Source organism: Camelus bactrianus, chromosome X (genome assembly GCF_048773025.1).
Source record: "Camelus bactrianus isolate YW-2024 breed Bactrian camel chromosome X, ASM4877302v1, whole genome shotgun sequence".
Classification (NCBI taxonomy): Eukaryota; Metazoa; Chordata; class Mammalia; order Artiodactyla; family Camelidae; genus Camelus; species Camelus bactrianus.
Genome location: NC_133575.1, coordinates 19,337,694 through 19,409,782, shown reverse-complemented (window position 1 = coordinate 19,409,782; position 72,089 = coordinate 19,337,694). Strand labels below are relative to the sequence as shown.

At 39.4% G+C, this 72,089-nt stretch overlaps 1 pseudogene; it reads left to right on the top strand.

Moving 5' to 3' along the window:
• Positions 1 to 39,005: 39,005 nt before the first annotated feature.
• LOC141576424 (large ribosomal subunit protein eL31-like) lies at positions 39,006 to 52,554 on the top strand (annotated as a pseudogene).
• The last annotated feature ends 19,535 nt before the right edge of the window (positions 52,555 to 72,089 follow it).

Genomic DNA, 72,089 nt, shown 5'->3' with positions numbered 1-72,089 from the left:
AAGTGGGGATAAGGGACGGTAGGAATCTAAGTCAGCCTTGCAGTTGACCTGGATTGACTGTCGTCTGCATTTGGTCATAACTAATTTCCAAAGAAGTTTGCAGATCATCTCCTTCTGGGAGGCCAACTTGCAGGGCTTAAGTGTTGGATAAATTAACTCTTACCTGAAGGAAGGTTATTTATGTAAAAACCAATCTAGAAATAAGATTTGGAATTTATCTCAAGCAAAACAAATGAACAGTATATTTGGGCAGAGTCAAAACAGAAAGCAACTCTAGCAGATTTAATCAGCAATGCTAGTTCTTCAGCCTTCCCTATATCCACACCCTTTGTTGCGTGACTTTGCAGTTCCTCACTTTAAGAAGTGGAGAATATTTCTCTGCCACCTGCTGCTTGGTTCAGCCATTTGATTGTTTTGACATTAGGATGTTTGCATATGATGCAAACTGACACTTGTAAAAGTGCTTGGGAAGTAGGTTTGCTCTCATACCTGATCTAATAATTAAATTGAAATAAGGCAGCTGAACAGGAGAAAAACAAATTTAATTTTGTACATATGGTTGCCCCATAAAGACATGAGACTCCTTAGCACTCAGGCAACTGAGTCAGGCAATTCACAATTTCCATAAAATTCATGGCACAATTCCACCAAGCTGATGGCAGTTATATACCATCCTGAGCTAAGAAGGGGGTAGGGATCTGGGGCTTCAGAAGAGGAAAATAATTCACAGGAAGATGAGAAGAGCAAATGTTTGGTAAACACATGTTTGCCAGGCCATGCAGACAAATCTTTATGATGTAAAAAGTTATCTCTGGTAATAGCTCTCTTCCTGGTACAAGTCTGCTATCTCAATTCTTTTAGGTATTTAAGGCAGAAGTAAAAAGCTCTTTCTGAGTCTGCTGGGCACCAATTATCTTCAGCTTGAAATAATCCACATGCCAAAGTGGCACATTCTGGTGCAGCCTGCCCTGGACCCCCTCGAGGACATGGCCAGCTAGTCCACTGGTCCTAGGAAGAAGGCTGGAGACATGTGGATCAGAGCCCCCCAGCCAAGCTTAGTCTGGATTGGCCAGAGACCAGCAGAACCACTCACCTGATCCTACCTCAGATCAGCCAACTTCCAATCTGAACCACAGACTCAAAAGAAATAAGTGATTTTTATTTTAAGCACTAAATTCTGGAGTGACAGCAATAACTCAGGGGGACAATGTTCAAAACTATCTTGAGGAAGTGTTTTCACTTTGAGTATACTAAAAAGAAAAGTGTAAGAGATGACATTGAAGGGCTAAAGGGGAATTCTTTAGCAATGACTTCAGTGCATATAAAGAAAGGTATCACAAAAACAATTAGAACATCTGAAATACTGGAAATACATAAGTATTGCTAATTAGGGGGAGTGAAACAAGTGTCCTTAGACAAAGCTCAAGAACTTTTCTATAGTCATATGTACCTTTATATTAGTAATATGCCCAAGAGAGCATTCTTCATTTTGTTCTTACTAAATCTTTTTAAGTTAACAAGGCTCTTCACTTTATGTTATAAAATAATATTTCTTTACCTTCCATAAAGGTGTGTAATCATGCTAATAGGATTAAGATGATTTATAAACTAAAGGGAGTGGAAAAAGACCAAATATGCCCATATTTCCATATCTCCACAATTTCCATAAAATTCATAACACAATTCCATCAAGCTAATGGCACTTAATATGTATTAGTTGGTAAACATTTTCATAAGGTGGAAGAAACAAAATCTAATAAAAGAACTCCACTCTGAGGCAAAATTGGTTTATTATTCAGGACACCAACAGTCTCAGAAATTAATTCAACATTTTTTAGGTCAGTACAGACATTCAGAGGTACTTTGTTTATCAATGAAACTATTTGTTCTGGACAAAACCTTTATCTTACTACTTCTGTTAACACCATGGAATTAGAAGAATCCAGGTAGGTATCTAGCATCAGATCAAAACAGGTCAGATGCACCTGTATCAGAAACGAGAACTACAAAAGAGAGAGGGTTGACTGCTTTCACCAAAAAGCATGCCATCATTCAGGTTGCATCATTCAAGCAGATGAGTATTCAAGGAGTAGAATGGGTGGAGCAGGACCAGGAAGGAGGTGGGTTTGATTCTAAGTCATGTAGCAATCGAAAAGAAGAAAAGGTAATTTCTAGAGTCATTAGGAAAAGCTCATGGGGGAAATGGTACATATATTGGGCTACAGACTGACGCACTGCCAGGCCAGCCAGAGGAAGACAGTGATTCAAAAACCAACAACAACAGAAACAAAAATAAATGTCATTAAATGAAGACTGATGAAAATTCTTATACCATTAGAATGATACCTTTAGACTATGAACAAATATTAACTTCAATCCAATCATGCATCTGAAAATAAATGCCCTTTGCATGATTTAGTTTCTTATTTTAGAACCCCAAGGACTTCCTCCTATTATGAAATACTTACTGTCCCATGAATCAGAAGTGAGGAGTAAGACTATTTTAAGGAAGATAGACAAATGACAAAACAAGAACTACATGGCTAATGAAACCGAGCAGGACCCTTATGGGGCCCTCCTGGGTACAAATTCTTTCCACGAGCCCCATTTCTTGTTTGTAGGAAATGGGCTTCATTCGGCCTCCCAGATCTTCCCTGAGTTTCAAAGGGCAGATTCAAACAGTTGATAATCAGAGAAGGGGAGGGGTGCAGAAACAAGGGAGGGACAGTCAAGAAACAATAGTGCAGCACTAAAGCAGAGTCCTAGTTCCTCCTCAAGGGATAAACATCCAGGTATCTCTGAGCTCTTCTGCAGGAACTAAGGCCCCACCCAGGTGGAGGATGGAAACTTCAGGCTGAGCACAAGATTCCTGGAACACTGCCCTGTTACCTCACCAGCAACCAATCAGAAGAAAGTCACACATTCTGCTGCCCTCACCTCAAATTCTGCCTATAAAAACTCCTCCCCAAAAACCATTGGAGAGTTTGGGTCTTTTGAGCATGAGCTGCTTGTTCTCCTTGCTAGGCCCTGCGATAAACCTTTCTCTGCTCCAAACTCCGACTTTTCAGTTTGCTTGGCCTCACTGTGCATCGGGCACACAAACTTGCATTCAACAGTCCCCTATGGTCACCTAACTTCTGTCCTCCCTATCCCTATTCTCCTAGTACCTATCTCTGCCATACCTCTGGTTCCAGAAAAGCAGGACTGCACATATTTCTTGCCTTTAAGAAGCAGAATCATACAGATGAACAGAGAATACCAACTAGCAAGAACCATGAATAGAATATGCAAAGATGTTGACCCCCAATACCAACATTAGACTTCATTAGGCACCAAATAACCTGAAATTCCCTTTCTACATTTGAAAACAAGAATAAAGCAAAATCTAAACTTTTATAATTAGAGCTGTGAACCAGTAGCTTTTCTTTTCTTACTTTCTTATTAATATCGAGTAAGACCCTGCAGGGCACCCCTCCTCCAACCGCTGCCTCTTGTTTACAGAAATGCTGAAGTCTCCCAGGCCTCCCTGAGTCATAGAAGAGCAGGCCCAAGCAGTTGATGATTAGGACAAGTCTGCACACAGTAGGGGATGGTGACAACTCTGACCACCTATCTCAATGACTAACTGCGATTGCTTCCGTTTCCTTTTAAAATTTTCATGGCTGAGAAGAATCTTTGGAGATGGTTTTTAAGGACACTGAATCCACCAGATTGCAGTCATTCTGATTAAAAGCAACTTTCCTTTTTGTTACCATGGCTGCTGCCCCTAGAATCACACCCTTGTCCCTCCCTTGAATATAAACCAATTACTCTTATCTAAGTCTCAGGAGGCAGCCCCAAAGAGAAGAAACAAGAACTGGTTAGAACCAACTAGGCCCAAGATGGCAGAGGATTTACCATCCAGTGGATCTTGAGCCTCATTATATGCTCCTTGTAATGTGCTAAATGACACACCCACCAGCGCCATTATAGCTGACTGCCATGACAATAACAGGAAAAGTCTGAACAAGGATGGAAAAAAAAAAGGCAATTTGCTCCAGCATACCCTGAACAAGGATATGATGGCCAAAGCCTCTAATAAACATCCACATGGCCAGACCCGGAGCTGGAGCTGTCTCTACTGGCCATCTCGGCTGACAGCTCTCTTTTCAAGCACTTTCTTTCCTTTTCCTCTTTTGAGAAATCAAGCAGCTTTTCACTTTGTCCCTCTGCCTCTGCTGTGAATTCTTTCACAGCCAGCGGCAAGGACCCACACTTTGGCGGGCTTCCTAACTTGGGGGTCTCACCATCTGCTAACAGTTTCATATATAAAACATCTAAATCATCAATATTAAGGCCCCCCTCCCCTGAGCATTTCTGCATTTTAAGCATATTATTAATTACAGAAAGGCTATGGTTGTGATATAAATAAGCAATAGGCCACAAAGCACATTTCCCAACATCGTCTTGTGGCTGCTGGGGTGGGGAAAGGCGGGAAAGGCGGGAAAGGCCAGCAATGTGGGCTGGACAATCTAGGCGGGGGGATGGAAATACAGAAGAAAATCTGGGGTCTAATTAACCAAAATGTCTCCTCCCTGTGTGACAATCCCACTCCTGACAGACAGCAGAGCTCCACTTTACAAACTTCTGCAAGCAAAGCTTTCAAGCTAATATTGCTTCAAGGCCCATCATTCTGCCAGAGGTGGCAATACCTTAATTTGTCACTGTCAAACAGGCAAATTTCTTTAATGTCTGCTTATTGTTGTTGTGTTCTGCCATCTTGGGACATACCAGCTTGCTAACATAGCAAGCACACTGGAGATCAACTTCAGGGACATCAAACAGGGCCCATCGCTCTGAACCACCCGCTGTGCTAACCATCCTAGCGAGAGTGATGTGGCTCAGATGAGGGTATTTGCTGGGCCACAGGCTGTCCAAATGTTTCTGCGGGCCTGGCCGTGATGCCTCCAGGAGAGGATGCTGATGAGCAGATATCTATTTCTCTGACACTGAACATTGAATTTGAAACACTCATTCATAATATATGAAATGCTCCATCCTTCTTCCTATTAGAGGCCCCAAATCCATCTCTCAGCACACAGGGAGAACTGAAGTATGGGCACAGAGGATTTCTATCCAGAAGCATCCGAAGAGATTTCTCTCAAGGTCGGGTCAAAGGACCCCTGTAGAAAATCCCACTTGAGGTTTCCAGGTCCTTCACCTGCATCTAATTCAAGGGACTCTGGATTAGTTCAGAGTCAAGGAGAGCAAAAAGCATTAGGCTCCAAGCGTTCCCTGCCATGCGTATTTTCCCCCGTGTGATTCACTAGTTCCTGTTTCAATGTGAGAGTTTTTCACCAATGAACAGAACCAGGGCAAGATTTTTGTGTCGTGTCCTGAAAGGCTATGGGGAAAATAATACTTAACTCTGACACATGATGTAGGAGTGTGCAGTTAAAGGTTGACAGAAGCCAATATTTACAATGTTATTTAGAAATGATAGGACAGTTAGTTACAAAACCCTCCAAAACCTTTACAATAACTCTCTTCCAAGGGTCCTTGCTGTGGGATCAGCTTCCAGTCGGAAACTGCCTAACAACAAAGACATTCGGTGCTAGGAGAATGGCAGCAAAATGAGCAAGACATTTGAAACATCCCCTGCAACCACCCAAAGAGGGAGGAAGGCTCTATGCTGTGGCTCACCGGGGGGAAAACTGCCCCTCAAGGATCGGCATCAGACAAAGTGTCAGGGCAGAATTCCATAGGAGCATTTCATCACTAGTGCGAGGATTACAGTCAGTCATGGGGTTTTACAGGCCCCAGTGTTTAAGGGCACTCCAGTTTAGGTTGTGCCTAATATTTTCTTCTTCTTACCACAGATTTCCTCATTTACACTGTGATCTGCTTTCTCTTCCCACCTTTTTATTGAAATCACCTTATGAGAGTGGACTTTTTGCTTCGTTCTCATCCTGATCGACTGCTAGAGTACTTTCTCCTCTCCTCTGTTGAATCTTCCTCTCTTGGTTTCCTAGAGGTTGCCCTTTTGGGGTTTTCCTGCTCCCCCTCTCCCATCTCCCCTTGGCTTTCCTGCCCCACCTAGTCCCTGTTTATACTTAACGTTAACACTAACCTTGAAACCCTGCTTCTCAGACCTACCATTCTCCTTGTCACAGAGACACCTTTGAATACAACTTCTCCTTTCTCCCCAGTAACCAGTCATCACCAAGACTTTCCAAATCTCCTTTAATTCAGCCCACATTTTCTGCACACCCGTCTGTGAAAAGCACAGTAGGAGTTACTGGGGATTCCAAAGGAATAGGCCCCATCCTTGGGGTGGGGACAGATGCCAACGACCATGTAATGTAAGAAAGAGACATGAAACACCGTTTTCCATAAGGCTTGTCTAGTCTTCGCTGCAACTGCTCCTGGTGCCAGCCAGGCTGATGTGTCCACTACTGTGACAGCCTCTTTACAAGAGGCCATGAGATCACATTTTTTCACACCCTGACTGCCTGCACGCTTCTTTTGGGCTTTTCTTCCCAAAAGTCTAAAATGTTTTCCCACCCAAATGTTAACCGCTTCCAGCCAAAATCCCTCTACCTGATTTTCGGGCTTCTACATAAGCTGTTATCAGCCTGCCAGTAATACAGAACTTCTTGCTTGATAACAAATTAAATCTCAACTATTCAGTGGGTCCTTCCCTGACAAGTAACAGCCCTCAGTGATCTCTTCTTCTTCTGGAACCCTCAAGTGCCAAAAAGTAAATATAACAAGTTATCTCTTAGTCCATTTAGGCTGCTATGACAAAATTCCACAGACTGGATAGCTTCTAAGCAACAGAAACATTTCTCCAAGTTCTGGAGACCATGTTGGTACCCTGATTGAGAAAGGGCTCTCTTCCTGGTCTCAGACTGGTGTGCCCTCACATGGTGGAAGGGGGCAAGGAAGCTCTCTGGGGCCTCTTTTATAAGGGCATTAATCCCATTCACAAGGGCAGAGCCTTCCATAGGCCCCACCTCCTAACACCATCCATCACCTTAGGGGTAAGGTTTCAACACATGCATTTTGGGGAACACATACAGGCTATATCAAGTAATTTAGTATTTGTTTAATGATCTTATGTTTCTTAATTGTCACATAGGTACTCATTTTTTTTCTTAATTAAAAGATACATGAGGACAGGGTTCTTGTCCTATTTATCCATCATATCCCATGAAGCACTTTGTTAGTATTTATTGGAAGAGAGAAGATAGAGAAGAAATGAAAGAAATATTAATTAAAATCTTCCTATGTGTCAGACACCTTGGGATGCATATATTTTAAAGTACAACCACACTGGAAAGTGGTCTGTTGTTACCTAGTAAACTTAGAGACGTGTCTTCTACAAAACGTGACCACAAAGTCTGCCCCTTTGGTAATGTGCCTTTGCTGCTCTTGCCATCAACGGGTAGAGTCTATCTCCCCACACTCTTTTTTCCAGGATGGCCTCATGACATGTTTTAACTAGTAGGATGAGGTAGATGTGGTGATGTGGGAATACTGAGTATAGCCCTAAAGAAGCCTGGCAATTTCCACTTCTAGTCACCTTGCTGCCATGACACCACTAAGTGAAGAAACCAGGGTAGCCCTTGAAGAGTAGAGCCTACATGCAGAAAGATCTGGACGACAGCTAGCACTGATTGCCAGACATATGAATGAAGCAATCTTGAACCATCTCACTCCAGTCGAGCTGCCAGACGACTAAGCCCAAAACAGACCAGTGAAAGAACTGCCTAGCTGAACCCAGCCTAAACTGCTGAATTCATGAGCAAATAAAGTGGTGGTTGTCCTAAGTCGCTATGTTTATGGTGGCTTGTTACACAGAAACAAATACCTGATTCACCGATTCTTATCTTTTGACTCAGAAATTCCACTTGTAGTTTTGAAGTCTAGAGAAACTCCCAGGAGAAACACAAATGTCCCCAGGAGATATATACAAAAGCTTTCATAGAAGCATTGTTGATAATAGTCCCAAACAGGAAAAAGTTCATAAGTAGAAAAGATCACTCAATTGTGCTATATTCGTAATTTAGAATACAGCTTCAGAATTAGTCTTGATCTGTACATATATTTTAGACACTCTCCTGTATGTATGAAATATTTCATAATTTGATTAGAATGAAAATTGTCATCTCTTTTATTTGGTGAAATAGGTGAGCAATTTAATTTTCAGGAGCAACCAATATAGCAGACACACAGATGCCTAATGTCACGAATGCCTTGGGATGGCTCATAAATTAACTTTAGCAAAGATAGATGAGGCTGATTTAACAGGAAGGGAAAAGGTTCTGATTTAATAGAATTTGTCATCTACCTTGACATCAGGGCAAGGAAGGCATCCCCCAGGTTTTTGATCTCCTGTACAATTCTTTACATCATTAATATATCTGGTGGGAGGGATAAGAGTCAGTTTGGCTTACAGAGCAAATGCTCCAAGGCAAAGCCAGAAGATTCAATCTTGCCCCCTCCCTGCAGGTGAGAACCGAAGGCAAAAATGAGACTCTGTGCTCCTTTGCCACCCCGAAGAATTGAAAGGAATTTGTCTACTGAGAACTAAACTATGCAATCAACACATAACGGATTAAAGTACATATCTTCAGAGTTATCATGGCAGATGAGATCGTTTTTCCCAATTCTACACTCTTCCCTCACTTTTCTTAGGGAGTTTACATCCATGCTCTTTGTAGTTCACCTCTCCCTTTGAACAGTTATACATCCCCACTCCGCTGATGCTGGGCTTACCCTGTGACCTTAGTCGACAGAGTGAGGGGGAAGTGACAGTTCCAAGCTGAGGTCTTAAACATCACATGTTTTGCTTGTCTTCTTGCGCTCCTATGACCTGTCATTAGAAGAGCATACTCTAGGCAGCCATGGCCCCAGAGGACCTGAGCCTGAACAGAAGCCTGGCGTCCATCCTGGCCCAGCCAAGTTCAGCCTCATCAGCTGAATCACGGCTGACCTACAGACCTAAGAGCTTGAAAATGAATGTTTGATGTCATCATCACTGAGATTTTCAAGTTGTCTGTTTCACAGTAAAAACTCACAGTCATCTTAAAGAACACATCTCTCCCAGGCCAAGGTCTATCAGAATAGGGGCGGTCAGCCACAGACACAGAAACGAGAAAGCCCGCGAGGCAAACGGACCTCTCCAATAACAACCCCGAAGCGTGTGAACCACACCCATGCACAGAACCTCTCTGATCTGCATATGAAGGCATATATTTAACAAGAAGTTGTCACAAACATTAAACATTCCTCTTACACAATAAACTTTTTGTTCTGATTCCACGCTCACCAAAGAACCCTGCGATGGTGATTTGGCTTCCTGTGTAGCTTGCTTTATAGGGACAGACTTTGATGGTCATTGAAATAATTACACAACATGACACACGTAAATAAGGATGTTCAGAGCCTTGAACAGCACAGAACTCAGTAAGGTTTCACATCTTTAATGTAACCTTTGCCCCTTAGAAAGAAGGGGAACATGGACGGACGTTCTAATGAGAATTGCCGGAAATATAAACAGATCCGAAATCAAACCTGCAGTTGCCCAACTGCCTGGTGAGAGTTTCCCTCCTTACTTAATGAAATGATTTCATTAAGCACGGGGCTCCACTCTCAAAGAGTGTTAACCTCAACAACCTGCATATGGCCAAAGCCTTTTTCTGCCATTCAAGTTTAACTTTTGGCAAAATTAGTAAGTTGTAAAAAGTCATAAAGATATAGTACAAATTTTCGAGTTCCAAAATACATAATAGTGTAGGTCACAGTTTTGTGATCTTCTGGTGCCCACGTGAAGATATATAAACTGATTAATAAAGCCTCAAATTGGAGTTTAAAGCCCTAGTTTTACCTTATAAATGGTGATTTTCATTTGTAGTATATTTGGTTAATCCTCATTATTATTCAAATCTACGAGAGGGCAAATACTTCCATCTTATGTGTGCAGAACCTACAACCCAGGGGAGCTAAATGAGTTCATCTATCAGAATTGTCATGATGTCACAGATAAAATCCAGAACTCAGATACTCTTTAATATGACTAAGTAACTCCTTGAGCTCTTCTGAAATTCAGTTGCTTGGGGTATTACTGTGCAGAAATACTGGCGAGCAACAGTTATTAAAGCGAAAGTTCCTATTACATGTGGAATTTGTCTACTGAGAACTTTATATATCATATATACTGAGTTACTTTATATATCACTAAAGCTTACTGTAATCCACAGTGTCACATCAATGAACTCCAGGGAGTGCACAGCAACAAACACACCAAACACATTAACCAGGGGGGAGCTCAGTTAAAGCAAAGATACAGCATGAGACGGGGCCAAAGCAAGAACGCTGAGTGGGAAGGAGAGGCAGGGCGTTGCTCTGCACAGGCGTTAGGAAGAAACAGATGTTTAAGTTGCTTACAGTGACCATGTCACTCTAGTCCCATGAAGCCCTGAGAAGGCATCCAGTCTTTCCTCTTGCGTCCCATTCAGAACCTAATCAGAACATTCCAGACAAACTAAGAACAGCAGATGTTTTCTCAAAAGTGAGACGCCTGTAGGGTTTGCTGTGCACAACACACAAATAAGGCTGCTAATTCTTCCAACATACCGTCATCAAATGCTCAGGAAAAGTAAAGGACTACAACAGAACTTTTATTCAGCACCCACTAAATATCATGGCAGCTTTTTGCTTCCATTTCAAAGAGAAGAAAATGGAGGTTTAAAGAAGTTACATTTCCCAAGAGCATATTACTAATTACTGGCCCAAGGAGTTTTGAACTCAAAACTCTGCAGGTTTTTTTTTTTCTTTTCATTATAATGTGCTCATAATCACGAAGTACCTTGGTTTTTGGGGGTTTTCTGGTTTTTGGTTTTTTAGTGTATGATTGAATCTTTTTTATTGAAGTATAGTCAGTTTACAATGTTGTGTTAGTTTCTGATGTACAGCAGTGATTCAGTTATACACATATATATTCCTTTTCATATTCTTTTTCATTATAGGTTATTACAAGATATTGAATATAGTTTCCTATGCTACACAGTAGTAGGACCTTGTTGTTTATCTCAGAAGTGTTTATTAACAGATGAAATTTCATTTCAGAATTGCAAATCTGCCTTTCTCTTATATTACTTGCATTACATCAATTTTAGTAGTAACTAAATAAACTTAAGGGGTGGGAGAGTCATTTTGTGGTTGTCATTAGCACATATGTTACGTTCAATTACTCTTCCATTTCTTTCCAAATAAACGCATTAATTTTTTTTAACATAATTTTAACATCTCTGGTGATTATTTTCTGTCTGGAAAAGTTCCTTGTTCTTCGAATGTCACTTTTGATCACCTGTAAAATTCTGGGCCATTCTCTAAGGGTCTTGGTAACAATCAGTAGATTTTTGCAACTATCAACTCTCTGAAAGCTTGTGGTACACCTGAATGGCTTTGGTTGTAATCACAAAAGCCAGGCACTATTTGTCATTATTCTGCTATGCAGAATTTTGCGGGTTCTTTCTTTACTTCATCAGCAAGTTACTTAACACCTCAAAGGACAGAAAGCAAGGCAGAGGTTTGAGAATCTTTTCCCTCAGTCTTCCAAGGAACCTTTAACCTTTTGGCAGCAAAAGTGCTGAGGTTCACAAAACTTCGTTAAGAGAAGCCAGCACAAAAGGGGAATTTCCTCTGCAGTTTTTAAAGACAACAGTACAGCATGGAGCCCATCTCCATTAGTTACACATGTCTCACATCTGTGTACGTCACCCCCATGATGAAATATCTGCCAATATCTGCAGGGGAAAGAGTCGTCAAGACCCAGCACAGTGCAGTCATCGCCTTTACTAAAAGCACATGTGCGACTGCACTCTGTTTTTCATACTCTAACAGCTAAGCGTTTGGTCACATTTGCCTCTTGACAAATTGAAAAAACAGCTAATCCAATTCTCTCTGGACTTACAGAGCACTAGCCGTATGTTGAAAGTCGTGCTCTGAGTCAGTATTACCGAAAGCAATTTTAAAGAGAGACCGCTGGGAAGGGAGACATAGGCTCAAGGGTGGCACAGGATGATGCAGAGGAGAGAGGGACAGGCAGACAGAGCAGAAAGGGAGAGAGGGAAAAGTTGAGGGGGAAAAAGGAGAAAGACATTGAGAGTGATTAATTTGACAGATGGCAGGCAGGCAGGAAGGATGAAATTTCTATTACTTTCCTACAATCACATCTTTAATGTCTTTTGGCCTTTGGAGAGAAGACTGCCAATTATGCAGCTCTGAAGGAAGCCTTCTAGGCCTACAATCAGTTCTTCAACAAAAACCCTTTCCACCTAATCAGAATAAGAGAGACCAAAATGAATGGAGAGAACATCTCTCCTTTCATCCATATGTATTGCTACCCTTATCCTGCCAGTCACATACTTTATGACTTCTTTCTTATTTCAAAACCCCTCAATGTTCTTCTCAACATGTTACCCAGAAAAGGTTAGATATAAGAAAAGAAGAAACAGAAGTCCACAGTATCATTTAGCTAAACTTTCGTTAAGGGTGTTCCAGTGTGTGTAAAAAAACTGATGACGTAAAGCAAAGACAAGCAAGCAAGCCAGCAAAACCTTAACAACATACAGAAGACTATAACTCAAAAAATAAAAAGAAATTCTTGGGGTAATTTTCTTGCTTACAAATGGCACCTCTCTTCTCATTTCTAAAATATTTGAAGGCTGTTCTATCATTTTAAGAGCAAATACTGTGATTTTATAGTCCATAAAGATTTAATATCATCCTTTTGAGCACTTTATTAGGTTGGGAGTGTTTTTATATTCTATGATGGATTTCCCCAATATGTTAATTTATTTTAAGCTAAGACAGACCCATACTTCTTCCAGAGTTAGAAGCTAGAAGACAGGTGTTAAATGGAAGACACAAAGATGAATTTATTTGCTTGCCTTGCAAGAGAGCCAGGTCCCTCAGGGATGCATTCAGCAGGTCTCCGAGAATTGAAAGAGTTAAATATTTAGGAAAGAGGGGCTGTAGGGGAGGAAAAATAATTTCCCCTTTATCCTTCTAGGTTCTCAGCTGAAACCCCACTGTTTTCCTCTTACTAATCTGTCTTATTACAAACAGAAGTTTAATAACATGGATACCTCCTGTACACATGGGAGAGACCCAAGAAAACTGAGTAACTCCTTGAAATGGCCCAAGCCACCACCTTCAATATCATCTCCAGCTAAGACAAAAGAAGACGTTGGGGTTGGGAAAACCAGTTATGGGAGGTTACCAGGCAAAGTAGAGCAAACAAGGGTAGGATTGTAAAGCAGATTTACATCCACATCTACACTGTTAAGTTTCTAGAGACTTAGTCATGCTTGTCCTCCTGGTACAGGAGGGAGACACCCTTACAAGTGGAGATTTCCTTTATAAACTTAAATGTCTCTTACAAAAGGGTAGCTTCTACTTGGTTTTCCAGGGCTTCTCCTTTGTCTGCTGTTTCTTAAAAATAATCAGCTTAAAATCATCCTTATGCCAAATAGGTATATTTTGGGGTGGCAAATTCTGCTCCCCTTCAGGAGAATGTACTCCAAATAAGGCAATATTCTGGATTGAGTCCTCTGGTTGTCCTACAAGGTGTATTGTGATAGACTGCTTGAATTGTTACTTTCAAATTTCACATCACTGATGCAAGGGAGTCTAGTTTCAAATGTGTCTGGGCTGGAGACGTAAAATTCAGTGGGGCCTGGACCATTCTGTGCATGCTTGAAGTCTATCAAAGATGTTCTTTAACACTTTAACAAAGAATAACAATTCAATTTGCCAAATATATGTTTTTACTGATACTTTTTTTTTTTTTTGGATGTGGAGTTCTCAAAGCTTATTTTAACACCTCTGGAGCCAAGAAAAACATTTTGGATACTTACCATACAAAATGTGTCAAGGCATAGTTCATTTAATTCTTACCACAACCCAATAAGGTGCTATTAACCCATCAAGATACACAGTATTTTCCTAAAGTAGACTTGTTAGGTTAGCACAGATGTCTCCTTACAAAGGTAACCAACTAACATCAGCAACAGAAAACAAAAACCTGCGGACAGGAGGCCCATTTAAGCAGTGGCATTGCAAACTCAATCAAGTTTCCATTCTGTCTGATTCACTTTAACAGAAATCTGTATGAGAAGGGCAGGCCTGAGTTGCACTTGCTATAGTCATTTGCTAACATTGAACACAGAGGAGGTTTTCTCAGTCTAGAGAGGGTCATTTGTACTCTAAATCTAAATTTCTACCTTAGTTATTTATGACCCACGACTTACCTCTTCTCTTAAGACAGTGAATCCTTTGAGGTATTTTCAATTACCCTCTCACAGTACTTTTCAAGAGAGTTGGTCAATAGATATTTGTGAAATGACTAAATAGAGTCCCAAACTATTTAACCATTTCAGCATGTATTACAATCTGATTGTGTGATTTGCATTGGTCTTGCCTGTGTATACGAGTAGGGCCAGCTCGGTTCTGCCCTTACCATACTACTATTCTGGTGGGGAGACATACATGCCGATAAACAGGCAGAAGTAAAGAAGATCCTTGTACAATGGAGGTGTTCACCAAGCCCAAGAGGAGACCGGAAGATGCTGCCCCTTAGTTTGCTGGAGAGTGAGGGTGAGCTGATCAGATTGAAGAGGAAAAGAGCTGACATAGGGTCTACACAGCCAAGACAGAGAAGCTCAGACCATCACAGCAGGAATGAACCCAGAAGGACAATTCCAAGAGTAAGAGAACAGGATGGATCAGAAGGTACAGAATTTTATCATGAAAAGACCACTCATCTCTGAGTCTAAAGACCTAATTCTAGTTCCAACTCTGCTACTGAATTACTAGTTTATCTGGGGAAAATTTCTTAAAACTTCTAAAACTGTATAGTATGGCTGGTAAATACGCCTCGCAGTGAGGAGTCATTGTCCAAGTTAGGATTTAGTGTCCTGTGTTGAAAAAACAAAAAAACAAGACAACAGGTCAAAAATAGTCGCTTATGCTTGTGAAATGGAGTCTCCTTAAAACTGAGTTCCCCTGCCAAGTTTGTGATTAACCTCTCTATCCAAAATTTCATTTCCTTCCTTGTCCCCTCTGATTTCAATCCTGTGTTAACTGTCAGATGACAAAACTGCTATTGTCGATAACATCATTTCTAAACTCAGCCTGTTCCTCCAGGACCAAAGGAGCTCAGACACCTCCTTGAACCACAGACCACCAAAAACCATAGACATCCTCACTCGTGAAAGTACGACTAAGAAATGCCATGAGATGCGATGCTTAATCTCACCTTCTTTGTTCCTCCCCTTTAAGAACCCCGGACTGTCAGGGTTTGGCTGGCTGCACCACTGGTACACGAGCCCTTTTGCTTGGTCACACTAAGTCCCACATCACCAAACCAAGAGTTCATTATGGCTTCAGTTCTCCCCAAAACAGAACCTTCAACCAGTCAATCAGGAATCACCTAATCAGCACTACTTAGGCCATCTGCCTGATAGGCCCCTACCAGCCCCTAAAGGAAAGTAACTTTGCCATAACCAACCTGCTTTTTCGCCTGGTCTAGTTTTCTTGTTCCTGCCCCCTTCTGCCTATAAAAGTCTTTCATTTTGTACAACTAACTCCGCAGAGTGCCTTTCTAGCTGCTAGGATTGGATGCTGCCTGACCCTTATCAATTTTTACTCAAATAAACTCTTGAAAACTTTCATATGCCTCAGTTTATCTTTTAACACCTGAATTATTCTCTGCTCCAAACAGTATCCTATGTCTTCTGAAAACGAACAAACAAAAAAAACAAATGCTCCTTTCTGTACTCTTAATGGTGTGGTTCAAATAGATGTTCCCAACTCTTTAAGAAGGGCCCTTAGCCACTCCTGATGTTATCACCCACGGATCTAGAACACGGACACCAGTTTGGACTTTGTGAGTTTGAGTCCTGGTCTTGCCACTTTCTAACTGCGTGACCTTGGTTAATTTACTTAACCCCTGTTAAGTCTCAGTCTTACATTTAAAGTATACACAGTGAATAAGAGCTAATCTATCTCACTACATGGAAAGCATACAGCAGAGTACTAGAACACAGCAAGCATTTATTAAAAGTCAGCTGTAATTGTTATTTCCTCCTCCTCCTCCTCACCACCATCACCATTTGAGCCAAAGAGCTTGGGGCAGCCAGGCTTCTGGCTGTATGGAGGAAGCCAGTACAAAAGCAGACAGGAAATGGAGAAAGCCCATGATTTCATCATCCCTGAAGCCCAGCCTGACCCCTCAACTGCCCATGCTTAGGTTATATGATCAGAAAAATTCTCCTTTTTGTTGACCTGGTTTGAGTCAGATTTTTGTTACTAGTGATCAGAAGTCCTAACAGAATGAATGCGGAAAGCTTGGAAAGGTTAAAGTTCCATGCAAATCAAGATGTAATTACTTTAAAAATTTTTTAACCCCAAACTTCCATTGCAGTCTTATCGTCCATTACCCTTTTAATGCACACTATGCTCCAGTCATCCATGTCTCTTGTTGCACTTAATCTATTGGTTCCCTTTGTCTGAAATGGTCCACTCTTTTCTGCCTGTTTAAAATTATATCCTTCATTCCACCCATAGATTATATGTCACCACCTCTATGAAATGACACTTCCATTGATCATCTACATCAGAAGTAATCTGTTCCTCCTCTGAACTTCTAAGTTTCTTCGTTGGACCCTGTCAAAATTCATCCTATTTTGCATTTTAGCCATTAGTAGCCAAATCATTTTACATTTGTCTTCTAAGAACACTTTAATTTCTTTGCCTCAGTGTCACAGGAAACCATTGCAAATAACGATAAGAATTAAAAATGAGTGTACTCACAGATACGGGGTAAAAGCTGCGTTGGTATTGTGACCTCCTTATTTTCACTTTTTAAAATATCTTGTGGACACATAAAGTTCAAGCTGCAGCAAAAAAAAAAAAAAGAAAGAAAGAAAAATAAAAAATTCATGTTAAAATTTCTGTATGTTAAAAAATTTACTTTTTGAAAATTATTCCTCAATATAAAGGGAAAAAGTTCTTTAAGTATGTTTAAAGTGTACAATAGAGTTAAAGTAACAACCTCTCTCCACAGAATTCACCTTAGGTTAGTGGTTCTTCAGTTTTCACGTGGCTCATAATCACCTGGAAGGCTTAGTAAAACACATTGCTGGGCTCCACCATCAGATTTTCTGACTCAGTAGATCTAGCGTAGATCTAACTGTGGAGGAGACCAAGAATTTACTTTTCTAACAAGTTCTCAAAAGATGCCAATGCTGCTGGGCCAGGGACCACATTTTCAGACTGTCTTACATAATTTTAATTCAAAGGAAAAATTTAGCCTAAGGAAGACCAAGCTAAGAAATCTGTCTGATTTACATTGTGGCTCTATTTCTTGTTAAAAGAGAAAAAGCACAGATTAAAAAAGGTAAGTTTTAAATGCCCTCTGTCCCACAATTTATTTTGCCCCTGCCTCCAAAATATATGTCTTTGTTTTCCCCACAATTTCACTGGGATGCTTAAAAATCAGTATTTACTGGTTAAACAGGTATACTCATTTATTGCTGATAGTAGCATAAATAGCTTTTGAAGAGCAATAAAGCAACACATAAAGATGCTCAGATGTTTTAAAAGAATAATTCCACTCTTAGGAATATTAAATAGAAGGGAAAAAGTATGTACACAAAGATGTTAAAGTTTTATCTGTAGCAGCCATAAATTAGAAACTATATGAATGCCCAAATTTAGGGGAACAATTTCATAAATTACAGTACTGGAAAACAATATACTATTATACAACCATTAACATAAAGATTACAAATATAATGTAGAAACGTGAAAAATAATTCTGATTTAATATCAAGTAGAGAATAACACTGAAACTATGTAAAGATGAATTCATATATGGAAGTTAAGCTGCAAAAATTAAAACAGATGTTTTATGGTGGTTGGTGGGCTTTCTTTTTATTTTGTACACCAGTGATAAAGATGTTATCTCTGAGTAGCAACTCTCCTCTAGACTGCTCTGGTATGCTGGGACTGAGACTCTGGGAATCCCATTTGCACTCAGCCAGCTGCTTCCTATTAGACTTTACCACTAGGAGGTGGTAGAGGAAGACCATAAGACTGGAAGATGACAAAGGACTAGGCTTGTTTCTTGTTCTTTTGAGTCATCTGAACGATGGTTCTGAACCCCAGCAACAGCTTTTAGTTCTAGTCTGTAGTTTCCGCACGTGCTCAGAACCAGCCTCATTGCACCCTCTCACAGATGCCACCATCAGATGGCCCACACCCCACCTTCATAGGTCTGCACCCAGTTCCTGAAACTCCTCTAAGGTCTATATTTTAATAATCCCTGTCTCCTTCCTTTGATCCCACCGTCCTAAGAGTATACACATTTACCTGCTGTTACTACCACTAGTATACCTCTACATCCTCACTTTGCCTTTTTGGTTCTCTAATACTTGATTAACAATTCTTTATATTAACCTGCATCAGTTCAAAAAACTGGTGGTCCTTTTGACTGGACCTTGATGGATAAACCTTTCTTCACTATTGTATCATACTGTCTTTCAAATTTAAAAAAACATATCAACTCTAAGAGTAGGCTGATACGTGAAAAATAATTGAAAGAAATAAATACTTAGCTAAATGCCTTTATTTCCTGGAGAAAATTAATTAAAACTCTGATACTTACATAGTCTTGCTTTATGCCAGATAAATAGTATCAAATAAATAAATGTTGATCTTCCATAGGTTGATTTTAGTATTTACATTCACTCTTAAATTAATGCATAGACCTGATCTGGAACTCCATGAAATAGCACCTAAACACATTTATCTGCAGTTCTGATTCAGTAAGTATTTACAGAGCACCTTCTATGCGCCAAGCTCTGTGCTAAATAATGGGATACAAAGCTCTTACCCACAAGAAAACTAACAGTTAAAAGACCACATGTTAAATGCAGTGATAGAAATAGGCTTGGGTTGCCATGGGAACAAAAGGCATCTTTCGTATGTTCTGACCACTTTCTCTGCTCCCTATTGCTTCAACAATAGTGGGAAGATTTTAGCCAGAGGAGAAGGGGCCAAAAAAAAAAAAAAAGCATTCTAGGAAAGGGATCCCAAAGGTAAAGGGCATGGAGGTGTGAAAAAGTATAGTATACTTGATCTGTGAATAGTTTATGGCAGAAACAAGATTGGCAGCAAAGATACGGGCCTGGTTCAGCTGGTCAAAGAATTTGGAGTCAGTGATGGATTTTTAAACAATATCTTGATATTTTAAGGACATTTCCTGCCTAGCATGGGTTTTGACAATTGGCACACTGAGAGGATTCTATGGCCTGCTGTCAGCATAAGTGGGATATGTCCCTGGTTGGTTCTTAAACTGCCTTTCATCTACCCACTCCTTGATCCATTTTTGCTTGCTCTATATTGATTGCTGCTTGATGGCTGCAAATCCTGTTTACTCTGGCCTTTATACTTTGACATCTCTATTGATTACATTTTCTCTGCCTCAAAACCTTCCCACTTCTTCCCTCCCGTGGCTTGCCTCCTACTCCGTAGTTCTGTGCTTGTTCTAGGCATGACTGCTCCCATTTGATCTATTCAACTTGGTCCTGTTAGACTCTCTTGGTAGTCGACCTCAACAAGCAGCCCTGATGAGTGAAACTCAGAATCCTAGGCTCTCCCTTGATTCCAGAGACCCTGCCCTTCAGGAAACTTGTGGCACAGGGTTAGGTATGAATTTGATAGAGGATTTGAGACTACACAGACCTGAGTTTACATCTCAGGCCCAACACTTACTAGTTTGATAAAGACAGTGTTCACCAAATACTCTATTTGCAATCCCTTATTTCTAGCCTCCCTTCCAATTAGGTTGATGTCACATGACTAGTTCTGACCAGTGAGAAGCAGTTAAGTGTGCCTTGTCTATTACTTCCACCTTTACTTTCTTGGAAACCTGTTTCAGATGATGTAGGTACAAGGTGCAGAGCCTACGTCATCTTGAGCCTCTTAATAGCTATATTAAGTAGAGCCCCCGACTAACCCACATCAGATATGTAACATGAGTGAGAATAAATAAACACAATAAGCACAATAGAACTTTGTTGTGTTTAACTGTTTTGATTTCAGAGTTAATTCTTCCCACACAATCCTACCTTAATAAATCCATTAATTACATGGTTTTGGACAAGCTATGTAACTTCTTTAGTGTTCAGTTTTCTCATCAGAAAAATAGGGATGATACCTTGCTATGGGATGAATATATCCACCTCAAATTCTTATGTTGAAACCTAATCCCCATTGTGAAGGTATTTGTAGGTGGGGCCTTTGGGAGGTAATTATAAGGATCAGTGCCCTTATGAAAAAGGCCCCAGAGAAGGCCCTCACCCCTTCTGCCATGTGAGGACATGGTGAAAAGAAGGCCGTCTGTGAAGCAGGAAGTGGGTCCTCACCAGACTCCAAATCTACTGGCACTTTTATCTTGGGCCTCCAGAACTGTGAGAAATAAATTTCTGTTGTATATAAGTCACCCAGACTATGGTATTCAGTTAGAGCAGCCCAAATGGACTAAGCCTCACGGGGCTGGATAAAGATTAATGAGATAATAGGTCAATGACCAACTATTCCATTACATGTGTTTCTGTAGCATGAGTTAGTTCATATGTGATTGGTAAAATGGGGAATGATATATAGTATAGAAGTCAGATTGGTCCATGCCCCATTTTTCCCAGCATAGTGACAGTTTGTCTACTGAGTAACCAGACCTCAATACCAAGTACACTACACAAGAGATGAAGGCTAGAGACAGAACTAAGTCTTGATAAGAGCCTTCCTCAACCATCCTTGGACTTGCCTAGACATCCATCTTCCTGGCGTACGCCAAATTTTTTTCTTCATTCCTCTGAAATCCTTTCCTACTTCTTTGCACTTGATATCCAAATGCTTTTGCTTGCTTAGGTTTCTGGTTGCCCCTGATCTCCACCTGGCCTTCCAAGTTCTGACACAGGACTTACTTTAGGATACTTCCCTGGTACCCACAATTTTATGACCTGGAACTAGGGCCAGGCATCTTGATTATAATCCTAACATAATATTAGATAAGAAATACAGGAGGAACAAGGCAGGGCACAGGTAGGGTGGAGAGTTATTGGATGCAATTCTTAGTGAAGACAGTTGGCTACGTAATTAAGAAGCTCAGAGGGGAAAAAAGGGACTAGAGGTATGACTTGGATGTGGGAGATATTCCTTATGGGAAGGAGTTGAATCCAAGGGTGAAAAAGCAGCTATCCTATGAGATGATAGATGCACAAGAGACAGAGATTTAGGGAACACCAATATTTAAGGGGCAGTGCAGAAAGTATGAGGTCATTTGGACATGATGGAGTCTAGAAATATCAACATTTAGGAAACATTTACAGTTCTAAGTTCTATATCCATATTAAAACAAAGCACACAACCTACTTTCTTAGATTTTATAATATATAGATTTGGGCCAGCATAAATCAACCTGTAAATGAAAAATATATAATGTATTATGAGTTAAACAAAAGTTCCAGAAGGTTCTTTAGGCAGGCTAATTCACAGCCAATTGATTAAAGATTCAAATTAAGAGGCTAAGTAATAGAATGTGTACTTCCCTGGTCTTACCATCAACAGGCATCCTGCTAAGGCACAGACCCACAAATCCCAAAAGATGAGCCCTCAGATCTTCCTAGTACCTTGGGCTTCTAGGACAACAAACACCTCCCGGCATACACTGCCTTTAGACATCTTAAGGACAAAGCAGGCATAAAACCTTGGCACCGCTGTCTTTTATACTTGAAAATTCTGGGAGGAAAAAAGGGATATGCCAGAGAACTTGAATTCAAATATCCCAGTATTCAAAAATGAGTGTCATCTCTACTGGGAGGTACAGGCTAGCTAGTTTGAGATTAATCCATGAAAAGGTACTAGAAGCGATCACTAAAGATGAATTATGAACATTTAGATCATGAATTAGCAACATGACTTCATTAACAAAGCATAGCAAGCAAATCTCATTTGGTTTCTGGTAGGAAACCAAAGTAATAACTCAGAGGATTGACACAGACATCATGTACGGAGCGTTCAGAACATTATCTCATGTTAGGGTGATACCAATTGTCTTGGTTTGCTCAGGACTGAGGGTGTCTGAAAAGACATAGGAATTCCTGTTTTAAAATCAAGAAAGTTCCAGGCAAACCAAGACAAGTTGGTCACCCTACAACAATGCTCTTGTGGATAAAGTACTCAACTATGGCCTAGAGGATTCTCTTATGAGGGCAAAACCAATACTTAAATAATTAAAACTTCTAAGTATTGATTATTTGTTCTCATTCAGTGGGGAAGTTATCTCTAGTGGTATGCCACAGAGCTCTTTCCTTCACTATATGCTGCTGAACAGCATTATCTATGACATGAATGAAGTCACAGTAGGAATTTTTATCAAAATAATAGACACAAACATAGGGCATTCTGTATTCATCTACGTATATAGCAAATGTTTACTAAGCATCTATTATGCTCTGAGCACTTTTTTAGGTTTTAGATACAGCAGAGAACAAGGCAAAGATCCTACCCTTGTGGTAGACAAATAAAAATATAATAGGAGAGTGATGTCAGCATCATGGTGATTTGGCATATTCCCTTCGTCTCTCCCCTTCAATCTATAACCAGTAAAACATCTATAATTCAACAAAGGTGCCTCTCCCAGAACACCAGGACGCCAGAGAATTCCACACATCTGTACACCTAAAGGCAAGTGGACTACAGTATGACGAGCAGGCAGGACTGGGGGCACAGTGGAGGAGGTGCCACCACCCTGGATCCCCAGCCATGGCAGCTGAGCTTATAGCCCCAGAGAACCTAGTAGCAACAGGGAAAGGAGCGTACAGGACACCAGCCTCCCAGCACTCATAGCCACAGGCAGACAGCAGCAGCAGCAAGGCCTGTGACCCTCCCTATCCATCTACAGGGCTGCCTGAGACTCTACCCACTGCCTCCACTCAGCAGCGGTGCCTGCAAACCCAACAATCCTGATCATGGCAGAGATACCCGTGATCCGGCCCTCTCCCTCCCTCCTACCTACCCTCACTGCAGCAGAGCCTACAGCCCACGAGACCCCAGACACAGAGGAGTCCACCATCCCAGTGCCCCAGGGGGCAACACCAGCAACATTAGGAGCAGCAAGGCACCAAGGACCCCAGAGGCACAAGCAGTGTCAAGGAGGGCACCAGGTAACACCACTGACATGGGTGGTGGAGGGTAGGAAGTGATGACTCTCAAATATAACCAGAATCAACTCAGGTAAGACAAACCAAAACTTGTGCCAGGGTGCCACCTACTTGAAAACAAACAAAGAAAAAAGCCTCTAATTACTAACCTGTTGAATCAATAAAATCAAGTTTAAAAAAAGAAAAAAAAAAAACAGCTTTACCTAAGAAAGGTGTTCACTACCTCAAATGTACCAGCAGAGAAAAAAACTCATCAAGTACCATGAAGAACCATGGTAACACGGTATCACTAAAAGAAAAAGACAATTCTCCAGAAACCAGACTTAAAGTCATGGAATACTGCAATCTAACTGGTAGAGAATTCAAAATCGTTGTCATGAGAAAAGAATTCAAAGTAGTTGTCACGAAGAAACTCAAGGCACTTTAAGAAAACTCAGAAAGGCATTCAACAAGAGGAAGAAAATGAATGAACAGAAGGAATACTTTGTCAAAGAGATTGAAACTCTAAAAAAGAATCAAACAAGAATTCTGAAGCTGAAGAGCTCCATAAGTAAGATGAAGAATGCATTAAAAGCGCTGGAAATAGAGCAGACTATATGGAAGAGAATTAGTGAGCATGAAGAAAGAAATCTAGAAACGATACATGTAGAAGAGGAGAAAGAATCAAGGACCAAAAGGAGGAGGAGGCAGAGGCAAAGAAGGAGGCAATGGGGAAGGAGAAGAAATCCTATGTAAGACCTGAAGCCAAAAAACTTCTAGAAGAAAACATTGGCGGTTTGCTATTTGACATTGGGCTTAGTAGTATCTTTCTGGATATGTCTCCTCAGACAAGGGAAACAAAAGAAAATTAACGGGCACATCAAACTAGTAAGATTCTACCACAGCAAAGGAAACTATCATCAAAATGAAAAGACAACCTACCAAATGGGAAAATATATGCATATCATATTGCAATAAGGGGTTAGTATCTAAAATACATAAAGAACTAATAAAACTTAATAAACCAAACCCAATTTTAAAACTAAGTAGAGGAGCTAAATAGACATTTTTCCAAAGAAGACATACAGATGACCAACAGGCACATGAAGAGATGTTCAATATTACTAAGTATTAGGGAAATGCAAATCAAAACCATAATGAGATATCACCTCACACCTATCAGAATGGCTATTATCAAAAAAGTAAGAAGTAAGTGTTGGAGAGGGTGTGGAGAAAAGGGAACCCTAATACACTTTTGGTGGGAATGTAAATGGGTGCAGCCACTACAGGAAACAGTATGGAGGTTCCTCAAAAAATTAAGAACAGAACTGCCGTATGATCCAGCTATTCTACTTCCGGGTACTGATCCAAAGAACATGAAAACATTAACTTGAAAAGATACATGCACCCCAATGTTCATCCCAGCACTATTTACAATAGCTGAGATATGGAAACAATCTTAAGTGTCCATAGACAGATGAATGGATAAAGAAGATGTGGTGTATTTTAATACAATGGAATACTACCCAGCCATAAAAATGATGAAATCTTGCCATTTGTGACAACATGGATGGACCTTGAGGGTATTATGCTAAGCGAAATAAATCAGATGGAGAAAGATAAATACCATACGATTTCACTCATGTGTGGAATATAAAAAAACAAACAAAATGCCCCAAATAAATGAACAAATCAAACCAAATAACAACACACAGATACAGAGAACAGAGGAGTGGTTATCACAGGTAAAGGGGTTCGATTGTACAGTAATGGATAGAAAAACTAAACTTTTGGTAGTGAACACGCTGTAGTGTACACAGAAGTCAAAATATAATATTGTGCACATGAAACTTATATAATGTTATAAGCCAATAAAAAATAAATATATATATACATACATACACATATATTCATATGTATGGATACATATATATGTAGTCAGGAAGTGAGAAGATCTAGGAAAAAAATTCATCTGCTTAAGAGACTAGAGACTGGGAAAAAAAAAAAAAAAGACTAGAGACTGGCTGGGAAGGTAGGTGATTAAGGAAGGATTCTTCCTGGAGGTGACATGTGAACAGAGAGATGACTGAAGTGCAAAAACCATGGAAAGAACTGAAAACTAAGAAAAGTTCAGACCCTGAAACAGGAATGAGACTTGCCCCAGGTTTCAACATACTCTACCTCAAAATAAACAATATTTTAAGAGCTTTATTTAGTAGTTTAAAACTTTCTTTCTACATCAAAGAGGACATAACCAAGATTGCATGCTGTCTCCACAATCTAAAACGACGGTATCATTTTAATAGGAACGGAAGAGACGCCTGAGACAAGATAATGGTGAGTCTCGGTTGTGAGTGTCGAGAACGGTCTGGTCAGATCCCCTTACCTGGTAAGGGGAGGTGGAAGCAGACTGTGGTTCGTCCTGGAACCCAGAGTTGAGGGGGGACAGGACCCGCTGTGGGATTAAGGGCGCGCAAGCCTAAGCCCCAGGTGGGGAGTGAGAGGCTAATGGCAAAGGGTGATTATATTGCTGAAAGTGGGAGGGTGGAAATCAGAGAACACCTGAAACATCAAGTTCCTGAAAGCTGTCAAAAGCAACAGAAAACGGGGGCTTAAACAGAGAACAGGCAAAGAAGACCCCCTCAAGCAACACTTTGCAGAGTTCTTTGGTCTTTAATACTGCCAAGTGTGAGGCGAGGAGGGGGCTGTTAAAGGTTCTGAGCTATTGCTTACAATCAAAGAAACCAACCTACCAAAGAATTTCAAAAGAGCTATGTATTGAAAGGTACTCTTTTAGAAAGTTGCTTGGATGTGAAGCCTCCCGGTAACCATGCAGAGGAGGGTTTATCTCCTTCCTCAGACCCTTAGCCCAGGCCTTGTCCTAGAGGCCTTCCAGAAAAGGCGTTTCAAATCTGATTAGTCAGATTCCAGCCCAATAATTAGCCCACTATTGTCAGATGTTTCTATCAGTTATCTAGTGCTGCAAAACAAACTGCCTCAAATCAGGGTGGCCTAAATGCCACTCCCGATGCTCCGGCTCAGTGATTCGGTCTGGACTCATTTGGGCATTGCTTCTGCGGCCCTTGCTCCTCAGAGGGACGGGATGGTCCATTACGGCTTCACTCACCTGTCTGGCGGCTCCTGTTGTTTGCAAGCCTGGCTTCTCTCTCCTCATTGTGTCCTATCATCCACAAGGAGGCTGGCCTGACTTCTTCACACGACCATCTCAGGGCTCCAAGGGAGCGGAAGAAACTACAAAGCCTCCTGCCGCCTCAGCTCCAGAGCGCATACAACGCGCGCCGGCCGCCCTGGGTTGGTCAGAGCAAGTCAGGCCGGCCCAGACAGAAGAGCGGGCGAAATCCAGTCCACTTCGTGCTGCAGGGAGCAGCCAAGTCATGTCCAACAGGAAGGGACTATTATGAGCAACTTGGCAAACGATCTACTGCAGGGTGAGAGGTCACTTCTCTTCGACTTCCTCCGTCAAAGGGGCGAAGCAAGATGATCTGATTCCAGGCTCCTTCCTCTCTCCCACCTCCCTCCAGAACTCTCCTGCAGGAAATGGCGCAGGCTGCTTTGTTTTCCCCATCACACCCTCCTACGACGCAGCTGTTGGGCCTAGTGGAGGCGTTCTCCTCCTCCCACAGTAGTCCCTGCCCAATCAAGAGCTCCCGTCATTTAGAGGGCCTGGAGGCCTGAGATTCCAGGGGAAAATGAGAGACAGGTGTTCCTGCACTACTTATGGAAGCCAGCTTTGGGGGAGCAACATTTATCCAATGAACAAAAAGATGATCTTTTGATAGTCTTCTTTTTTGTTCTCTTGAGCACAGTTTCCTTAGGAACCTCACGGAAGAGGGAATGATCTAATTACAAGTGAAGCCAGAATTCTAGTTTTTCTAGTCTCCTTGGCTACAATGCCATCTAATGGAAATAAGGCCTCACCCTTATTCTTTACAAATAAAAAAATGAAGCCTCCCTTGTGAAGACTTCCCTGAGCATCCCCTCTCCCCACTTAAGCCTACACCCCGCCTGCTGTCTCTGTACCGTATGCACATATTATATATACTTCAATGTACTTGTTTCTTTTAAGTGTCTGTCCTGCCCCACCCCCGAGGGAGGTTCGTGCACATCTTTGTAACGTTAGCCACACCGTGACTGGCACAGGTAGGAATTCTGTAAGTCTCTGTGAAATTGAGTTGAATTGATTATAACAGTGAATAAAAATTCCAGATCTTCAAAACTACAAACTAATAGATATGCTAATGCAGCTCAGAGCAGCTCCACGGGCAAAGGGCATTTAAGCAGTATCTCTGGCGTTATATAAACTACCCAAGGGAAGAGAAGTTTCTGGGATGTTCTACACAGACTACATCCCCTCCCACTTTTCTTCTCACTAGAACAAGTTTCTCAGAGAGAGAGAATATGAATGAATGAATGGGGGGGGGTCTGTGTATGAGAAAAGGGATAAACTTTGTGATTAATAAACCCTTTAAATCAGAATTCTATGCCCATTAGCAATTTGTCTTAAAATGTTACTCTCTGATATTGGGGTTTATAGGAGATATGTTACTTGACTGTGCAAAGGGGATTCCCTGATTAATTCAGATCTTAAAAGTCCATACACTTAAAACTGAAAAAGAAGCATGTAGGCATTGATAATTGCCAGGAAAAGAATGGACTCATGAACATAAGGACCAAAAAATCAAGTCTGCAAATGACAAAGGAATGAGAAAAATGACACGAAAAAGAAAAGCTAAGTCCTAAGAACAGACTTCAAATGAGAAAGGAAAACCTCTCCTCTGTTACTTCCAGCTTTCCATCAGCAAAAATGATCATCAAACTGGAAAGAGTAGAACAAACTTCATTTAAAGGGAATAGGGTAAGGGGGTAATAGCTCAATGGTAGAGCACATGCTTAGCATGCATGAAGTCCAGTAACTCTATTAAAAAAGTAAAATAAAACAAAAGGAACTGAAGACCAAATATGTAAAGTAGTGTGAGCCACTTTAAATGCACTTGGATCTCAACAGTAAACAATTGAGTGTGGTCCATGGACTAGTAGCATCAGTATCACCTGGAAGCTTTTTAGAAACAATTTTGGGCCTCACCTCAGATCTGCTGTGTCAGAATCTGCAATTTAAGAAGACTCTCAGGTGATTTTGCAAACACATTCAATTTAAAAATACTGGTCTAGGAACCATGTTGGGAGATTTATGTATATGATTTCATTTAAACTTTACAAAAACCCTATGAGGCAGATTTTAATTCCTCTTAGTATAAATGAAGAAACTCAAGCTCAAATAAAATAAGTCACTTGCTTAGTGTCAGAGTTAGTAAATAATGAGACTAGGATTCCAACCCTTGTGGGGTCTGGCATTTTCAAAGTCCATGCTACAATCAGGACTTCAGAACATAATGTTTTCTACCATAAATAATTTATAGATATGAACATCTAACACCCCCACACCCAGGTAATAATTACTCCTGGGAAACATGAAGAAAAGTCAAAATGCCCCTGAAGATGCACTTACGATTTTCAAGAAGGAAGCAAGGATTAACTCCTAAAAAAAAACCTACAAAATGAAAAGTTCCAGATCCATTAAGAAACAGCTGAGAAGAATGAAATAAAATTCAAAGTTTACTGATGATGTGCTGGCCAGGCACAAATCTAGGTATTCGGGCTAGATTAGTGAACCAAACAGGTGAAGGTCCCTTCCCTTATTGAGCTCACATTCAAGGGTGGGGGGAGGGGAGACAACAAACAATAGACATAATAAGCAAATTAAATAATAAAGAGTTAAAAAGGGTAAGTCTAAACAACAAGGTCCTTGTACATTCAATACCTTGTAATAGCCTATAATGAAAAAGAATATGAAAAGGAGTCTATACATGTATAAATGAATCACTATGCTGTACACCAGAAATTACCCCATTGTCAACTGACTATATTTCTGTCGGCAGTCTTAAGTGAGTAGGCCGTGGGACCCAGGTCAAAGTTCACAATAACCTGAAAATGCGAGGTAAGAAGTATACGCATGCGCTAGTGCCATGAGTCAGCATTATAAACAATACGCATGCGCCACTAGCATAATAAACGGACAAGTGCGTACACCTGAGCGCGCGCCACCTGCTTGTACTGCAATAAAGTGCTGTTTTGCTCCATGTGGGCTCCTCGCGCCTTCTTCCAGTTGGGCAGCTCACCTCCTCGGATCCCTCTCCAGCCTCCCACGGCTGACAATTTCAATTAAAAAATTAAAAATAAAAATAAAAATTTTAAAGGGATAAATCTAAGGCGAGTAGGGGCAAAGGGAACTGAAGTACAGGAAGCAGGGCAGTGGTGCAGTTTGCAACATGGAACAGGGCGGAAAGGGTGGGCGTAATTGAAAGGGTGAGATGGGGGGTAGGAGGGTAAACCAGGGAGATATCAGGGAGAGGAAGGTTCTGGGAGAGAGACAGGTAGAGTAAGGACCCTCATGGGGAGGCGTGTTCCAGAGACAGCAAGGTGGTCAGTGTGGATGGAGCAGGGGGCTGGCAAAGGGGACACAATAAGAGAAAAGGTCAGTGGGGTAACGGGACAGATCATATAGGATTTCTGGGCCATTATGAGGACTTTGCATTCTGTGTGAAATGCGAAGCCTTGGACAGATTTTTAGAGGAATGAAATTATCTGACTTCAACTGATTAAAGTTAACTCTAATAACTGGAAATTTGTACCTTTTTTCATTGTTAATGCAGGTTCTAGGAATTGAACCGAGGATGTTTTGCCTGTTAAGCATGTGCTCTACCACCGAGCCATACACTCCCTTGGAAACTTGTACTTCTCGACCCCCTTATATGTGATATGTCAATTACCCATCAACATTTGTTTTTAAATTAAACTAATTAAAAATAAATTCAATGAATTAAATAATTTAAAAAATAAACTCCAGTTTCAGGGTTAAAAATAACACAGGGGCAAGAATAGAAGCAGAGTGATAGAAGTTAGACTCACATCTTACTTTGCAGGGTTAGGTTTGAAAGTTAAAAAGTGTCAGATCTTTTCACTGTTTCATCAAGAAAGCAGAAATGTACTAGGTGACTTGTGTTTAGGAATCAAGCCATATAAAAAATTTAAAGAACTGTTTTACAAGAGACTCAACTGTCTTGTTACAACCCCAAAGACCCAACAGAAGAAGCTACAGGAAGAAAGAGTTCAGTTCAATATATGGCAGGACTTCTGTAAAGTAAAACTGCCCTGGCGCTAAGCATCTTGTACAAGTGTGGATTTAATCTCTGTGACAGAGGCTGCTTTTTAAAGGGAATTCAGACATGGGTTATACAAGATGCCCTTTCAGAGTCCTCCCAACCTTGCAACTGCATCATCCTAATCCACATCTAACTAACTTCATTTCCAGAGTTCTAATTAGAGCAGGGCCACAGGAGGTTTGTCACAGAACACTGTGCAACAGTTTCAGGTCATTATTTGAAAGCCAACTCCTCCTTAGAAAATGTACCTTCACTTCTAGTCCCATGGTAACAAGCTTCTCCCAGGACAATTAAAGATAAAGAGACAGATATCCAAGATCAAGGACAGAGAGCCCATAATCCCATAGGCCCCTTTGTGTGAGGGGACATCATCTCTCTGCCTCTCCCCTTTGTAGTTTTCTTCTAACTCTACCTGTAGGTTTTCTTGACAAGTATCATAATATCTTCATGGCTCAGATGGAAGAATTCAGGCTTACTGGTATATTAGGTGGGTTCAAAGTTGAATTAATGGGTAGTTGATTAGTGGAGCCTGTCAACATGAAGTCCCAATGATGTGCCTATGGTTCCTGGATCTGATCAGATCTTTAACAATGGCAGAAATATATATCTAGTACATTTCAACCTTCACTAGCTGCCAGGAACCAGTGTTCTTCCTAGAAATATGAGCTCAAATATGAGCCCTAACCAACTTATTCAAACTGTCCTCTGAACAAGTGCAAACATATTCTGTTTTCCCCCATAAGATAACAGTCACTCATCCAAGAGAGGGGCTTTGGGAACCAATGTAAAAGCTGTTTATCAGTTTCAGAGTCCATGATTCTCAGGGGATATCTGTTTCTCCCTGAGTTCTGTCGCTATCCTATTCAGGTAGTAGTTCTTATAATTCTACATCCACAAACTAAATGATATAGTTAACCCTTTATAGAAGAGTAAGTAAAATCCAGAACAGTATTAAGCTAGCAGTAACTACTAAAATCCAAATATCTCAATGTAAATGGGAAGCCCTTGGAGCGAGGGAGTGTTTTACTAAGTAGGATGCTTCAACTCAACCAAGAATGTCTAAGAATTCAGTAGTATCTTTGCTCCTTTCTCTAGAGGTGCAACCCCATTTATGTCTGGGACTCTGTTTCAGCTTCCTTTTACACTGTCAGCTTCTCTCTCCTGCCAAATCAAGAACAGAACCATGCAGCTAAGCTCCTTCCAGATTCCTAATCCACAGAAACTGAGATAACAAATGTGGGGTTTTTTTTGTTTTGTTTTAAGCTACTAAATATCGGGGTAATTTGTTATATAGCAAAATGTAACTAACACATTAGGACTTCAGATGGCCCAATCTGGTCCGAGGGGAAGTAATCACTTAAGAGAGTAATAAAGCATTTAGTTAACTATGAAGTATGAGGGCTGAAGCCATATCTCAGGGTATCTTGAATGCCAGGCTAAGGGGGTCTAGACTATCTGGAGAGGCAATGAGAATCCTATGAGTATTTCGGGAAAAGGGAGTTATCAAAAGAGTGTGTTAGATTAGTTTAGCTGACCTGCATGGACTAGATTAGAAAAAGAAAACAGGAAGGTAGGAAAGATGAATCATTCACATAAATATTCCATCCCAGTCACATATCCTGTCTAATCATATCAAATTCATTCTGCCCTATATATGTTTTTTATACACTGAGTTACCTTGTGATGGATGGCAGGATTCATGGCCAATTCATTTTTGAATCCTCTGAACCATTTAGCACTGCCCTGAACATAGTAAGTACTTATTAGTATTTGAATCACGAATGAAACCTTCCTCAATTCGCTCCTCTTTCCTGAAGACAGAATAACATTCTTTCCTTAATATTTTGTTCATATCGCTAATAGACCACTTCTTTAATATTAGCATTCTATTACTCATTATACTTTATTCCTTTGTCTCCCCGCTACAGTAGGAACCCTCTTCAAGGTATTCAGGACCAGCTATATAATTTGCCAGGCCAAAGCAAAATGAAAATGCAGGGACCCTTGTTTCAAAAGTAATGGGGGTGGGGAGGGTCTAGCTCAGTGGTAGAGTGTGTGCTTAGCATGCACGAGGTCCTAAGTTCAATCTGCAATACTTCTATTTGAAAAAAAAAAAAGTTTATACGAACTAAAACAAACCTAACTACCCAGCCCCCCAAGAATAGTATTAGAAATTTTAAGACAGTGAATGCGAGTGAGGAGATACTTCTTTTTTTTTTTAACTGAAGTATAGTCAGTTACAATGTGTCAATTTCTGTTGTACAGCATAATGGTTCAGTTATACATATACACACATAAATTCCTTTTCATATTCTTTCTCATTTTAGGGTACTACAAGATATTGAATATAGTTCCCTGTGCTATAAGGAGAAATCTGTTGTTTATCTATTTTATATATAGTAGTTAGTATCTGCAAATCTTAAACTCCCAATTTATCCTTTCCCACCCTCTTCCCCACCCCCATAACCATAAGTTTGTTTACTATGTCTGTGAGTCTGTTTCTGTTTTGTACATAAGTCCATTAGTGTCTTCTTTTTTCTTTCTTTCTTTTTTTTTTTTTAAGATTCCACATATGAGAAGGTACTTCTGAGTTGTAGGCCCTGTGTGCCCAGGTCACAACCCAAAAAAGTCTTAACGGCAGTAATTCTGCCTTATGCACTGTTTTAACTATGGCTCCCACCATGGGAATGTTTGATGAATGTTAAACATACTGAGTAAACAATGAATGTCAGGAGGGTTTATAAAAAGGGGTTTACTCACGGGAAGTTGAACATGAGTGGAGTCCACCCAGCAGTTAAGATGGCCTGTTTAAGACACATCAGAGTGCCACCTGCTGTCACCCTCCCTCTCCTGCCTGGGCTGCTACCTCACACATCTACACCGCAGGATTTGCTCACACATTTCCTCTCATGGCCCAAAAGCCTGGTGTGTCCTATGTGGATTTCCACCCTAGGGGCCTCTGGCTTTGGTTGGGTTATTTATTAAATGTCCCTTATGTAACGACAGTGGCAGCGATTTAATATATAAGAAGCAAACAGCTGAAGAGATTTTCTAGGCAGAAACAACGTATTGACTAATACGGTAAGACGGTAAGGGGTGGTCCTCATAAAATAAAGAAAACAAAGCTGAGTGATTTAAAACATGCTGCAGACAAATCCTAGTTAAATTTTTGAAAAATAAGGGCAGAAAAGTGCATATTGATCACCTTCTCTGAGGGATGGCACAGACCTCAGAGACGAGCTATAACCATGAAGAATCGTCTTCTCTATTAGACAGACAAGACAATTTATTGAATCCCTTCTTAGCCCAGGCGAGTATCCTACCCACAAAACACAAATATTTATCTTTGTATCTGAACAATGCCTCCCTGAGATACTGAGGAAAAGAAGCTGCTGGAAAGATATTAATCCTTCCCCCATCTTCCCCCTCGTTTTAGGCAAGTCGCAGTCACAGCTTCAGAGCTGCTGGCAAAGCTTAGCTATTGTAATGGTGACCCCCAGTGGCAACTGTTTGCAAATGAAAAACTGGCACCATTTCTCCACCAAGGAGGTCAATTTTATTAAAATGCTTTCTTTAAGAAGGATATTGGCAATTTTGTTGAACTGTAATAAAAACTGTGTGTTGGTTCCAAAAAATCAATATCATCTCCTCTACTTTATTGTCACTAGTTAAACGCATGAGTTTTCCTTTCAAAAGAGACTCTTTTTCAAGGAAGAAGCACAGTCTCTGCAAAGCCTGCTCAGCAATGGTCTTAATGACACTTTTCTCGGAGAGGTAAAAATGAGGCCTAGCTCAAACATGGCTTCACCTCGAAGGAGTTCACGAGGAGCCTCCCCCAAATGTGCCACTTTGGCATGTGGATTATTTTCAGCTGAAGACAATTAAGCCCCCCAAAGACTCAGGATGGGCTTTTTAGCACTCCCCACAAACTGCCTAAAAGAATGAATATAGAGGACCTGGCTCAGAGAAAGAGCTACTGTCAGAGAGAAATTTTTATCTGAACAACCCAAGTGTACAGCGAGGCAAACATCTAACTACCAAACACCCACTCTTCTCATCATCCTGTGAATTACCTCTTCCCCTCCGAAGCCCCAGGGCCCTATCCCAGTCCTTAGCTCAGGATGGTATGTAAGCCTCAACTGCCTCACTTACTCTTGGGTCTCATCTCTTTGGGGCTCCCAAAGATGTACGTAATTAAATTTGTTCTATTCTTGTTAATCTGTCTTATGCTAATTTAATTACTAGACCAGCCAAAGAACCAAGAAGGAGAGAGGAAAAAGCTTTTCCTCCCCTACAACCTATACCACTGTGTGGCCAGTGGGTTCTGAGATTCAGCCTTAGTGGGAATTGAATCAGCAGCTATTTAAGTCTAACTGAAATCTAGAAAGATAATAAGTGAATTGAAATATGAAAAGATATATATGGGTGTTAAATGGTCAATTAAACAAGTCAAAAAGATTGGGCTTGCCCTTTAGAAACTTGCGTTCAACACAACGACAGAAATCAGACCAAAGGAAGCCAAAATTCTGTAACAGAGGTATGAAGAATAAGTAACTCAAAATAATAGGGTTCCATCCCACATTCAGTTTTCACAGTTCAGTCCTTTAATTCTGAAATAACACATATTGTGGTTGGGGAGAGGAAGCAAGAATATACCATCAACTTATTAAGTCATTGAGGGCTCTGGTAGATGAAATGCATGTGCAGTTACCCTTAAAAACTTTCATATGACTTAAACTACTGAAACTGACTAAATAGGCCACGTGTTTGGTAGGCAAGGCTAAATTGTGGTTCTCAACCTTCGCTGTGTACCAGAATCCCCTGGAAAGCCTTCAAGAGTTCTGAAATCCAAGCTATTTGGCAGACTAATTACATCATAATTGCTAGGGCTAGGGCATGGACATCAGTAGTTTTAAAAGCTCCCTGATCCCAGGCAGTTCCCACATGCAGCCCAGGTTGGCTGGCTGCCAGTGGAACTGCTGGGTTTTCAGCCTCAGTTTGACCAGAGATTAGGCATATCATTTACCTATCAGGTCGTTTACTGATCTTGAATATATTTACAAGACTTTTCTGCTAAGAGTCTATTACCATATGACCTGGGGAGTCTCTCTAAAAATCCCAATGTCCAGGCTGCACCCTAGACCAATTTGATTAGAATTTCTAGGGATGTGACTCTACCAGGGCATTGATATTTTTTTAAAGTTTCCTAGCTGCAGTCAGGGGCAGACAAATGCAGTCAAGGTTGAGAAACACTGCACATTCAAATATTGAAAAAGAGCAATAAAAAGCCCTAACTTGGCAAAATTAAATCATCTTAAAGTAGAGCACTTGTCTATTGACTGTTCTTTGAGGCTACAAAGAGATATCCCCAAGAACTTGGAAATACAGAAATAGACTGCCTTCTGAAAATAAACACAGAAATGTGCTAGAAAGAGATTTAACTTAGTCAACCCTGGGGGGAAAAACAAAAAGGTTAAATAAGCAGCCCTCTCCAATGCTCTAGCCCAGGGTTTCCAACCCTGGCTACATATTAGAATCACCTGGGGAGTTTCTGAAACTTGCCAAAGCCTGAGCCCCAATCCCTGGGCTTTTGATTTAATTGATTAAATTGATATATTTAAGAGTTCTCCAGGTGATCCTAATGTGTAGCCAGCATCGAGAATCACTGCCCCAGACAATCCGGGCGTACGTCAGTTGCCAAAACTGCAACACAGACTATAATACCGCTACCCAGAGATACAAAGAGCAAGTGGCTATTGATGGAACATTACAATGAAGGATAAATAAAGATGATGGACAGATATGAAATATCAACAATAGCTACACAGCCCTGTCAAAGCAAATGTTTGCCATTAGACTTCAAATATCCTGATCCCAGGAGTAAAGCAATTCCGCAAGGTTGAAGATTTGTTCATCTAGTTTAGTTGAGGGACTTTCTGTGACCTCATCTTTAGCTTTGTTTCTTACGCTGCAAAGAAAAATTTGGCTTCCATACTTATGACCACCGGTGAGGATGCAGACACTGCGTATTCCAGTGCTCCGACTGTTATTTCTCATGGGACCTTAATCAATTGGCATTCGGATGTCTGTCTCCATTTTTTTGTGTGTGCATTTACCCCCAAAATATTCCTAAGCAGTCATGGCTAGCCCCCGTCAGCCTTCCCTCCTGAACATTTTGCCACTTCCACCTACAAATTTCAACATTTATAACTTCAAGCTTTTAAATAATGAATCATGTACTACTCGTTATTTTTTAAAAATATAAATATTAAATATTTTTACTAAATAAATTCTTATTTCACTTTTATTCACACAAACACAAATGAATAAATATTATGAATTAAGCTGCAGGCAACTGATAATCCCTGCCCTTAATTTTTCTCCAATATCTTTTCCATGTTTTTATGAACTTTTACAAATTCAAAACTTCTTGTTTGTTGAGGAAGTTTATTTCCTTTCTTCTGGTAGTCTGATTCTTCAACCAAGGTGGGGAGAGATTTTACATACTTACTAGATTTTTCAGTTTTCAAAATTAAAACTTCCCGCCTGCAGATCTGATTATGGTACCTATGTATAGTTTTCCTCTCAAAAGTACAAACAGGTGGTTTTGAGGGCTCTCAGCAGAGTGCTCAGTCTGACACTCAGTATTGTCCAGTTGAAACAATGAATATAAATGCAGAATATTTCTTTATGCTCTATAAAATAATACCTATACTACTGATCAACGTCCCTATTATAATGTTTCCAATCACTTCCTTTTTTGAAATTCAGGTGCAGTACCTTTTTTCTGTCTTGTTGAACATAAATTTCCTTTTAACAGTCATTGAAAACAGGGTCCCTGTTTCTACTGTCTTGTCTTCAATGCTGAGAAGGTCAGAACCAACAATAGGAACAACTTTAAATGTCTCCGTGGGTTGAGGGGTTAATGGGATATAAGGCAGTGCAGCAATTAGATACAAGTAACGTCAACATGAAGTTCGGCTAAGAAAGGAAGGAAATGTTAGGTAGTTTAGATAGAAATGAGCAATGGGCAGGGGGAGGGGAAGGAGAAAGGAACAATCCAGAAATTTTTACTTTCTCTAAATGAGGGCCAGTAAAAGAAGCCAGTTAAAATCAAAGCACTGCAGCTGCACATGGGAGGGAGCCCTGGTATAACTTGACCCAATGAACCTGCCCAAAAGATGGGCGTGCCAGAGCACAGGGAACCTGAGTTGTCAATCAATCAATCAATCAATCAATCAATCACAAAACCAGGATATAAAAACAGGCAAAACAAAGGAACAGGGCCATGTTTCCTCTCTTGGATTGGCCCGCTCCTAGTTCTCTAAGTGTGCTATCTTTCACTATTTTTTTAACTTCACTAATAAAAATCTTGCTTATATCATGTTTTTCGTCTCTCGTCAAAAATTCTTTTTTTTGGGGGGGGTGACTAAGAACTGAGGTAATTCTTATTTTCCTTTTCCCGGTAACAGAAAGAGTACAGTGACTAAAAAAGGGAACAAACTGTCAAGAAAGGGTTTGGGGGTTTTGTTGAGTTGATCAGATGGGGCACAGGAGAGCAGACAAATATTAGAAAATGTAATTTCTAAGAAGTCAGGAATCACTGGCATCTGGAGTATGGGTGAAAAGCTTAGTTTTAGCTACAAGAAGGTATACCTTCTATTCAGACAGGCCAAAAGTTCTCATACAGGTGTGGTTGCAGAAGCTGAAGAAGTTGGTTTCTATTTTCTCTTGTGAGAGGCGAAGTAGTAGGCAGAGTTGGATACAAAGTGAACGAAGAGATGGTGGAGTAATAAGTTTGAGCAGAGTGGAGATGTACACAGATGCTGAAGTGAACAGCAAGAATCAATGTGGACAGCCAGCTAACGATGGAAATCGTGAATCTGTAGTGGGACCCAGCTAAGGGAATGAGAGTATCTCTAGGGCTACAGAGACCCAGATTTAAAGCTCCGATGACATGCAGAAAGGGTTGTCAAGCTTTCACTTATTTACTTTGGTTTTTCTTGGTGGATACAATGGAACAATGGTGTAGGATGACCAAGGATATTGGCAAAAGAGTGGAGGAACTGATAGTCTATGGATAAGGAGCTCTCTGTCTTTTGATTGGACTATATAGTCCATTGGCATTTAAGGAAATTATTGATAGATATGTGGTCGATCATAAGAGCATTGAGAATAAACTAGAGCCGTCATGGAACCCAAGGTCTCCATGAGATCAAAGAAAAAGGGAGGTGGGAAAATGAAAGCAGAGAACTACAAGAGCTATATAGGGCATTAGTGAAAAGTTCAGATGTACAAATTTTTAAGATTTCATAGGAGAAGCTATTCTAAGTGGTGATAGGTTATTTTCATGAGAGTAAGTGGCTAAATGGGATGTAAATGAAATTCACTGAGGTCAAGACAGGAAGAGATCTATTTGTTGTGTAGGTCTTCCTTTTTCACACAATGACAGCAGGGTAGAAACTAATGCTGTGAGCCAGCTATCAAATATTCAGTGGACAATGGCATGGACAGTGAATCCAAGGAGAGCAACAAGAAAACTCCGGGCCAGGCAGCTAGACAACCTAAGCTTCAGAGGAACGGGGACAAAAGAATGCAAACGTCCAGCAATGGAGATCAGAATCTTCACTTAGGAAGCCAATCCCAACACCCAACCCTGAATGAGTAGGTAGGTAGAGAAGGTGCAGCCCCTGGGGAGAGCTGCAGGAAGAGCAATAGCTTTGGAGGGCCAGCTACAAGGGTCAAGCAAGTGCCATCTGTTGCCTGCTATGGGGAATCTAAGTCCCAATACTTCTGCCCACTGCATCTTGATATCAGAATTGTTAAGGAAAACAATATAGTCCAGCACTGGACACAACGCCTTAGTCACATAGAGAAGAGACAGCAAGAGCAGCTTTCGGAGTGAATGTCAGTCTCCCAGTGACAGCCAGGAAAGGCCAGCAGACCCCTCCTGACTGGCAAGCACCTTTCTTGTGCAGAAGAACCAAGATATAGGAGTTGGGTCAGCCAGGCACCACATGACATGCTCACTAAAGCAGAACAAAGGAGCACATGCTGAGTCTGAAACAGAGAGCGATCTTCCCATACAAGGTAATAAGCTCATCACCAACTGTGAGGACTCTCTATCTTTCGGTAAGGAAGTGTTCCAGCCCCAAGGGCTGTTCTCAGGCAGCCAAGTGGGGGTCAAAAGACTACATGTAGGAGACTGCCTTTCCCAACACGTGCAATCATTCTGTGAGGAGACTGAGGACACCATGAAATGGTGTTCGGAAGGCCACGTGGAAAGGTTTAGATTGAACAGGAGTGATGAGAGCCAAGGAAGAAGACAGCCATGCAGAAATCAAAACAGAGGAAAGGATGGAGCAGGACAAAAGGGAATCTTTCCAGAGCGTCGTCAAGTTCTCCAATCATTCCCAGCATCCTTCTGATAAAAAAGTGATTCCAACTCTTCTGGTTTCAATCTCCAGTGCCTCCATTAAACAAACAAACAAGCCTAATTACCTCCTCCTCCCAAAAAAAACTTTTGAAGAATAAATACTTTAGCAAAACAAAACTTTCAATAGCTTAAAACTGGGCTTGTTTTATAACACGACTGAGTATTAATAACAACAATAATAATAATAGCTGGCATTTATTGAGTCAGGCCTGATTCCCTCTATTTTGAGGCAGCAAAAAGTAGGTCTTCACACCCGACAGTAGATCTCGGTAGAAGATTTGGCTCAATGGCCAAAGGAACAAATAGCAGCCATGTTGCTGATTTAGAGGGTCTTGCCCTAAAATCCTCCAAAGCTGTGTTTCTTCGTTTTCTTAAAGAATCCTTCCTTACTTATTCCGCGGCTATTTCAAGGAATAATAGAAACGGAGAGCAGAACTTGTTTTTTATAAACTAGATGATATAAAATAGAAACAATAGTTGCAGCGATGCAGTCGTCTCTCACATTGCCCTACAGCTAATGGGTACATTTCTGTCGGCTCTGGGTGGGGTTTCTAAGGAATCTCAAAAAGAATGGCCTTCAAAGACAAAACTATCTGGGGCTCAGTTGTGGAAACTTCCAGGACTTTACCCTTGAGGGAATTTTGCCTCAATTTTCTTGAGTCTTGGTGTCTTCATCTATGAAATGTGAGGCAAAAATAACTTCAAAAGTTCTTGAAGGATATAAAGGGTCTGGAACAGAGGAGACACCCATAAATATCCGATTCTCTGGCAGTGTCCCTCCCTCCCTTCCCAGGAAGGTAATAGCCTTTCCTCTATTTCCCAACTGGTTTTAGAATAAAAATTATTGCTCACAGTTGATTCAAACCTATCTTCTGTTTTTGTTTTGGATTTGGTTTCGGTAGGAGTTTTGCCCACCTCCCTATCTCGAATTTATATTATTATATTGTATGTTGTAATTATGTATTAATGTGACTACTCCAGAAACTCTGCAAATGTAGGTTCTGTCTTTGTCTAATTCATTCAGAGCAATTTGACAGGGCTCATTCCTTGTACACAGTGGCATTAAATAATTATTGACAGCTTGACAGCATATATTTACTTTAACACTTTTTCTTTTCCTACTGGCAAATAATTAACAACATTTCCTCCAAGAAGTAGCCTACATTTTGAAGTGTAAATGGCAACAAGGCAAGACTTGTCATCTAAGGAGCAAGGATGATGTATTCTACAATAAAACCGGTGCAATATCAAGGCTCAGGCTGGACATTGTGGATTCTGAATCTGGAAGTCTTGGGATTTTTAGTTTCAGTAAATGCTGTTATTCATTCTAAGGGTCCCCATCACTCAGTTTTTATGTGCAGTCTGGACGACTGAAGCCTGTCTGGAACATTCACTAATATTTAGCACACTGGGCAGGGTTCTCCCCAACCATCTGAGATTCATTCATTCAGACATGACAATATGTTCCCTGGTCTCCCCAGAAAGCTCATGTATCTCCTGAAGAGCAAAAATCTCATCGAGCCTGCATCCTCCAAATTTAAAAACATTAAATGTTATCATTTATGAAGAAATCCCTTGTAAAGTTAAATGTTTTATTTTTGTTGGTTTATTGTCAGTTTAATAAACATCAAGAACCATGACCATGTAGGATACATTAATACATCATCCCAGATCTCTTCTTTCCTTCCACTGACCTCCATACCTCCATCTACACGGGTCAAGAGGGAGGCCAGAACTCTCATGCTTCTAGAAATTTCCCCCATCTCCTCCTTCTTTCTAACCTCTCCATCATTGTTTATTTCAAGACCATTAACTATAATCACATCACACCCTCTACTTCTGTTTGTGTCAGTTATCAACCCAGGTCTCTTGGTTTATCCTTAATGCTCTGAACCCTTTCCACTGTGCCCTGTAAAAATAGTTTCAAACTTTTTTTTTGTCACAGGACCCTATAAACTCTTAAAATAAATGAGGACTTCCAAAGAGCTTTGGTTTATGTGATGTGTGTGTATGTATGTGTGTGTGTGTATATATATATAGCTGTATTCAAAATTAAAAGGAAATTTTCAAATAGGAGTTCATTTAAAAATAATATGCCCATTGCATGTTAACAAAAGTTACAGATTTTTAATGAGGAAAAAAATGAGTGAGAAGAGTGACGTTACTTTACATTTTTGCAAATCTCTTTAATGCCTGGTCTAATAGAAGACAGCTGGATTCTTATATCTGTGCCTCTGCATTCAATCTGTTGTGATATGCTATTTTAGTGGAAGTATATGAAGAAAATCCAGCCTCACCCAGACATGTGGTTAGAAAAGGGAGGATTATTTTGAGAATCTTTTCAGATAATTGTGGATATTATTCTTTGACACTATATCAAAACTCAGCAAATGGTAATTTCTTAGAAGTTAGTTGCAATGGGGAACCTAAAACTGTATTTCTAAACTTATTTTTACTCTGTTACATTAAAGTCCTTTAGTCTATCTTTCACTGTGAATGTGTATTTTTCCCATGCATGATTTTGTAATATCATGTATCATGCATTTGGAAAACACCGCTTCACTGGTTTATACAGATGTTCCAAACGTTGACACATTTTATTATACAATATTGAAAAATTACATTTGTCAATATTATCACTGATCTCATCAAAATAGTCTTAAAGTGTTGGGCAACTATCACCTGGGTGCATGGAAGTCTTCCAAAAATCAAAATCCTACTTGAAAGCTCAAACTTTATCATTGGCAACAAATATTGTCAGCATTTTCCTTGAAGTAACATATTCAATTCATTCATTTATGAGGAACTGCCAAATACCCAAGTCTGGGTAGGCATCATTTTTTCTGTCAGTCTTTCTTTCGAGTAAGAACTAGTCTTGAGGGAAAAAAAAGTTGTTAATTCAGCTGGCAACTCAAACAACTGCACCTGTGCTCTTCTCCAAGCTAACCTACCTCAGTATATAGAAAAAGAGTTTTATGCATATTTCCCATTTAATCACAGTATATTGAACAGATATTCAATCAAAGGTTGAGATTGAATAAACTGCTATTCTAGAACTCACGATCAATCACTAGCAAAACCCTGAATGTTGTCTGTACTATACAAGGGGTGTTAGTGTTGTACAAAGGGAGCTAGAATTGTTAACAACATATTGACATGATCCTACAATCTCTTAATAAACCTTTCTGGAAACTTCCAAAATGAGCTTTGTCATCTTGTACTTACACTTTATCCTTGTACCAGTTAGGAGGCCTTTGCTGGTAAAAAATAAACCTGACTCAAAATGATTAAGATAATCAGGAAAAGTTGTCATCTCTCAAACTCAGAAATCTCAAGGTAGGGCATCTTCAGGGTTGGCAAATTCAGGGCTCATGGTACAAACATGGGGCTCACATTTCTGAGTGACACATGAATATGTGACATGTGTGGGGTAAAATGCGCTGCTGCCTTTTCCTCTGAGTCTCTTTATTAGAGCCCCTAGCAGACCTCATCTCACATCTCGTACTGCGTGGCACCGCGTGCCCACACCTACACCAAATCGCAGGCACAAGGAATGGAATCTCCACAAATGGTTAAGATTAATCCATATTGAACCCCGAGCTTTAGTAACCTTCCCTAAGGGATGAATACCTGAATGAAATCATGTTGCAGTTCAAGAAAGGAGAAAGGGAGAAGGGATTTGGGGGTAAATGCGGTCAGTGCCCTGCCCACGGCCTCTCTGCTCTCGCCCCTGCACAGTAAGGGCTGCTTACTGAACCCTGTGACTCCCGACTTGAAGACTCTTTAATGGACATGGAGCTATAAACCATGCACCAGGCAGGTCAGAAGTGCCAGAGAATTAATGGCCCAGAAGCAGCCCTCAACCAATGATCCACGAGGAATTAGTGGCTAAACAGCCAGCTTCCCAGGTACTCATCTGAGATAACTTTGAGATGCATTGTACATTTCCCAGAATTAACCAGTGGACTAAGCCACGGGAGTAACCACTTAATAGTGTACTTTTTATTGGCCACCGTCCTTGCCCTCTGTCATTTCTCCCATTCCCTCGCCAGTGTTTCCTGTAAGCATCTTCCAAATAAACTATCTGTAATAGCATTCTTGTCTTAGGGTCTGCTGCTGGGGAACCTTAAGCCAGGAAAACAGCTCCTCCCTCAAAACAATCCACTACAATTAGAAATTCAGAAGCCCGTTTTTCAATTGCTTCTTCTTAGAGAGCTTTTATTAGCACACTTCTCCTCTAAGAATTCCTGCTTTCTGCCAAACACCGCAAAAATGAATACTACTTCTTGTTTAGGCATGCACACAAAATATTTTTAAGTATATAAAATTAATCATGTTGCCTGCTGTCCCCCGGGTACATTCTCAGGAACTGCCTCCCCCCAGCCTCTGCTCAAAGGGCAGCCATTTGTAGCCACATTTGGACCCAAGTAGAGCCAATCCTTTGGCTGACAGCGCCCACATGGTATGAAAAGATAAGCAAAGACAATCCGATTTCTTCTCTTGAAAATTTAAACTAGGAAATAACAATACCAAGAAAATGAGGAATTTCACTGTGTGAAGATGAGCTGGAGTTATGAACAGTTGGTCAGAGCAGTAAAGCAGTCAACAGAAATTATTATGAACCAGAAACTATGATAAAACCAAAATTATGATGTATGAAGATAGGATACATGAAGAAGAAAACAATAAGCAGAGAGTATCAGTTCAAAAGAAGTAGGCAGACTAGGAACACTCAAGTTTTATCAGTAGGATAGCTGTGGAACGGAAGAGACTCATGAAGTTGTTTCAAGAGCTGTTTCTGTTCCTACCTCTCCTTCCAATGACAACCTCCACAAGGCTCAGCACTCTTACAGCTCGTGAACTGAATTTTCATGAGATGCTATCTCCTTATTGGCCATGTTTGTCCTGATACCAGTTCCCCTTATATGAAGAAGCTTGAGTAAGCATCTAACAACCAACACTGACACAAATGAACTTACCTACAAAACAGAACAGACTCACAGACGTAGAGAACAAACTTATGGTTACCGGGGAGAAAGGGGTGAGAAGAGATAAATTGGGAATTTGAAATTTGCATCTCTTAGAGAGTGATAGAAATGTTAGCTATCTTGATTGTGGTGGTGGTTTCATGAGTGTATACGTCTATCAGAATCCATCAAATTGTTCATCTCAAATATGTGTAGTTTACTGTACAGGAATCATACCATAATTAAGGTGTGTTTTTAAAAGATGCTTTAAAAGAAATCCCAGAAAAACCTGGGATTGTTTTCAACATACAATGAGATGTTTACAATGTGATCCAAGGTGCACAACAATAGGAATATACTTAACTACGGAATTGTAAATTTTTAAATGATTAAGAAGGTAAATTTATGTTATATGCTTTTTACCACAATTTTATATATATATTTATATATTTATATATATTTATACACATATATATATATATATACACACACACACACACACACACATACACACACACATATATATGAGATAATATAGAGAAAATGGAACATGGTGCACAGATATAAGAGTTTCAAGTAAAGCATCTTGTCGTGTGAAATACCCACATAATGATGGTATTTTCCAGAATAATAGAATGTTACCCATAGTTAAGAGTCAAAGAAAAATAACCTGCTATTCTGCTCTTCATCTCACACCCCAATTGAGGATATAAAAAGATTAAAAGTAGTTAGAAGAATTTTGGAAGAATAAATTGATTTGCTGTGATGGCTTTTGCAAACCTAGGGAAAGAGATATATTGAGACCATCTGAAAAGTTTCACCTATTTCTCACATGGGTGGAGAAAGACACTGGTTAGAGTCAGACTCCTCCCTAAGTAATATTAGGGTCTAGAATTGTGTGCTGCTTTAAAACAGGAGTGAAAGAAAGGTTACTGCATTGGAGGTCACGTGCATTCTGAGAATAATTTGGGAGAAACATGTAGTCTGCACATGAGCGAGTTAGTGTAGCTTCATCTCATTTCTTGTCCAAGCGACTCCAGGAAAGGGACAAACAGAAGCTGTAAGTGCCCCCAGATGTCTAGGTGCCAAGGAAGGCTCTAGTAACCAGCCAGCCAGCCAACCAGCCAAGAGCAATCAGAGATGTGCTTCCCCTATCAAAAGAACTGTAAGTGACAGTGAGAGATTCCCAGCAATGAGATGCAGAGGCAAAGGGCCACAGGGTCTCTGATGATCCCATAAAGGTGCCTGCCCTGAAAAGACTCAGCTTTAAACACTTGCCAGATCTAGAGAGGGTTGATGCTGGATCACCAAACAATGGCAGGCAAGCCAGAATATTCTCATCCTCTTTACCCTCTGCTGCTTCCAGCTCTAAACCTAGAGGGCTCTGACTGCTTTGGGGGAAGAGGAATTAACATGCAAGAGAAGAAGAAGGAATAAACTAATCAGAAACCCCACCCACCCATCCATCTACTGGCAACCGGCCGGCAGCAAGCAAACTAGAAGAGAGAAGCTTTACCTTCAAGTGAAAGATAGTATTTTGACAGGACAAATTAATTACTGACTCAAGGTTGTTTTATTACCTAAGGTGACCATTAAAATTATGGGACTTCCCTTAAATTTCATCAAAGGCTAACAAAAGAACCAGCCCCACAGAATAAATTTAAAGAGATATTGAGAGACAAAAATAAAGTTCCTTTATAGTTACACCCCCATGAACCCTGCTTATTCAATGGAAAGGTTACAGATTTTTAATTTTAGGAAACAGGCTGGATAAATGTTTAAAAAGGCTCAATCTGATCAAGTAAACTTTCCATTTCAAAAACAACCAAGGAAAATACCACCAACCTTTATTTAGACAGGGACAATATTTTTGAGTACAAGCAAAATAAAACAAAGAATGACAATCTATCTCGAGTTGGTATCTAGACAGTTCTAGGAACTGGAGAGAATTAGAACAGCACAAATTTTTCTATGCAGAAAATGTAAATTCTATTTTCCCAATTGCAGACCCATTATTTTGCAACGCATACCATCAAAATTCAAAGTCTAGGCCTATTCTTTTCTCAATACTCTTTAAGTTTCAGTATCTCTTTCTAAAGTGTAAAATGAAGCAGATACAGGTTTTAAATATGACAGTAACAATATCAATAATAATAGTTACAATTTATTGAGCATTCACTCTGCGTCAGGCTTGGTGTTATAAGATGGACTGCGATCACCTTATCTGACCTTCACAGTGCTATTATAGACAGGTACTTGCTACTGGTATCGCCATTCTTGTAGATAAAGACACAGAGGCAGAGGAAAGTAAATTCATTCATCTAGGACCCTGGGATTAATAATTACCAGAGCCAAACCCAAGACCTTTACCGCTTTAGTATGTTTTACTTTGCTGAGAAAACATTCCAAACAATGAGAGGTGTTTTCGAGTATTGATCTGTCACCAGGCTTTGATTTCCGACCCTGCAGAGGTCCCAGGTTCCTTTAACACCTATGCCGTGGGGACAGGCGCAGTGGGTGTGTTTTCTCCTGACAGATAAAATCCCAGATTCACAGGGGCTTGCTAGAGAACTCACCCCAAGTAATTAATCCCCTCAGCTCCCAACGATGTCCCTTTAATAAGTCCTAAAATGATTAAAATAAATCCTCTTTACAATTCCCATCAGCCACAAAATTATTAACAACTTAAAATGATTTCCATATGTCCCTGGCTTGCTTAGACACAAAATTCAGGGGTCTATTAAAATTACTTCAGGCCATCAAGCAGAAAAGCAAATGTGCTTCCTGTAATTCTTTCTTAATAGCACTGGACCTGTTTACCAAGGACCGTGACCTGCTAACAACTACAGTTATCCCCAGGGACAGCACACCGGCACTTTTCATTCTGCCTAAAAAAAAATAGATTAATGAAAATAAAAATTTAAAAAGGGTCTTTCTCATTACAACTTTGATGATGCTTTCTCCACTGGAAGATTCTAATACTTTGTAAACTAGCCCTCATACCTGTGGAAACTGTGTGAGGCTCAGGCTACTTCTAAAAATAAATAATATATTCTTCTTTACGGCAAGGAAATAACATACCAAAGCCATATAATCATTCCTATACACATATTATCTTCAGAATAACATTTGTGCTTCAGCTGAGATTTTGTCAGAAAATCCAACTGGGTATTGTGTGTCAGCTGCATCCCAACGCACCCAGGGTCACGGGGAGAAGCTTTCACTTTTCCCCTCGCTCCTGGGTTCCAGGGTGCCCCTGACTGAGGTCACGGCCTGCCCTCTTTCTCCATGCTTCTCAGTCCTCTACTTTTTTCCTGATCATCGTCCGTCCCTGCTTCTCTTCATTTTCGTGTCCTCATTAACTTTATTGTCCTCATCAGATGACTCAGAGTGATCACAGAGCAATGATTGGTAAATGAATTGCATTAGCAATCAGTTTGCCTGAGGCTTACCCTGACTCCTCCTATGTGTAAATTAGGGAATTACAGAGTCAAGGTAATGGAAGGGGAGAAAGACAGGAGGGAGGAAGGAGGAAGAGACGGGGAGGGAATGAGATATCTTAGGTATCTATAGCAATGAACTGAGAAGAGATGTCATATGATAAAGGTGTTATGTTATGTCATTGTCACTGTGATAATAAATTTTTGGAAAATTAAAAATACATACATGATGCTTTAGATGATAGCCTGAAAGAACTTTAGGAAAAGAGTCTAGAGGTTCTTCTTGATTCTTCTACTCATAATTTTTTCCCCCAAATAATTCCATCTTAATTGGTTGGTACGGGGTGGGGAGTGGAGAGTGAAAAAAAAAATCTCACCTTTATTCAATGTGAGTGTAGTTTGGAAACTCAAGCTGTCTGTCCAATAGGATCAGATTACCTACTGAATGTGTCAGAATATCTAAAATGCTTTTTCAAATCCCTGAGGTACTTCCAGCTTGCCAATCATATGCTGAACCACAAACATTTACATCCATGTAATTCAGAAAAAAAATGACTTGAAACAGATTTTTCTCTACAGATGCAGTAGCTTAAAGATTCTTGCACGATGTTGGTGAAAGGCGTGTGTTATGGACTGAACTATGTCCTTCCGAAATTCCAGTGTTGAAGTCCTAACCTCCAGTACCTCTGAATGTGACTGTATTTGGAAACAGAGCCTTTAAAGAGGTGATTAAGGTAAAATGATCTCTCTCATGTGACTGGTGTCCCTGTAGTAGAAAGAGATTAAGACACAAACAAACAAGCATAGTGGAACACCAAGTGAAGACACAGTGAGAAGACAGCCATTTACAAACTAAGAAGAGAGAATTCAGTAGAAATGAATCCTACTGATACCTTCCTTCATCTCCTAATTCTAGCCTTCGGAACCATGAGAAAACACACTTCCGCTGCATGAGCCTCCCAGATGGAGATACTTGGATATGGCGGCCCGAACCGACTAGCCCAGGGTGCCACACCAATCCCAATCCTCATCCAGGTTCCCCCAGATCAAAAGTCAGAGACTGGAGTCGTTTAACCATGGATATGGTAAGGATCTGAAAGAAACTCCAAAACTGTAATAGATGAATAGGAGGAAAGGGTAAATTGATGCAAAAATATCATGGTTTACTATTTCTTATCAACTTTCAAAAAGGGCTGTGAGTTATAGGTTGGGGCCAAAAGTGTTATGAACATGAGAGACCTAGAAAGACAAAAAGGATAGGCTTTTCGTAATTTTCATGGATTTTTCTAGAACACAGAACATGAATTCTGGGATTCCTTTGGGATTCAGGTGACAGGAAGGAAAGATAAACCATGGAGATGTCTGTAAGCAAGTAAGACTGCCCAGTCTTCTAAACAGACATCTCTCCAAAGAAGACATCCAGATGGCCAACAGGTACATGAAAAGATGCTCAATATCATTAATTATCAGAGAAATGCAAATCAAAACTACACACCTCACACCAGTCAGAACGGCCATCATTAAAAACTCCACAAATGATAAATGCTGGAGAGAGTGTGGAGAAAAAGGAATCCTCCTACACTGCTGGTGGGAATGTAAATGGCTGCAATCACAATGGAGGACAGTATGGAGGTTCCTCAAAAAGCTAAAAATAGACTTACCATATGACCCAGCAATCCCACTCCTGGGCATTTATCCAGAAAAGATGAAAACTCTAATTTGAAAAGACACATGCACCCCAATGTTCATAGGAGCTCTATTCACAACAGCCAAGACATGGAAGCAACCTAAATGTCCATTGACAGATGACTAGATAAAGAAGATGTGGTATATACATATTCAAATGGAAGGTTACTTAGTCATAAAAAAGAATGAAATAATGCCATTTGTAGCAACATGGATAGACCGAGAGATTACCATATTAAGTGAAGTAAGTTAGACACAGACTGAAAAATATCGTGTGATAACACTTATATATGAAATCTAAAAAATGATACAAATTTTATTTACAAATCAGAAATAGACTCACGGACATAGAAAACAAACTATGGTTACCAAAGAGGAAAGGTGGAGGGAGGGATAACTTAGGAGTTTGGGAGTAAAAGATACACACTTCTATATACAAAACAGATAAACAACAAGGACCTACATATAGCATAGGGAACAATATTCAATATCTTCTAATAAGCTATACTGGAAAAGAATCTGAAAACATATGTGTGTGTACATATAGGAATGTACACAGGGGGAGGGTATAGCTCAACTGGTAGAGCATATGCTTAGCATGCATGAGGTCCTGGGTTCAATCCCCAGTACCTCCTCTAAAAATAAATGAATAAACCTAATTACCTCCCCCCAAAAACAAACAAAAAAAATTTTTTTAAATAGGAATGTACACATAACTAAATCGCTCTGCTGTACATCTGAGACTGACATTGTAAATCAACTATACTTAGATAAAAAATAAAATTAAAAACTGGTCTTAATGCCATGGTCTTCCCGTTTCACACTGAATAGATACCTTCATAAAGAGCAATATGGTGTCCAATATTCTACTGAAAATTGAAAGGAAATTAAGAACAAAATTCTCATCACAACATCTGCATTTCTGTCAAAGAAAAGCACAATGCACTACCTCCCAAATTAAATGAGGATGTTTCAATATTAATAGCTAGAAATTTTCCATTTGGATACAGGAATCTTGTTATACTTTGGAATCAGCTTTACTCATTACAATCACCTTCATTTTTACTTTGCATATTAACATATTTTACTGAATTAGCTATATTTTTTATCCGACAAAGCGTTTCATTACAGAAGTCAAATGCCAGTGCATTTGTATATGTGTGTATGTGTGACTGCACCTGTTGAAGTGAAAAAGACACTCACAGGCATTTAGACATTGTGTAAAATAAAAGTTATCTATTTGGAGGAATTTTAAAATATCTATTAAGGAAATTTTAGGAATTTTCAACAGGGAACAAAGACAAACTAGCCATCCCAAACACTGTTAGTGGTTTCCTGATGTTTTCTTTTTCTCTTCACTTTTTTTCTCCATGCTGCTTACTATTTTTAGTTCTTGGCATCCATTGATCTTTCCAGATTCTTAACTTTCTGTAACTGCACTTTATTTTCTCGAGGCAGATTTGTCTACGGGCCTCATTTCTATGATTCTGCTGTTATTAGCCTAATAAGTATTCTCCCTCACACTCGCTGCAAAGTGGTTTTCTAACAGCACAAACAAATAAATGAGTAAATAAAAAATGTGACTTCATTTGCTGCACATATGATTTGTACTTAAAAATAAGCAGCAGTTTTTATTTTCTATGCTGGTAAGAAATTTGCAAATCCATCAGGTCAAAATAACCAGCACATGCAAAATGCCTGTCACTTACCACAAATTTTATTTTTAAGATACATTTGAATAGTTGGGAGAATTGTCAATCTGTACATTTTCCTTTGATTATAGAGGAGACAGCCTGCCATTATACCAGAAATAGTTAATATTACAGCAGGAGGCAGCCCAGAAACATACAACTCCTTCTGCTTTCCAATTTGTATTTATTTGAGAAAGGTCTAGGCATTGTTGTTTATGCCAAATTCTTTAAGAAGGTGTTGTATGCTTAGAGCCTACCTTTCATTAGAATCTTAGATTAAGATCTTAGCAATTATAAGATTTATTTTTCACCAGGAAATGTTTCTTATGTGACTTCTACAAATACATTACTTCAGTTTTTATTGGTACCTGATATATGCATATGTGCTCACCACTGTTGTAGGACATGTAGGAAATATGAAAAACACCTAAGCTTCTCCAACCTGGGCCCAGCAGAAAGGCTCCTGCAAAGAAGCGGGGCGAGAAGGAGAAAGGCCATCCGGCCATCAACGAGGTAGTGACCAGAGAACACACCATCAATATTCACGAGTGCATACATGGAGTGGGCTTCAAGGAGTGTGCACTCTTGGGCATTTGAAAGGATCCGGAAATTTCCTGTGAAGCAGATGGGAACTCCAGATGTGCACCATGACACCAGGCTCAGTAAAGCTGTCTGGGCTAAAGGAATAAGGAATGTCCCATACCATATCCATGAGCGGTCATCCAGAAAACGTAATGAGGATGTAGATTCACCAAATAAGCTCTATACATTGGTTACCTAGGTACCTGTCACCACTTTCAAAAATCTCCAGACAGTTAATGTGGATAAGGACTAACTTATGATTGTCAAATAAAGTTGTAAAACCTAAAAAAAAAAAATGAAAAACAAAAACCTAAGCTATGGTTTCCATGTTAAATTGCTCACAATTTAGCTGAAGAAAAGACTAAGAAACATAAACAACCCAAGACTAAATTCAACTAAATCCCAAGGATAAGTTCTGAAGAGAGAAACTTCAGTCAGAATGGAAACAGCACGGGGAACTATATTCAATATCTTGTAGTAATCCATAACGAAAAAGAATATGAAAATGAATATATGTATGTACATGTATGACTGAAACAATATACTGTATGCCAGAAACTGACACATTGTAACTGACTATACTTCAATTAAAAAAAAGAATGAAAATAGATAATGAAAAGCTCAGAATGAAGGTTAATGTAATCTAATCTTTGGAGTGATCAACTCACTTACTGGCTCCATTCTTCACACCAACCTGTCTATTTCCACAGGCTTTGACATGTGACTTTGCACTTCTTCCATCAGAGACTGAGTATATTCTCTTGCATCTTGACTTTGACAATGAACTTGCAACTTGTTCTGACCAATAGAATGTTAGCAAATACAAAAATCTGTTGTGTTTCTATACACTAACAACGAATTAGCAAAAAGAGAAATTAAGGAACCAATCTGTTTTACAATGTGACAAAAAGAATAAAATACCTAGGAATATATTTCACCACAGAGGTGAAAGATCTGTACACTGAAAACTAAGAGACACTGTCCAAAGAAACTGAAGAAGACACAAAGAAATGGAAAAATATTCCATGTTCATGAATTTGAAGAATTAACATTGTTAAAACATCCATATTACCTAAAGCAATGCACAGATTCAATGCAATCCCTAAATAAATTTTATACAACTGTAAGAACTATTTCACATTCATTAAAATGAAGTTACAGAATATTTATTGACATGAAAAGATGTTTTTGATACATTATTAAAAGAAAAGGCACTTACATACAATACTGCAGTATTAGCACATACCTCTTTTATGTAAATAATATAATACATATAAATGCATATAATACAAAAATATAACATGTTCACTAAACTGTTCATTATGGTTGCCTTTTGGTAGTGGGATGATGAGAATTTTTTTCTTTTTGCTTATTTATATTTTCTAAGGTGCCCACAAGGAACATCTAATGATTATATAATAAAGAAAAACTAAAAGTAATTTTAAGAAAAAACACACATGAAGAGCAATCCTCCATGCAAAGTGTGATTGCTCATGGTCAGGAAAATCAGAAATGATGAAGCAACACCAACTCCTCAACACTGTAAGACTCCAGTATTACGTTCTCATGCCACTTCTACGTCTGAGTCTAAATGGGATCAATCTCTCCACGTGAAGCTCCCTTCTTAAAGACATTTTGGCCAATAATTTTAAATGAAATGCTTTAGGATTTAAAGCCTTATGTAAAATCTCTTCCCACATCATCAAAAATGAAGAATTTACTTACTTGAGAGTAAGACTTATTTTCTATGTTATTTGCATAAGGACTTAAGAATAAGATTGGAAACTATTTATGCTAAAATGCCATGTGTGATGGCAAACTGTTCCTCATCTATGCATCAGGAGGCAAAGTAGATTATTTATGGACCTATTATGGAAATCTGTTAACCTTTTGCTTTCCCTCAGAGGACATTCTCATTCACATTTGCTAAATTCATCCACTGTCATTCTCAGCCACACTTCCATTATTTACACTGCCTTGGAAACAGTTGAAATAAAATTAATTTCTTGAGCACTTACTATGTACCAGGGATGATGGAAAGTGTTTTATAGAGATTTACTCATTGAATCCTCAAAATAACTCTGCAAGTTATGTTATATTGCCACCTCATTTCATAAATTTTTAAAAAGTTGGTACTTAAACAGGTTTAAGTCCCTGCTAAAAGGAACCAAGGTTCTTGGAAGAAACAGCTGATCCAAGTTTGGAGACAGTAAAGTAAAAAGTGAACCTGGAATATTTTGTGGGGCAAGAAAGGAAGGAAGCGCTCAAAACCTGAAAAGAACATGGGAACCAGATTAAATGGGCTCCTACTGGCAAAACTGGGCCAATCTAGACATCAAAATAAAGACAGGAATGGTTGATAACACAACTGAATTTTTTAACCATTTTTTAAATTGAAGTACAGTTACTTTCCAACATTGTGTTAGTTTCAGGTGTAAAGCAAAGTGATTCCATGATATTTCTACATATATCCTTCAGATTCTAATATATTTAAATTGAGATTTTATATTAGATGACCGTACCAATATCAAATGTTCTGAATTTGATAGTTGACTGCATTTATATAGGAGATTTTGCTTATTCTTAGAAGGTACATAATGAAATAGTTGGGGATGAAGGGTCATGTCAAAAACTTACTTTTAAATGGTTAGTAAGAACAATGGGGCAAATACATACTTCGAGTATGAGATAAAGCAAATAGAGCAAAATATTATCAGTCGGTCAGTCTAGGCGAAGGATATAAGGGTGCTGATAATACTTTTCTCTCACTTTTTCTCTAGGTTTAGTCTTTTTCAAAACAAAAAGTTGGGGAAAAAAGGGAATTTAAACAACTTGCCAAAGACAGGCAGTGAGTGAGTGGCAACTCTGGGACAGAAGTGCCCAGTCTACCAGGGCTTTTGACCACACTTCATTGTCCCAGCAGCCAGAGCCATCACTTCAAAACACCCATCTGCTCAAAACCTTCCTGTGGCTCCCATCCCATCACTCAGGGCCAGAGTAACATCTTTATTTACAACAGCTTACATGGCCCCACACCACTTCCACTCAGAGAGTAGTCTGTGGACCTAGAAGAGGTTCAAAATGCAGAACCCCAGACCCCACTCCAGCTCTAGTGAATGTGAATCCACACCTCAACAACATCCTGAGGGGACTCCTACGTAGAGTAAAATTTGATCAGGGCTGCCTCCATAACTTGGCCTCATTACTAACTCTGACTTCATCTCACACCAGTCTCCCTCTCACACTCTGCTCCAGCCCCACTGGCCTCCTTGTAGTTCTCAAAAATTCCACATACAATAAATACCACCTCAGTGCCTTTACACATGCTATGACTGCTGCCTGTACACACCTACTTGGCTCAGCTGTCCTAAGTCCTTCAGGACTCTTCTCAATTATCTCATCAATGAGGATCTCTTGATAGAAAATCTCAACATTCCCCATAAAATCTGCATTCCCCCAGGAATTCCTACCCTCTCTGCCCTGCTTCCTGCTTCTCCAAAGTCCTTCTCAACCAGCTGGCACACGGTCTCCACCAGCTGATTTGTTCACTGTCCTTGTTCCGGTATACCCCTGTAAGTTCCATGCAAGCTGGATACTGTTTATCCCTTGCTTTCTCCCTAGTTCCTGAAACAGTACCAGATCCACAGTAGTTAATAAATACTCATTAAATGAATTTATGAGCAAATGATCTGTAGTTCTCACACCAGTCTTGTAACTGCCTACATTTCAGAGAAAAAGAGGTTTAGACAAGTCAAAGAACTTGCCCAAGCTCACTCAGCTAGTACAAGGTGAAGCCACAGTTAAATCTGATATCTGAGTCCAAATTCTGTAGTCTCTGCCACTGTTTAACCGCTTACAATGGCCTGAAAAAGAGCTCAACCTACAGAGTGACTGCACTGCCCTGAGGAGGAAGATGGACCTTTACAAAGGATTTTCACATATGAATTCTTTCTTTCTTATTCTTACTTTATTCCACAAAGAAGTCAGGACTTGTGCCTCATCAGAATCTCTCGGCACCCACATGTAGCAGGCTAGCACAGTCTGACTAGCCTTCTTGGCCAGTTAAAGTCCTCCTCTTGATCAAGGAACAGGAAGTTGAAGGCCAGGAACCACCTCACAACTGGTATAATGGCACTGATTGTTCTTAAATGCATCTCTGCAGCTGTGAGCTAGGCACCAGCTTTCTTTGGCCCCTCTCTGTCCTCCATCAGAGACAGTAGCTACATCTGTGTTCATCACCCTAGTTCTCATGTCCTGACTGTTCTATCACCCAGAAATGCATTTCATTTGATTTTAAACTCAATGACCCGAACTCTGGAAATGTATTTTGGTTAATGACTTCATTTAAAGCATCTGACAGAGATGCACGCATACAAATCAAGGCATTCATCCTCTCACGAGAGGTCGGTGGATCTCAAAACTCAGTGAACTTTAGAGGCCCCGATGGAACTTTTAAAAAATATACTGGTGTCTGGGCCCCAGCATGGTGATTTTTATCTAAATGATTTAGGGTGAATCCCAAGCATCCGTATTTTGTAAAAGACTCCAAGTAATTGAAATGACTAGCTAGGTTTAAAAACCATTCCAAGACCTCAAGAAAATAGACGTGTACACACACACACACACACAGAGAGTAACATCTCGGCCAGTCTGTAGGAGCCTGGCTCCAATAGACAGAAATACCAAGCAGCTGATAAAAAGAAGAACAAGTTACTGAACTGACCCTCAACAAACAGTGTGGACCTGACTCAGTGACCAGTGAAAGTCAATGAGGTGCCAAGAGTCCATTTACACCACTGATTTGCCAGCTTACTGAGCTGTATTTCTTTATTTGCTTTCAGTCCTTTTTCAGTATCAGGCAGGTCCCACAGAGAGGTGTCTAGCAACTTTGGATATCCCAACAACCTTGATTCACCTTCAAGGAACCCTGTTTAGAAGACACTGTCACATGTAGCTGTGATCCAGGGGGCCCAGCAACCCTAAGTCATCTAGTTCATCACAGAGGAAATGGGGGGATATCAACCATGGGAATTATTAGATCACATCCCTCTTATCCCATAATATTGAATAAAGTTACATTTGTTGCATCTGTGTGCAATAGTGAAGCATTATCAAAATTTAAATAAAAATTAACACCTTAGGGACTAGAGTTTTCTTCATAGAGCTGCTATCTAGTAGGACAGGAAGTCTGGTGGTAAATAACACAGAAAGAGACCATTCCTGCAAGGAAAACGCCTCACACTATTTCCTAAAGCTTCAGGTATGTCTTTTGATCATGCCAAAAGCAAAATCAAGTTTTGAAAGCTTTATTCCACTTCATGGTATGAAGAAGAAGGAAGAAAGGCCGGAAGAAGGATTCGATAGGTCACTGCTCCGCCCACTCCTGCTCATTACCGCAAAGCCCATCAGCTTCTGCTCACTTAATTCCTCCTCCCAGTTCAAATCCCATTTCCTTCAAGAAACCACCCTGAGCGCTGTGATCTGTAAGCAACCTTGCTTTCCTCGTTACCACTTCATGATTCATCTGGACTTGGTATGACATTGTGTCATTAGTTATCTTTTCATTGGCTTCGGCCTCTTCCCAGTATCTAAACTCTGCTCATATTGCAGATAAAAGTGACATCTTATGTTATTTTATATTTTTCTCATAGAGCCTGTTCACAATACATACACATAGCACCTAGTAGGTGTTCAATAAACAGAAGTTGCCTGATGACTTACTAAAATTCTCATCTAGTTTGTGAAAAATTTCTCCCTAAATCATTTGAAATACATTTAAGCAACAATCCATTTCCAAAGTCCTCATCAGATTAGAATTTTTATTAATGAACTTTAAATTTCCAAGCACTCTGAGACCATTTAGTAGCATAAGTTTAGACCAGTATAATTTCTTAAATGTCAAACTAAAAACCATTTCAGGCTCTTCTCTAAAGGCATTCACCACTCCCTGCTTACCTTGAACATAAACTCTGCTCCCACCACAAGTCTTTTGAACTTGCTTCTCAATGTGGCTAGAACATTCTATCCTCTCATCTATTCATATCTGCCTCTGACTTTTCATTCGGGTCTCAGCTTCAACATTCCCCTTCAGAAAGGGCCTCCAAGACCACTCAGTTTAAAACAGCTCACACACACACAGTTACCCTCTGGCACATTATCTTACTCTGTTTTCTTCATTGCACTTATAAATGTAAGTCCACACTCTTTCATTACGATGAAAATAACTCATACTATTTAACTCATACTATACTATTCTGTTTATTACCAAGTTTCTGACATTTGAATGCATACTATGTGGGCATGCATTCTGGAACATTCTCCTCTCTCTTCCCAGGGCTCACAAAGTGGTCCAGAGTAAACATTTGATATATATTTGCTGCAGATAAGGATTTTGAATAGACTGAAGGTTAAGGGCAAGTGAGCACTCACTGACTCAGAAACAAGGTAAACATTGGAAACTTAAAATCGATTCTTACGTATATGTCTACTTCCTGTGGGACCCCTAAGTTCTTAGAAGAAAGAAATCTAAAAAGAAATTATGTGGAGTGGATGGAGGACAGAACTTGCCTGCTAAAGCAAGAAGTGGCAAAGCAGCTGTTAAGAAGAACTGGGTCGCCCTCCGTCTTATGCATGCACCAAATGACAACATCAAAATAATCATTATCTGTTAAAATGAAATCAACAAATATTTAAATCAGTCCACCCTGTCGATGAACCTTTCTCTCAGTTCTCCTTCCACTATCTTGATATAATTCTCCCATGCTTGACAACTCCCTGCCAAGAAATATCAAGTTCATCCATTAAATTAAAATGATCCAGAGTATAAATAACAGTTATATGTCTCTGAGCAAATAAATAACTTTTACAGTGCATTACTCAACCTTGAATTTAATACCACCTTTAGCTTTAGTAACCTTGGGGTTTTTTAATAAGCTTTAGCATCCTGGGGTCAAAGGGGGTACACATCTTAGGACCAGGCAACTTCTTTTCTTTCTTCCTTACCTCTAGCAGAGCTTTATTTATTTATTTATTTATTTTAACTTAACCCCAAGGTAAAATTCATCAGGTTCTCTCAAAGCAGTTGGCACTTCAAGTGACTCTGATGTTTAGCAGCATTTGTTCAGGTATCTTTCTGACATTGATCCACAGTCCTGTAACATCTTTCAACCCCGCATTTTTTTTCTCAACAGAAAATTGTTTTCTATACCATTATAAATGTCAACAGACTTTAATTCAAATGAATTCCACTTGAACCTTCACTGAAAAGGTGTTTTTTTGGTTTTTCTACCTTAGATGCCTGAGATCTGTCCCAATATACATTTTGTAGGCAAAGCACAAGAGTGCTGGAAGGAATCTTTTTGTGGGGGGTTAGTAGCACTAATTGAAATTTAAATGGCAGGGAATATGAAAATAAAAATAAAACATTTTTTCTAGAGGCAAGCAAAATTTCCAACCCATAGGATGCCTTTCCAAATGAATAATTAAAATGCAAGAAGCTATAAAACTGGTTTGAGATGAAACAGTGAATCATCCTAGTCAGATTTTGCCACGTGCCAGCCATCAAGCCACTGCTATATACTCAAAAGTTTTTGTTCCCTGCATTCTTGAATGATGATGTTTCTAATGATGGTTCTATATTTGGTTAGCTGTAACCAAAAATTCTGATGAAGAATCAAAGTACTATTCAGCAGGGTATGTGTGGAAAAATCCATGAAGATTCTCTTTGGTGAGTGACTATAGCAACTATGTACAATATTTGGTGTTTATGGCCCCGCCATTTTGGTTCTACAGATTGTCAGTTGGCTCTACAACGTGTTAGGAACTTGAGAGATGCAAATAAATGTACTTAAGGGAATGATGCTTGCACTGGTCATGACTCACGATCACTGGTTATCACCCCTCTGGACACACTCTCCACCATTTAGCATTCTTCTCTGTGCCCTGAAAAGGGGATATGCGTGAATCACATCGATGGGTTCACTTGTCCTCATGAGACCTTCAGAGTTCAAATGCCTGTCTTTGGGGAGTGTCCCATTTGGTAGGAAAGAAAAGGCATAATGCATTAAGAGAATGATACAATCAATTGACTCAAGAAATGACAAAATCAAATATTAAACTATGAAGTCTCCATAACATGTGACCAGGATTAAGATAAATGAAAGACTCTTTGGGAGACAAAGCTGGACCAAAAAGATTTCCAACCCAAGATGGAACTTCAAATGTAGTGATGAGATAGAACATTTGGATAGCAGAAAGAGAGTAGATCTTAAATATTCTCATCATTTAAAAAATGGTAGTTATGTAAGGTGATGGATGTGTTAACTAACTTCATTGTGGTAATGATTTCATGGTATATACATGTATCAAATCATCAAGTTGTAACCTAAAACTTACTTAATATCATACGTCAATTACATCTCAATAAAGCTGGGAGGAGGGATAAAGAATCTTTGGTAGAGAGTGACTCCAGCAAAAGCACAGAAGTACAAATATTACATATAAATTATATATTTTTACACATGTATATATTAATTATGTAATATAATGTGAGAGGACAGTTAACTGGATAGTTAACTGGTTCATATGGTTTACAGAAACTCCAGTGGAGAAGTAAATTTATGATTAAAATCCTGGCATAAACCATTCAATCTGGGCCAGGCAACACATGGGTGCAATTGACCCACAGGGATCAAGGCATTCCAGTGAGGATGAAGAGACCACCTGCAGCTCCTGACATTGACAAGGACACTGGGGTACAGTTGTCAGCTACTAGATTATCCAAAGGAACAAACTGAGATGTACAATAATTTGTCCTGGGCTTACAATGGTTAAAAAAAAAAAAGATAGCCTCTAATCAAATGTTTTTCTGAATTCTCATCACATCAGACATTTCTGCAGTTTGAATGGACAGTTTATGTCTTTTATATAATATAGAAGCCCCAGTTACACCCGCTTTAGAAACAGAAGTAGCGGCATGAGCTAAAGATCCATGTGCTACTTTGCCCATGGTGATCACCACAACAAGGGCATCATTTTGTGCTGAGAGTCTCTGAGCCAACCTACCCTGGGCTTTTTGTCTATTCTGGTGTACAATCCAGCAGCTCTGAGTTTCCAGTTTCTGACATTTACTTTGTCTATTACCCAACTTCTCTGAGATTCCACAGCCATACCTGCCCTTGCCATGTGCTAAAACTGCCATGAGGAACAAAACAGGTAAAGTAGGTCCATAAAAGCACGAGATAAGTGGAATAAAAGGTCATTTAAGTGAGAGATACTACTTAGGAGGATGGAGTTGGTGGGAATGGTATGGTAAAAATATCCCCCTTGTAAATTCTTTGCAACATAAAGTATAATTTTGGTATTCATCCCATAAAATGATTTAACAGTATACTAAAGGATTTAAATGTCTCAACTCTATGGGTTCCTCCAATTTGCATGAGTACAAATACTATTATGTTAAATATTATATTAAAATGCAATATTGGCTTTTGTGAACTGTTTCATAGTTCCTTTCATATCAACTAAAACAATGTCTCCTATACTTGTGTAAAACCTCTTCTATCATTTACTTCATGGAAGCTTTTGAAGACAACTCAGGCATATAAAAATCTGAGTCAAGTTTCTCTCACTTGCAAAAGCAACGTTTACTGGAAGATGTCAGTGGATCACATCATGAAAACTCCCCTTATCTACTATGAAAATTCAGAAGGTTGACTCTGACTCCACCCTTCTTTCCCTGCAGTAAATCCAGTGCTGGCATCTGTGCACTGGAATCATTATAATTAGAAAAATACAGTTTATAATCTGTGAAAAAAATGGCCCCCCAAGTGGGTGTGCCTCTTCCATCACACTCATCCAGGATATGGCTCTAACAGATTAGGGGCTGAAATGGTTACCGACCCTCGCTGAGTAGTTTTTTATCAATTAAAAATGCATTTGTTACCTTAAAAAAAAAAATGGGAGAGTCTGCTCTGAAGTGAATGAGTCAAGGACACAGAAGAGAAGCCAAAGACAAGGACAGGGATGAATGATTTTGATGTCCAAAAGCAACACTCAGAAATAACACTGATTGCAGAAGCACTGTATTTACCTAGTACTGCCTGGTTAGCTACTAGTTGTATCATCAGAGAACCATTAACCACAATTAATGATGCCCTTCTTTATGTTACAAAAATTATTCACAGAATGGCTTTTATACAAAATATTATCTGGGTCCCTCTTGAAAGAAGTCAGTGTTTCCTATCTGGTGGTGCATATTCAGCTGTGAGAAATTAGAAGGTGTTTTCTCTATAAAAGAAAGTCTTTATGGCAATTTTTCAAGCCTACACTTAAGTTATGGCTTCTTCTCTTACAGCTCCTGTAGCAGGAGCTCTTTCATCCCAGAATTCTGGCCGTACATTTCATTGCAGCAATAAAGTTCTAAGAATCTAATCTCTTTCAAAAGAGTTTGCAGAAAGGACGAGTACAAAATTGGCACAGGACAGAGTTTGCAACCTTTCCCCAGTGAAGTAAAGTCAAAGTAGGTCACGGACAATCTGATTTTTTTCCTCACTTGTCTTGATTCGAGCATGTCCATACACGTTATGCAGCGATCTCTAATATTAGTTACCATTTCAGAGTCCAAAGACACGGTTCATACAAGATTTGAGTCAATTCTACAAGGCTGCAACATAAATACTGAATGTGCAGAATCAACTTCCAAGTCTCTTCAGGCCTCCTCAGCTGGATCCCCACCAGGCGGGAGCTTCTGGCACTCCACAGCTCGTGATAATGCTTTTGATCAAGGAGAATGCAGCAAATGTATGCAGAGAGATGTTTTTAGCGACCTCAGAAGAACTGTGCCTTTTAGTGAAGACCAGGACACACCTACAAGGCAGTCAAACACAGTGCTTCTCCTGGCTCCCCACTGCCTTGTCCAAACCATGTTTCCACCAACCACTTGGCCAAATCCAAAACCAGCTTATCTGACTATAGTCACCTTATCTCTAACCGAACGCCAGACATTGATTGTTCTGGAACCTACGAAGTTTTCCTCTTTAGTAAAAGCCCTGATCTGATGTTGGAGATAGAGTCATGCAGTAGGTATGAGTGGAGTCTGGCACCAGATTCAAATCCTGTCTGTAATCACATAATAGCTATACAATTTTGAAGAAGTCAGCTAAACTCACCAAGCTTTTGTTTCCTTATCTGTATACTGATGGGTAAAATAAAAGGGTGGTTTGTATCAACCCACATAAACTGCTTAATTTAGAGACTGTCATGTGATAAATACCCAATAAATATTTGATGAAGATGGTGATGATGACTGGAGATAGCAAAACTCAACTTAAGAAGCCATTCCCAAAACTTCTGCCAAAAGATGCTATAGTCAATGCAAGTTGACTTTACACTTCCTTCTGCAAACCCCAAAACAGAATAAATAGAAAAATATCCATCTACATGAACCTAGGAAATAGCAAAAACCCCAACTCACAGTTTGCAAACAACATCTATCATAAGTCAGTGAATTGTGAGCTTAAATTAAGAAGGATGCCCATGAATAAAAGCAAAAATAAACAAATGGGACCTAATTAAATTTATAAGCTTTTGCACAGCAAACCATAAGCAAAACATAACAACCACCTACAGAATGGGAGAAAATATTTGTAAATGATGCAACTGACAAAGGTTTAATTTCAAGAATATATAAACAGCTCATACAACTTAATAACAAAAAAACCCCAAACAACCCAATACAGACATGGGCAGAAGACCTAAACAAGTAATTCTCCAGTGAAGACATACAAGTGATCATTAGGCACACTAAAAAATGCTCAACATCGCTAATCATCAGAAAAATGCAAATCAAAACTACAACGAGGTATCACCTCACATCAGTCAGAATGGCTGTCATTAAAAAGTCCACAAATGATAAAGGCTGGAGAGGCTGTGGAGAAAAGGGAACCCTCCTACACTGTTGGTGGGAATGTAGCTTGGTGCAGCCACTATGGAAAACAGTATAGAGTCCTCAAAAAACCAGAAGTAGACTTACCATAAGATCCAGCAATCCTAATCCTGGGCATATATCCAGAGGGAACTCTAATTCGAAAAGATACATGCACCCCAATGTTCACAGTAGCACTGTTTACAATAGCCAAGACATGGAAGCAACCTAAATGTTCATCAACAGATGACTGGATTAAAAAGTTGTGATATATATATATACATACACACATACACATACACATACACACACATGCAATGGAATACTACTCAGCTATAAAAAAGAATAAAGTAATGCCACCTGCAGCAACATGGATGGACTTGGAGATTGTCATTCTAAGTGAAGTAAGCCAGAAAAAGAAAGAAAAATACCATATGATATCACTCATACGTGGAATCTAAAAAAAGAAAGAAGAAGACAGTAATGACTTTATCTACAAAACAGAAACAAACTCACAGACATAGTAAACAAACTTATGGTTGCTGGGGGAAAGGGGGTGGAGAGGGATAAATTGGGAGTTAGAGATTTGCACCTCTTGGGGAGTGATGGAAATGTTAGCTATCTTGATTGTGGTGGTGGTTTCATTGGCATATACATCTATCAAAATTCATCAAATTGTACATCTGATATATGTGTAGTTTACCATATAGGAATCATACCACAATAAAGGTGAAGAAAGGAAGGAAGGAAGGACGAGAGAAAGAAAGAAAGAAAAAATGTCATGAGACGCAGGGTGATGAAAGGATTGTACAACTCCACTGTATTTATTATTTTCTGCCCCAAAGTGCAAACTGAAAGAAGCAGAAGAAAGGGAAAGACACCAATCCATTTTGCAGTGAACTCTTGTAAACAATGATGAATAAATACTAAGTAGTAAAAGACTTGTGTGCTCAGAAGCTCTCCTGGTCCATGTTGAACTCTTACATTGTTTCTGAGCTCTCTGAGAGGAGATGTGTTTCCAAAGCAGGAGACACAAGCAGATATAGTGGAAAAGTACACTTTAGAATTATATGAAAATATTCTAGTTTAAGTATATCCCGAAGACTACATGGCACATGCTTGTAATATTAAAAATATATTCATTGTCGATTTCAAATTAAACTTTAACTGGGTATCTTGTATTTTTATTTGCTAAATTTGGAAATCCTACCTCACCCCCAGATAAGAAAGAAGTAGAAAGAGTTCAACAGGGCTTGTATACATAGACACTATAAATACCTGGGGAAATTAACATAACAAGCAAAAGGAATGAAAGATGTACTTCAGATGCATTATCCCCAAGAAATCGAAGAAAAGTTCAGATAAGCCTCTTTATAATCTCAAAGAAAGTAAAGGAATATGGACTACTGGAAAAAATATCTCAAATAATAAATAAAGCAGCAGGAGATGAAAAGCAATTTGACAAATGGAGGAAAGGAATTCAAGATGATAATAAAGCTACTTCACAAGAAAAACAATAAGAAGGAAAATATGTTCTGCTAAGAAAGTGCCAACAATGTGCAAAAGAGACATGATAAAATAATAAAGTCCAGGACATAAAGGCAAACAAATGATGAGCAGAAGGAAGAGAGGCAAGGGAAATCCAACAGCCAGATGGTGATGATGATGATGATGATGATAACAATTTACCAGAAAGAGAGCAGAATAAAGAAAATAAAACAATAGAAAACCATCCTAAAGTAAACAAAGTCTCAAATCTATAAATCAGAATGACAAAATGTATTCCAGAAAAAAATTATGAAAATAATCAACATAAAGACAGTCTGGTGAAATCAGCGAAGTGCAAGGATAAGAAAAGAACTCTCTAGGCATCCAGGAATAAAAACAAGTCTTCTATAAATGGGAGAAGCCAGATTCCTATCTCTTTCCACTTCCGGGAGACAGTGGAATATCATCTAGAGAGTTTGGATGGGAAAAATGTAATCCAATAATATTACACCTATTTAAAAACATAGCAGGAAAATATTTAACGAACTTTTTGGATTTTGGAAATATAGCCTCAAAGCTAAAATCCCAGTAATCAAGAGGGGGATCAAACAAGCCACAGCATGAAAGTTCTAATGGTGAGCACTGAATCAATTTAAATATAGACCTAACATTAAACAACTAATTCCTCACCTATACAGTAATGGTTGCCAAAATGACCTTTAATGTTTCGCCTAGTTCTAAATCTTTCATTATTTAGAAGCCTACAAGGGGAAAGGTATAGTTCATTGTAGAGTGCGTGCTTAGCATGCATGAGGTCCTGGGTTTAATCTCCAGTACCTCCATTAAAAATTTAAAAAAACCTAATTACCCCCCAAAAAGCAAACAAAAAAGAAGCCTACAATTTTTCAAAGAAGAAGCTTACAATTCTTGTATCTTAGTTTTAAAAATACAGTGTCATCATTATTCAATTACTCATTTGATGCTGAATCACATTTTAATAAATACATTTTCAACATGAGGCACTGTGCTTACCATTCGGGATGAAAGAAAATAAAATGGTGCTTAAGAAACTCATTGGGGCTTCACATGTTCACACTAATCTTGGAGACAGACCTAAGTAAATAATTAGAATTATTTGTATTCATACAATTATAATAAACACCACAAATACCTGGAACAATTGTTACAAACCAGTTCTTCCGGAGAAACTGGGAGAAAGGTGAGAGAGAACATTTAAGTTGGAGTTTGGAGTAGAAGTAGGAGTTTTCTAGGTAAATGAAACAGTACATAAATAGGCAGAGAGGTAAGAAAGAGCACTGCATAATCAGAAAATTTTTGTCAAAATACATAGCTAGAATGTAGGCTGTGAAATGAGCAGTGACAGATGCAGGTGGTGAAAGAGGACAGGGTCAGATTGTGAAGGGCCTGTTTAATCAGGTTCAATGGGGGGTCCACTGGAAATGGTTTTTAGATGAGGGTTTATACAGTCAATGGGCTGAATATCAAGTAGAAGATGAAAAGTCAGAATCATCCCTGCTAAATGTAGCACTGCTCCCATGAGCAAATACACTTGTTTTCTAAAGATTTATTATATAAAATTCTTTCCAAAAAAGTACTAAGGGGCAAAAATAAAAGAGCTGACAATAGGAAAAAAATAGTTTGATGTAAACAGAGACTTGAAAAAGCACTTTAGACCAATGCCTCCTCTATGACAACATGCCTGGGTTAGGCTGTTGGAGGAACTGGAGAGAAGCACGGACGAAAGCCTAATTACATCAGCCACGGCCATCCTAGACTAGCCACCCCCAATATCAAGACCACAGTCAGTGCAGGGGGCACTATAGTAGGGCATAGATACTGAGAGGCATGGAAATTAGGGCCTGAAATCTAATCAATCTACCAAAGTCTCCAAATAAATAAAAAAGAACAAAATTGAATTGTAATGTTTTACCCTATGACTCACAGATTTAACTTAGGAACATAACCAACTCACTTCAATTACAGAAGAATTCAATCTCAACTCTAACTTTCAGAAGAGGAAGATCAACATCTACCTCTTTATTTGGCAAGGATAATATTGTTTCTGTTTCTAGTACCCTATCAGTCTCATGTCCTAGGGTAATTCTTATGTGCATCTACTTACTAATAATACAATTCACTGCACACTAACTCCATGCTGTTTTCTGTACAATAGCCATTTGATGCTCACAACAACCTCATGAGGTAGTATCATTGGCTCCATTTTTCAGATGAAAAAATCTTGTCTTTGTAATAACAAATAAGCTGCCCAAGTATACAAAACCCAAACAAACAAACTGGCAGAGCTTGAACTTGAACTCAGGTCTTAACCCTTACACAAAACTGTGTCTATCTGGCATGAAGAATGCTCTGTTTCTGACCCACTCATGAAATGTCAGGTCAAGCATATTCAGTGCTTGACAATCCCATCAGGCATGTCTTCCTTCTCAAATGGTTCCCACTGTTGGAACTCCAACCCTTCTGATTCTTATTACATGAAAGAACAAATCAGCATGTGTATAATAGAGAGCATTTCAGAATCAGGACGGAATGGAAACAAACTCTGTATCTGCAAATATCCAAAATAAGTTACAAGATATTTCTAAAATATAACTGTCTGTAAAAATGAAAACATGATAAAAAAAAATTAGGAAGACTTGACTGACTTTAAAAAAAATCACTCTACTGAAAAAAGAAGTTCAATAACAAAAAAATTATAAAATTTAGTTAAGATACAAACTATTCTCTGAATCTTATACATTAAAAAGAGAGAACATTTAGAGGGAGATATAGCTCAGTGGTAGAGTGCATGGTTAGCATGCATGAGGTCCTGGGTTCAATCCCCAGTACCTCCATTAAAATAAATAAATAAACCTAATTACCTCCCTGACAAAAAAACAAAACAAAACAAAACTTTTTTTAACAGAGAACATTTAATCCCATCAAATTACAGACGCCTATGTGTATATTTTCCTTTGCAGTGCATATGTGAATTAGAGAAGATTTGTTTACTGCTGTACATCAATAAATAAATATAATTGTCTTACAGAGGTTTGCCCTGTTTGACATAGTTAGGTTATATAGCCGCTATGTCCAAACAGACATTGCTCTGTTACCTTCTCCCACTTTTGGTGTAGAGAGATGCCCTGATTTTTGTCAGTTGGCAGCAACCTTATCTTGAAGGTCTCAGTGTCCTTCAATCAAAATGTTACATGAACTCTCTATTTTCCTGAGTCATCTCTGATTAGGAATTAATTTGAATTTTCTGTGACCTCTGATTCTCTCTTTCAGTGATGTTATTGTTCTCAAATGAAATGCTCTGGACTTAAAGACACAAGAATATTTTAGTTCACAAGCCTAGACCTTGGTATGTAAACATGTAAAATTGAATTCTTAGGGACTGGGTGGTACATACATAAAGAGAAATGTGAATTGGGGGTTAACAAAGGTGGCAAACAAGTTAATGAGAAAATAAAGGAAAAACATTGTGTTTCTTCCCTTCTCAGTCTCATCATTAAATTGGCAGTGCTGTTGTCTCCCAGGTACTCTGGGTAGTTTAGTCTTTGTGATGAGGTTGCTCTGATTTTGCAGTTGAGTTTAGATAGACTAGGTATTAAGCAACACAAAGTTCTTCGAAAAACAGGGCATGATCTCTGTACTCCTGGGAGAACATAGGCAGAACTTTATAATCGCTTGCTAATTACCCTGAGTAAAGTAATTTGTTTTATCTGTCTGCCATTTGGTTTCCTGCAAAGTGCGAAAAAAAACTATTATGGGATTTTGCTCAAACTAATTACTACTATTTTATCATGAAGACTGTTCAAGCGTAATCCTCTTTCCTTGGCGTGCTTTCTCGTTGAATTTAAAGTCTTCTGGTAAGCTGAGAAGTAGTTTAAACATCTTAGACTGTAATAGAGATTCCTGATTTTTGGCCTCCCACTCTAATAACATGCAGCGATACCTCAGTCCTCTAAGTCAACAGCTGCTAACAAGTGTTGCATACAGCTTTTCTTGGTAGAAGGTTATGGAATAGGTCAATATCAAAAGAAACCTTGCTCAAATTTATGACAGAGAACTGATAAGTGTCAGAGTTACACAGTGCCTTATAATTAACAAACAGTTGTCATCTACATAATTTCACAGGCTCTGACCAATCGTCATGTGAGGTAGTATGCTAGATTAGATTATTGTTCATAAAGTATTCACTCCCTGCCCCATCCCACATCAGAGAAAGAGGAATTCCTCATGCCATCGATACTGAGCTTGTGACTTGCTTTGGTCCATGGGATATTAACAAAACCAAAGGGATATGACACAACCAAAGGCTTGAAATGTGCTTGCACCATTAGGGTATTCCCATTGCCGTGAGAAGAACGCGTGGTAGGAAGCTGGTCTCAGAAGAATGAAAGACATATGGAGCAGACCATTTTCATGGAATGAAAGCAACATGGAGCCTGGAGGCAAGCCCAGCTGAGCCCAGCACAGATCAGCTTTGCCCCACCAACCTGTGGACACGTAAAGCTGGAAAAATGTGTATTGCCGTAAACCTTAGAAATACTGTGGTTGCTTGTTACACAACAAAAGCTGACTGAAAACCCAACGTCATTATTCCTACTTTGCAAAAAATGAGAAAAGAAGACTCAGAAGTCATGTGCTCAGTTTTCCAATTACAGAGCTGTAACTGCCTATCTGAAAAGTAAAAGCAAAATAAAGGTCAAGGACATTTATGAGGCTGTGTCGGATATGTGTTTGATGCCAATAAAAGAGAAATCTACATGTTGCTACATGAAAAATAACATATATAAAGCCTGTTTTCCCTTTTGTCTTATCTATTCAGGACGAGTTCTAAACACTGATGGCTTTCAGAATGGATACTGACAGTCTCAGTCACAATATTAATGAGATATATTGGCTAATAGAAACCCTGAAGTTGTATTTTCTTTCTCGAGCCCATTAAGATGAAATCCAGCTCTGGCAGTATTCTCTCATTTGAATGGCTGGTGTGGTTTCCTTGATTGAAATGACTGCTCTGTTGAGTTGAATGAATGGCACTGCTAAAAAGTACACTTTCAAATATTGATAGCTAATTAGATGGATTTTATCATAATAGTGAACTGCACTCACACAAAAAAAGAAGAGCTATTAAAGATCTTGACAAGAAAATAAACTGAGCCCCAGAACCTCACTGTTTATTCAAAGCTCATTTCTAAGTTTAGTGCTCAAAGTAGGACGATTTATTTTTAAAAAACCAGTGAATGATAAACCCAAGGGATTATGTGCATATTTTAAGAAAAATCAGTACTAAGGTTAAGTCTATTACAGAATTCCTAGGATTCTCGACCAATCAGCTATTTAGAAGCTCCAGATTTTCCTAATTGGTCTGGCTGTTAATTTTTAAGAATAACCTGAGAAAGTTTGTCTAGTAAAGAAGTGGCCCAAGGACAAAGAAAAAATTGCCTTGACAGACAAAGATGTCCATATTGGGTGAAGTTTGAGGAACCAAGGCAAAGATAAAGAGTAAAATTGAGCACAAATCAGGAATATACTAAATTAGTCTGAACATGAGAATGAGAAAAAGGACAATGAAAGAACTTCAGTGACTTCAGAAGAAATTACCATGGTGCCTTTCGTGGAAGACCGGCCCAGAACTAACGTTAACAAGTATCAGGGACAGTAATGAGGACAGGCCAGGAGCAGGGACACCAGCACTATGGGGTGGGAAAGCGGGCTGGTTGATATTGAGACTACTTAATATCTGTTCTCATAAAATTTGACTCAAGCTAGCATAAACAATAATAGCATAAATACCTCTTACCCTGCCCACTACACTAGACTGAGAGGAGTGAAAAGCAGCAACGTCAAAAAATATATTAACTCATTAAGACATTGAGATGGTTCAGGTTGACACTGCTGCTTCCTCACAGATGCATGAATCATTCTTGGCAAATGCTCACAGCTTATTTAGCTAATTTCTAAGATCCCTTTCAACACTCCTTTATTTACCTTGTTTCTCTTTACCCTGTGGACTTTCCTGTATGCTGACACCTTTTCCAAAGGCTAAACAGGAATGGAAACAATGCAATTTAACAAAACATTGAGGATGGCTTAGTCCATATGATGTAACAACATTAGCTACCATAGGTTGACTATTAGATGCTCCAAGAAAATTGCTTGATAGTCAAGGAAGAGCAAAATATAGTGTTGTGCATAACCCCAAAAAGCTTACAACCTAACAGAGAGACTCTAATGATAATAATTGATTAAGCAGTTACTATATATCAATCACTGTTCTAAACACTTTACTTGTGTGTATTAGTTCTTGTCATCCTCATAAAAAACCCTATGACATGGGAGCTATT